The sequence below is a fragment of the Heptranchias perlo genome, unplaced genomic scaffold (assembly GCF_035084215.1).
Source record: "Heptranchias perlo isolate sHepPer1 unplaced genomic scaffold, sHepPer1.hap1 HAP1_SCAFFOLD_324, whole genome shotgun sequence".
In the NCBI taxonomy this organism is placed as follows: domain Eukaryota; kingdom Metazoa; phylum Chordata; class Chondrichthyes; order Hexanchiformes; family Hexanchidae; genus Heptranchias; species Heptranchias perlo.
In genome coordinates, this window is record NW_027139336.1 from 9,461 (window position 1) to 81,260 (window position 71,800).

The 71,800-nt window shown below is 50.8% G+C and overlaps 1 protein-coding gene across 1 annotated transcript; it reads left to right on the plus strand.

Annotated features, from left to right (window-relative positions):
- Positions 1-5,432: 5,432 nt before the first annotated feature.
- On the plus strand, positions 5,433-33,539 carry LOC137311308 (C-C motif chemokine 18-like). Its single transcript, XM_067978598.1, has 3 exons — positions 5,433-5,781; positions 14,752-14,836; positions 33,038-33,539. Exons 1-3 carry the CDS (start codon positions 5,580-5,582, stop codon positions 33,135-33,137), a joined length of 387 nt encoding a protein of 128 aa, XP_067834699.1. The 5' UTR covers positions 5,433-5,579; the 3' UTR covers positions 33,138-33,539.
- The last annotated feature ends 38,261 nt before the right edge of the window (positions 33,540-71,800 follow it).

The window sequence follows — 71,800 nt, forward strand, 5'->3', positions numbered from 1 at the left end:
GACACTGGGAGTGGGGCCAAACACTGGGAGAGGGGCCAGACACTGGGAGAGGGGCCAGTCAATGGGAGAGGGGCCAGTCAATGGGAGAGGGGAACAGACAATGGGAGTGGGGCCAGAGATTGAGAGAGGGGCCAGAAACTGGGAGTGGGGCCAGAAACTGGGAGTGGGGCCAGAAACTGGGAGTGGGGCCAGAAACTGGGAGTGGGGCCAGACATTGGGAGAGGGTCCATACATTGGGAGAGGGGCCAGACATTGGGAGAGGGGCCAGACATTGGGAGAGGGGCCAGACATTGGGAGAGGGGCCAGACAATGGGAGTGGGTCCAGACATTGAGAGAGGGGCCAGACATTGGGAGAGGGGCCAGTCATTGGGAGAGGGGCCAGACAATGGGAGCAAGGCCAGTCATTGTGAGCAAGGCCAGTCATTGGGCGGGGGACCAGACATTGGGAGAGGGGCCAGACATTGGGAGTGGGACCAGACATCGGGAGAGGGACCAGACATCGGGAGAGGGACCAGACATCGGGAGAGGGACCAGACATCGGGAGAGCGGCCAGACATCGGGAGAGAGGCCAGACATCGGGAGAGGGGCCAGACATTGGGAATAAGGCCAGTCATTGGGAGGGGGACCAGACATTGGGAGGGGTACCAGACATTAGGAGGGGGACCAGACATTGGGAGGGGTACCAGACATTGGGAGGGGTACCAGACATTGGGAGTGGGGCCAGACATTGGGAGTGGATCCAGACATTGGGAGGGGTACCAGACATTGGGAGAGGGTCCAGACATTGGGAGGGGTACCAGACATTGGGAGAGGGGCCAGACATTTGGAGAGGGTCCAGACATTTGGAGGGGGACCAGACATTGGGAGAGGGTCCAGACATTGGGAGGGGGACCAGACATTGGGAGGGGGACCAGACATTGGGAGGGGGACCAGACATTGGGAGGGGGACCAGACATTGGGAGTGGGGCCAGACATTGGGAGAGGGTCCAGACATTGGGAGTGGGGCCAGACATTGGGAGTGGGGCCAGACATTGGGAGTGGGGCCAGACATTGGGAGTGGGGCCAGACATTGGGAGTGGGGCCAGACATTGGGAGTGGGGCCAGACATTGGGAGTGGGGCCAGACATCGGGAGGGGGACCAGACATTGGGAGGGCAGGTCCCAGGCACATTGTGAGTGCAATGCCTGAGGACAGGAACTGAGGGCACATCCTGAGGGCAGGTCCTGAGGCTGCATTTACAGGAGAGTAAAATGGAGAATATTGAAATTAAATAATTTGATCCTGAATGGAAAATGTCCCCAGGTTGGGTGTGAAGCTGCTCTTTGGGATCAGTGGGACAGATTCCCATTCCATCCAGTAATCCTGGGAATCGCTGTGTTCAGATTCCATTGATAATCTCTGTGCTTTTATTATTCACACTCGTCACTTCCCTCATTGATTCGCTGATTTCTCAGCTCCTGATTTTTATGAATTGAAACTGCGGCCGTGAAATAAAGGAGATTTTTGAAGATTAATCCTGTTGTCGGTCGGTCTGTGAGCAGCCTCCCTCTTCCTTTGTATTAAACAGACAAACCCGTCAGACTTTCATCACATGATTCTTAGTAAGTTCTTGCATTGGTCACTTTCCATTCATATATTTACACAGCGTGAGCTGATTGGCCGAGAATTACATGGAATTTCCAGCACAGAAACAGGCCATTCGGCCCGACAGGTCCATGCTGGTGTTTATGCTCCACACGAGCCTCCTCCCTCCCTACTTCATCTCACCCTTTCAGCAGATCCTTCTATCCTTTCTCCCTCATGTGTTTATCCAGCTTCCCCTTAAAACCATCGATACCATTCACCTCAACTACTCCTTGTGATAGTGAGTTCCACATTCTGACCTCTCTCTGGGTAAAGAGGTTTCTCCTGAATTCCTTATTGGATTTATTAGTGACTATCTTATATTTTATGGCCCTAGTTTTGTACTCCCCCACAAGTGGAAACATCTCCTCTCCATCTAACCTTTTGAATCCCTTCATCATTTTAAAGACCTCGATCAGGTCAGCCCTCAGTCTTCTCTTTTACAGAGAAAAGAGCCCCAGCCTGTTCAGTCTTTCTTGATAGTTGGACCCTCTCAGTTCCAGTAACATTCTCGTGAATCTTTTTTGCAGCTTCTCCAGTGCCTCTGTGTCCTTTCTATAAGATGGAGAGCAGAACTGTTCACAATACTCCGACCATTGTCTAACCAAGGTTCTGCACAGGACCTTCCCTTCGAAATCCGTGCTGACTATTCTTTATTCGATTTTCAGTTTCCACATGTTTTTCTATTCCATCTTTGAGTAAAGCTCCCATTACCTTTCCCACCACCGACGTTAAGCTAACTGGTCTATAGTTCCCTGGACTTGTTCTATCTCCCTTTTTAAATATAGGAATCACATGAGCTGTCCACCAGTCCTCTGGCACTATTGCCCTTTCTATATATGGAATAGTGCCTCTGCTATCTCCTCCCTAACTTCTTTTAATAAGCGGTGATACAATCTATCCCGACCAGGACTTTTATCCTCTCTAATTGTGATGAGTTTATCATTATCTCCTTGCTTTCTATCTTAACTGTCTTGATATTCTTTTCAATCTCCTCTTCTGATGTCCTGCCCACCTTGTTAGTCTCCCTGGGAAACACAGAGGCAAAGTAACAATCAATATTTCTGCCATTTCGCACTCGTTACCTGTGAGTTTATCGTGTGTATCCCTTAGTGGCCCGATCCCTATCCTGATTTTTCTTTGTGATTTATGTGTCTATAGAATGCTTTACTATTTCTTTTGAAAGTCGAAATGTTTTATATTTAATATCAGTGTTTAAAATGAGGAAGGGTTTTGATTGAGTAAATCGGATTGTCAGTAAAATTGAGGCCCATGGAATAAAAGGGGCAGTGAGAGCACGGATACAGAATTGGCTCAGTGACAGGAAACAGAGAGTCGTGGTGAACGGTTGTTTTTCGGACTGGAGGGAGGGGTACAGTGGTGTTCCCCAGGGGTCGGTGCTGGGACCACTGCTTTTCTTGATATATATTAATGACTTGAACTTGGGTGTACAGGGCACAATTTCAAAATGTGCAGGGTTACAGGGAAAGGGCAGGGGAGTGGGACTAATTGAATAACTCATTCAATGATCAGGCTCAGGAACGATGGGCTGAATGGCCTCATTCTGTGCTCTATCAGTCTATGTTACGATGTTTCTATCATTCAGTGTGATCCTTTGATAATTTAATTCCGTCGTTCCCATTGTTTGATGGCCTACATCCAAGGGTTCGAAAAGAGGAGGCTGCAGAGATAGTGATCTTCCAAAATTCTCCAGATTCCAGAACGGTCCCAGGGATTGGAAGGCAGCAAATGTTACCCCATTATTCAAAAAAGGTGAGAGAGAGAAAACAGGGAACGACAGGCCTGTTAGCCTGACATCAGTCGTCGGGAAAATGCTGGAATCCATTATTAAGGAAGTGGTAACAGGGCACTTAGAAAATCATAATATGATTAGGCAGAGTCAACATGGTTTTATGACAGGGAAATCGTGTTTGACAAATTTATGAGAGTTTTTTGAGGATGTAACTAGCAGGGTCGATAAAGGGGAACCAGTGGATGGAGTATATTTGGATTTTCAAAAGGCATTCGATAAGGTGCCACATAAAAGGTTGTTACCCAAGATAAGGACGGATGGGACTGGGGGTAATATATTAGCATGGATTGAGGATTGGTTCATGGGCAGGAAACAGAGAGTGGGGATAAACGGGTCATTCTCAGGTTGGCAGGCTGGAACGAGTGGGGTGAGACAGGGATCAGTGCTTGGGCCTCAGCTATTTACAATCGATATTAATGACTGAGATAAAGGGACCGAGTGTAATAGATCCAAGTTTGGTGATGATACAAAGCGAGGTGGGAAAGTGAGCTGTGAGGAGGACACAAAGAGTCTGCAAAGGGATATAGAGGGGGTGCAATGAAGGTTCACTAGATTAATTCCTGGGATGAGAGGGTTGTCCTATGAGGAGAGATTGAGTAGAATGGGCCTCTACTCTCTGGAGTTTCGAAGAATGAGAGGTGATCTCATATAAGATTCTGAGTGGGCGTGACAGGGTCGATGCTGAGAGATTGTTCCCCTGGTTGGAGAGTCTAGAATTAGGGGTCATAATCTCAGGATAAGGGGTCGGACATTTAAGACTGAGATGAGGAGGAATTTCTTCACTCAGAGGGTTGTGAATCTTTGGAATTCTCTACCCCAGAGGGCTGTGGATGATGAGTCATTGAGTATATTCAAGGCTGAGATCGATAGATTTTTGGACTCGAGGGGAATCGAGGGATATGGGAATCGGGGGGGAAAGTGGAGTTGAGATCGAAGATCAGCCATGATCTGATTGAATGGTGGAGCAGGCTCGAGGGGCCGAATGGCCTACTCCTGCTCTTATTTCATATGTTCTTATGTTCTTACCCTGTTTCTCTTTCTCCTCCCTTCTCTTTTCCTGAGCTGAGCTTCTGACCACATATCCGCTCCATCACCAAAACCGCTTACTTCCACCTCCATATCATCGCCCGGCTCAGCCCATCTGCTGCTGAAACCCTCATCCATGCTTTTGTTACCTCCAGAATTGACTGTTCCAATGCTCGCCTGGCTGGCCTCCCATCTTACACTTCCAATAAACTTGAGCTCATCCAATACTCTGCTGCCTGGATCCGAACACACACCAAGTCCCGTTCACCCATCACCCCTGTGCTCGCTGACCTACATTGGCTCCCGGTCCAGCAACGCCTCATATGTAAAATTCTGATCCTCGTGTTAAAATCCCTCCGTGGCCTCGCCCCTCCCTATCTCTGTAACCTCCTCCAGCCCTACAACCCTCCAAGATCTCTGCGCTCCTCCAATTCTGACCTCTTGCCCGATTTTAATCGTTCCACCATTGGCGGCCGTGCCTTCAGCTGCCGGGGCCCTAAGCTCTGGAATTCCCTCCCTAAACCTCTCCGCCTCTCTCTCTCCTCCTTTAAGATGCTCCTTAAAACCTGCCTCTTTGACCAAGCTTTTGGTCACCTGTCCTAATATCTCCTCATGTGGCTTGGTGTCAAATTTTGCTTGAAATCGCTCCTGTGAAGCATCTTGGGACGTTTTTCCACGTTAAAGGCGCTATATAAATGCAAGTTGTTGTTGTTGAGTCTCTCTGATTTTCTCTCCCCTCCTTTCTGTCCCTCTATCCAGTGCCAGCCTCATCCTTGGTGATTAATCTGGCTTTATGTTTGGGTAGTAGGCCGTAGGCTCCATCTCCACGGCAACAGGTGGTACAAGGACAGACTACTGAACACAAACCAAACTCCAGCACAGCTTCACATTCCATCTCCGGCCCCCTCCAGGCAGCTTTGGGAGCACACGTGACTCTGCTTTTCATTAACTGACTTCACCAAGAATGGGAATCCAATAAATCAGCTCTGTGGGCCACAGTGCTGGAATTTGGGTCAATCCCTCCTCCATTGTATCCTGACTTGAAATTTTCCAAAATAATTACCCAGCAGGATCAGAGTCACATTCCTGCTCCAGATACGGCCAGGGAAGGAATGGAATGTCGGGGTCCAGCTGTTCCTTTCTCCTGCCCTCTCACTGGCTCAGTATAAGTAGGGAGTTATTGTCAGCTCTCTGCTCACTCTTTGCCTCACTCACTGCTACTCACCTGAGGTGTGAACATCCCCAAGATATGAAGGGTTACTTTACTCTCGTACCACTTCTCCTGGAAATGGCCCTCACCCGGACCAATGATGCTGCAGGTAAGGATCGGGTCCTCGGCCAGTTTACGACAGGTTACATTACAATTCCAACCATTTCATTGTGGGATTTTCGAGGTGTCAAAACTGGCTTTTGAGGTCCAGATCAAACAGGACACTTCCCAGTGTGGTACTAAACTCAAACAGAGCATGAGGGGTCCTGCTCCTGATCACTGTCCAGTGACCCCTGGGTTAGAGAGAGGGGGAAATCAGCCAGGGTTCCTGCTCCTGATCACTGTCCAGTGACCCCTGGGTTAGAGAGAGGGGAAATCAGCCAGGGTTCCTGCTCCTGATCACTGTCCAGTGACCCCTGGGTTAGAGAGAGGGGGAAATCAGCCAGGGTTCCTGCTCCTGATCACTGTCCAGTGACCCCTGGGTTAGAGAGAGGGGGAAATCAGCCAGGGTTCCTGCTCCTGGTCACTGTCCAGTGACCCCTGGGTTAGAGAGAGGGGAAATCAGCCAGGGTTCCTGCTCCTGATCACTGTCCAGTGATCCCTGGGTTAGAGAGAGGGGGAAATCAGCCAGGGTTCCTGCTCCTGATCACTGTCCAGTGATCCCTGGGTTAGAGAGAGGGGAAATCAGCCAGGGTTCCTGCTCCTGATCACTGTCCAGTGATCCCTGGGTTAGAGAGAGGGGGAAATCAGCCAGGGTTCCTGCTCCTGATCACTGTCCAGTGATCCCTGGGTTAGAGAGAGGGGGAAATCAGCCAGGGTTCCTGCTCCTGATCACTGTCCAGTGACCCCTGGGTTAGAGAGAGGGGAAATCAGCCAGGGTTCCTGCTCCTGATCACTGTCCAGTGACCCCTGGGTTAGAGAGAGGGAAATCAGCCAGGGTTCCTGCTCCTGATCACTGTCCAGTAACCCCTGGGTTAGAGAGAGGGGAAATCAGCCAGGGTTCCTGCTCCTGATCACTGTCCAGTGATCCCTGGGTTAGAGAGAGGGGGAAACCAGCCAGGGTTCCTGCTCCTGATCACTGTCCAGTAACCCCTGGGTTAGAGAGAGGGGAAACCAGCCAGGGTTCCTGCTCCTTATCACTGTCCAGTAACCCCTGGGTTAGAGAGAGGGGAAATCAGCCAGGGTTCCTGCTCCTGATCACTGTCCAGTGACCCCTGGGTTAGAGATAGGTGAAATCAGCCAGGGTTCCTGCTCCTGAGTCCTGTTGGAGATTGTGTGCGTGAGACCTGGTCAGGACAACACTGTGCTCAGCTGTGATGTCCCCTACATCCTGGCAACTCACACTGTCTAGGCTCATAAAAGTGAACAACAGGGACTCGGAGGAGTTGGTGGAGGGGGCATACACCTGTGAACCAGACTGCAGCAAGTCTCTCCCTGGACTGCACTCTCATTCCGAGAATCTCCCTCTACTCTATTCCCAACCATGGATTTATTTTTTAAGAATGGGGAACGGGACAGTTCAACACCTGAACAGGGAAGGGGAATGGTAAAAACAAACAACGGGGAGTTGGAATGAAAAAATATGTCGCATTATGCAGATGTGTAAAGAGTCAGTGGGAAACAGGAAGTCAGTAACAGATAACAGGAAAATTAAAGTTAGAAAAGAAAGACTGCATTATGATACAATGTAACTGGGTAATATAATGGTACAATGTAACTGGGTAATATAATGGTACAATGTAACTGGGTAATATAATGGTACAGTGTAACTGGGTAATATAATGGTACAGTGTAACTGGGTAATATCATGGTACAGTGTAACTGGGTAATATCATGGTACAGTGTAACTGGGTAATATAATGGTACAATGTAACTGGGTAATATAATGGTACAATGTAACTGGGTAATATAATGGTACAATGTAACTGGGTAATAAAATGGTACAATGTAACTGGGTAATATAATGGTACAGTGTAACTGGGTAATATAATGGTACAGTGTAACTGGGTAATATCATGGTACAGTGTAACTGGGTAATATCATGGTACAGTGTAACTGGGTAATATAATGGTACAATGTAACTGGGTAATATAATGGTACAGTGTAACTGGGTAATATAATGGTACAATGTAACTGGGTAATATAATGGTACAGTGTAACTGGGTAATATAATGGTACAGTGTAACTGGGTAATATAATGGTACAGTGTAACTGGGTAATATAATGATACAGTGTAACTGGGTAATATAATGGTACAGTGTAACTGGGTAATATAATGGTACAATGTAACTGGGTAATATAATGGTACAGTGTAACTGGGTAATATAATGGTACAGTGTAACTGGGTAATATAATGATACAGTGTAACTGGGTAATATAATGGTACAGTGTAACTGGGTAATATAATGGTACAGTGTAACTGGGTAATATAATGGTACAGTGTAACTGGGTAATATAATGATACAGTGTAACTGGGTAATATAATGGTACAGTGTAACTGGGTAATATAATGGTACAATGTAACTGGGTAATATAATGATACAATGTAACTGGGTAATATAATGGTACAGTGTAACTGGGTAATATAATGGTACAGTGTAACTGGGTAATATAATCGTACAGTGTAACTGGGTAATATAATGGTACAATGTAACTGGGTAATATAATGGTACAGTGTAACTGGGTAATATAATGGTACAATGTAACTGGATAATATAATGGTACAATGTAACTGGATAATATAATGGTACAATGTAACTGGGTAATATAATGGTACAGTGTAACTGGGTAATATAATGGTACAATGTAACTGGGCAATATAATGGTACAATGTAACTGGGTAATATAATGGTACAATGTAACTGGGTAATATAATGGTACAGTGTAACTGGGTAATATAATGGTACAGTGTAACTGGGTAATATAATGATACAATGTAACTGGGTAATATAATGGTACAATGTAACTGGGCAATATAATGGTACAATGTAACTGGGTAATATAATGGTACAGTGTAACTGGGTAATATAATGGTACAGTGTAACTGGGTAATATAATGATACAATGTAACTGGGTAATATAATGGTACAATGTAACTGGGTAATATAATGGTACAATGTAACTGGGTAATATAATGATACAATGTAACTGGGTAATATAATGGTACAGTGTAACTGGGTAATATAATGATACAATGTAACTGGGTAATATAATGGTACAGTGTAACTGGGTAATATAATGATACAATGTAACTGGGTAATATAATGGTACAATGTAACTGGGTAATATAATGGTACAGTGTAACTGGGTAATATAATGGTACAGTGTAACTGGGTAATATAATCGTACAATGTAACTGGGTAATATAATGGTACAATGTAACTGGGTAATATAATGGTACAATGTAACTGGGTAATATAATGGTGCAGTGTCAGTGGGTAATATAATGGTACAGTGTAACTGGGTAATATAATGGTACAATGTAACTGGGTAATATAATGGTACAATGTAACTGGGTAATATAATGGTACAGTGTAACTGGGTAATATAATGGTACAGTGTAACTGGGTAATATAATGGTACAGTGTAACTGGGTAATATAATGGTACAATGTAACTGGGTAATATAATGGTACAATGTAACTGGGTAATATAATGGTACAGTGTTACTGGGTAATATAATGGTACAGTGTAACTGGGTAATATCATGGTACAATGTAACTGGGTAATATAATGGTACAATGTTACTGGGTAATATAATGGTACAGTGTAACTGGGTAATATAATGGTACAATGTAACTGGGTAATATAATGGTACAATGTAACTGGGTAATATAATGGTACAGTGTAACTGGGTAATATAATGGTACAATGTAACTGGGTAATATAATGGTACAGTGTAACTGGGTAATATAATGATACAATGTAACTGGGTAATATAATGGTACAATGTAACTGGGTAATATAATGGTACAATGAAACTGGGTAATATAATGGTACAATGTAACTGGGTAATATAATGTTACAATGTAACTGGGTAATATAATGGTACAATGTAACTGGGTAATATAATGGTACAGTGTAACTGGGTAATATAATGGTACAATGTAACTGGGTAATATAATGGTACAGTTTAACTGGGTAATATAATGGTACAGTGTAACTGGGTAATATAATGGTACAATGTAACTGGGTAATATAATGGTACAATGTAACTGGGTAATATAATGGTACAGTGTTACTGGGTAATATAATGGTACAATGTAACTGGGTAATATAATGGTACAATGAAACTGGGTAATATAATGGTACAATGTAACTGGGTAATATAATGGTACAATGTAACTGGGTAATATAATGGTACAATGTAACTGGGTAATATAATGGTACAGTGTAACTGGGTAATATAATGGTCCAATGTAACTGGGTAATATAATGGTACAATGTAACTGGGTAATATAATGGTACAATGTAACTGGGTAATATAATGGTACAGTGTAACTGGGTAATATAATGGTACAATGTAACTGGGTAATATAATGGTACAGTGTAACTGGGTAATATAATGGTACAGTGTAACTGGGTAATATAATGGTACAGTGTAACTGGGTAATATAATGGTACAATGTAACTGGGTAATATAATGGTACAGTGTAACTGGGTAATATAATGGTACAGTGTAACTGGGTAATATAATGGTACAATGTAACTGGGTAATATAATGATACAGTGTAACTGGGTAATATAATGGTACAATGTAACTGGGTAATATAATGATACAATGTAACTGGGTAATATAATGATACAATGTAACTGGGTAATATAATGGTACAATGTAACTGGGTAATATAATGGTACAATGTTACTGGGTAATATAATGGTACAGTGTAACTGGGTAATATAATGGTACAATGTAACTGGGTAATATAATGGTACAGTGTAACTGGGTAATATAATGGTACAATGTAACTGGGTAATATAATGGTACAATGTAACTGGGTAATATAATGGTACAGTTTAACTGGGTAATATAATGGTACAGTGTAACTGGGTAATATAATGGTACAATGTAACTGGGTAATATAATGGTACAGTGTAACTGGGTAATATAATGGTACAATGTAACTGGGTAATATAATGGTACAATGTAACTGGGTAATATAATGGTACAGTGTAACTGGGTAATATAATGATACAATGTAACTGGGTAATATAATGGTACAGTTTAACTGGGTAATATAATGGTACAGTGTAACTGGGTAATATAATGGTACAGTTTAACTGGGTAATATAATGGTACAGTGTAACTGGGTAATATAATGGTACAATGTAACTGGGTAATATAATGGTACAATGTAACTGGGTAATATAATGGTACAATGTAACTGGGTAATATAATGGTACAATGTAACTGGGTAATATAATGGTACAGTTTAACTGGGTAATATAATGGTACAGTGTAACTGGGTAATATAATGGTACAATGTAACTGGGTAATATAATGGTACAGTTTAACTGGGTAATATAATGGTACAATGTAACTGGGTAATATAATGGTACAGTGTAACTGGGTAATATAATGGTACAATGTAACTGGGTAATATAATGGTACAGTGTAACTGGGTAATATAATGGTACAATGTAACTGGGTAATATAATGGTACAATGTAACTGGATAATATAATGGTACAATGTAACTGGGTAATATAATGGTACAGTGTAACTGGGTAATAAAATGGTACAATGTTACTGGGTAATATAATGGTACAGTGTAACTGGGTAATATAATGGTACAATGTTACTGGGTAATTTTATGGTACAATGTAACTGGGTAATATAATGGTACAGTGTAACTGGGTAATATAATGGTACAATGTTACTGGGTAATTTTATGGTACAATGTAACTGGGTAATATAATGGTACAATGTAACTGGGTAATATAATGGTACAATGTAACTGGATAATATAATGGTACAATGTAACTGGATAATATAATGGTACAATGTAACTGGGTAATATAATGGTACAGTGTAACTGGGTAATATAATGGTACAGTGTAACTGGGTAATATAATGGTACAATGTAACTGGGTAATATAATGGTACAATGTAACTGGGTAATATAATGATACAATGTAACTGGGTAATATAATGGTACAATGTAACTGGGTAATATAATGGTACAATGTAACTGGGTAATATAATGGTACAATGTAACTGGGTAATATAATGGTACAATGTAACTGGGTAATATAATGATACAATGTAACTGGGTAATATCATGGTACAATGTAACTGGGTAATATAATGATACAATGTAACTGGGTAATATAATGGTACAATGTAACTGGGTAATATAATGGTACAATGTAACTGGGTAATATAATGGTACAGTGTAACTGGGTAATATAATGGTACAGTGTAACTGGGTAATATCATGGTACAATGTAACTGGGTAATATAATGATACAATGTAACTGGGTAATATAATGGTACAATGTAACTGGGTAATATAATGGTACAATGTAACTGGGTAATATAATGGTACAATGTTACTGGGTAATATAATGGTACAGTGTAACTGGGTAATATAATGATACAATGTAACTGGGTAATATAATGGGACAATGTAACTGGGTAATATAATGATACAATGTAACTGGGTAATATAATGATACAGTGTAACTGGGTAATTTTATGGTACAATGTAACTGGGTAATATAATGGTACAGTGTAACTGGGTAATATAATGGTACAATGTTACTGGGTAATTTTATGGTACAATGTAACTGGGTAATTTTATGGTACAATGTAACTGGGTAATTTTATGGTACAATGTTACTGGGTAATTTTATGGTACAATGTAACTGGGTAATTTTATGGTACAATGTAACTGGGTAATTTTATGGTACAATGTAACTGGGTAATATAATGGTACAATGTTACTGGGTAATTTTATGGTACAATGTAACTGGGTAATTTTATGGTACAATGTAACTGGGTACTTTGGATTCAATTTTCAAATTAATAATTGGGAGGGTTGGTAGCAGGGATCATTGAAAATTGCCACCATTTCAGACCCGCCTCCAACCCGCTCATTTCCAGTTTTCACCAGGCCGGGTCGAGCGGTGAGTGACCTCCCTGCTCCCAAGATGCAGGTCATGCCTTAAAATCTTTCAAGGAGTCTTCAGGCCTCCATTTTTCTCTAATTCCTGATTTAAACCCCACGTGGCCGGATCCTCGGACCTTCTGTTTTGCATTCATGAAAGGAGGTGAAAAGGCCCGAGACTAACAGGTGGGTGCCTCGAAAGGCACAGTTTGAGAGTGCATCCCCCAGGCCTACAAAGCCTACCTGCACCGACCCGCCAACGATATCATGGACACCGCACCCCCGATTGCGGACCCCCCAACCTCCGAATACTTTGTTTCTAATCTGCGCTGTCCCTGTCCTGGGAGTGTTTGATGGGACAGTGTGGAGGGAGCTTTACTCTGTATCTAACCCGTGCTGTCCCTGTCCTGGGAGTGTTTGATGGGACAGTGTGGAGGGAGCTTTACTCTGTATCTAACCCGTGCTGTCCCTGTCCTGGGAGTGTTTGATGGGACAGTGTGGAGGGAGCTTTACTCTGTATCTAACCCGTGCTGTCCCTGTCCTGGGAGTGTTTGATGGGACAGTGTAGAGGGAGCTTTACTCTGTATCTAACCCGTGCTGTCCCTGTCCTGGGAGTGTTTGATGGGACAGTGTGGAGGGAGCTTTACTCTGTATCTAACCCGTGCTGTCCCTGTCCTGGGAGTGTTTGATGGGACAGTGTAGAGGGAGCTTTACTCTGTATCTAACCCGTGCTGTCCCTGCCCTGGGAGTGTTTGATGGGACAGTGTAGAGGGAGCTTTACTCTGTATCTAACCCGTGCTGTCCCTGTCCTGGGAGTGTTTGATGGGACAGTGTAGAGGGAGCTTTACTCTGTATCTAACCCGTGCTGTCCCTGCCCTGGGAGTGTTTGATGGGACAGTGTAGAGTGAGCTTTACTCTGTATCTAACCCGTGCTGTCCCTGTCCTGGGAGTGTTTGATGGGACAGTGTAGACTGAGCTTTACTCTGTATCTCACCCATGCTGTACCTGCCCTGGGAGTGTTTGATGGGCCAGTGTCGAGGGAGCTTTACTCTGGATCTAACCCGTGCTATACCTGCCCTGGGAGGGTTTGATGGGACAGTGTAGAGGGAGCTTTACTCTGTATCTAACCCATGCTGTACCTGCCCTGGGAGTGTTTGATGGGACAGTGTAGAGGGAGCTTTACTCTGTATCTAACCCTGTACCTGACCCTGGGAGTGTTTGATGGGACAGTGTAGAGGGAGCTTTACTCTGTATCTAACCCTGTCCCTGACCCTGGGAGTGTTTGATGGGACAGTGCAGAGGGAGCTTTACTCTGTATTTAACCCTGTCCCTGACCCTGGGAGTGTTTGATGGGACAGTGTAGAGGGAGCTTTACTCTGTATCTAACCCTTTCCCTGACCCTGGGAGTGTTTGATGGGACAGTGTCGAGGGAGCTTTACTCTGTATTTAACCCTGTACCTGACCCTGGGAGTGTTTGATGGGACAGTGTAGAGGGAGCTTTACTCTGTATTTAACCCTGTACCTGACCCTGGGAGTGTTTGATGGGACAGTGTGGAGGGAGCTTTACTCTGTGTCTAACCCTGTACCTGCCCTGGGAGTGTTTGATGGGACAGTGTAGGGGGAGCTTTACTCTGTATCCAACCCGTGCTGTACCTGCCCAGGGAATTGCCTTCACCATGCCATTATCAGCTCTCACTTCCAGCAAGTTACGGTGCAGATTATATTGGAGCGAAAGGGTGCAGCACCAAGTCTAACTAAGAGTAGACAAGGCAAGACATCTCTCTCCAGCAAGGCTTGCCCCATAGCTGAGTAATATAATGATTGAATGTAATACAAGCCTTGGGTGAGCTGATGAGAGTTGGGTGCCGGTGAAGGGGTCCTTACAGTGCAGACACTCGACCTATTTTTGAAGAGGTGGCTCGAAATGTTCTTGTGCTTCTGAGTATGTGAGATCATTCTCCTTTATCCACAGCGATTCAAAGCAATCCTTTGGTGCCAGAGGAAAGACTCATTGATTCCTCCAAAGAAGAGCTGACCTGCCTGCCTTCTGGTGTACTGTAAGTTATGAACTGTCCCATCAAACACTCCCAGGGCAGGTACAGGGTTAGATGGAGAGTAAAGCTCCCTCCACACTGTCCCATCAAACACTCCCAGGGCAGGTACAGCACGGGTTAGATACAGAGTAAAGCTCCCTCCACACTGTCCCATCAAACACCCCCAGGGCAGGTACAGCATGGGTTAGATACAGAGTAAAGCTCCCTCCACACTGTCCCATCAAACACTCCCAGGGCAGGTACAGCATGGGTTAGATACAGAGTAAAGCTCCCTCGACACTGTCCCATCAAACACTCCCAGGGCAGGTACAGCATGGGTTAGATACAGAGTAAAGCTCCCTCCACACTGTCCCATCAAACACTCCCAGGGCAGGTACAGCATGGGTTAGATACAGAGTAAAGCTCCCTCCACACTGTCCCATCAAACACTCCCAGGGCAGGTACAGCATGGGTTAGATACAGAGTAAAGCTCCCTCCACACTGTCCCATCAAACACTCCCAGGGCAGGTACAGCATGGGTTAGATACAGAGTAAAGCTCCCTCCACACTGTCCCATCAAACACTCCCAGGGCAGGTACAGCATGGGTTAGATACAGAGTAAAGCTCCCTCCACACTGTCCCATCAAACACTCCCAGGGCAGGTACAGCATGGGTTAGATACAGAGTAAAGCTCCCTCCACACTGTCCCATCAAACACTCCCAGGGCAGTTACAGGGTTAGATACAGAGTAATGCTCCCTCCACACTGTCCCATCAAACATTCCCAGGGCAGGTACAGGGTTAGATGCAGAGTAAAGCTCCCTCTACACTGTCCCATCAAACACTCCCAGGGCAGGCACAGCACGGGTTAGATACAGAATAAAGCTCCCTCCACACTGTCCCATCAAACATTCCCAGGGCAGGTACAGGGTTAGATACAGAGTAAAGCTCCCTCCACACTGTCCCATCAAACACTCCCAGGGCAGGTACAGCACAGGTCAGATACAGAGTAAAGCTCCCTCCACACTGTCGCATCAAACACTCCCAGGGCAGGTACAGCACGGGTTAGATACAGAGCAAAGCTTCCTCTAAACTGTCCCATCAAACACTCCCAGGTCAGAAAGGGGATGTTCGCTGATGATTGCACAGTGTTCAGTTCCATTCGCAACCCCTCAAATAATGAAGCTGTCCGTGCCCGCATGTAGCAAGACCTGGACAACATCCAGGCTTAGGCTGATAAGTGGCAAGTAACATTCGCGCCAGATAAGTGCCAGGCAATGACCATCTCCAACAAGAGAGAGTCTAACCACCTCCCCTTGACATTCAACGGCATTACCATCGCCAAATCCCCCACCATCAACATCCTGGGGGTCACCATTGACCAGAAACTTAACTGGACCAGCCATATAAATACTGTGGCTACAAGAGCAGGTCAGAGGCTGGGTATTCTGCGGCGAGTGACTCACCTCCTGACTCCCCAAAGCCTTTCTACCATCTGCAAGGCACAAGTCAGGAGTGTGATGGAATACTCTCCACTTGCCTGGATGAGTGCAGCTCCAACAACGCTCAAGAAGCTCGACACCATCCAGGACAAAGCAGCCCGCCTGATTGGTACCCCATCCACCACCCTAAACATTCACTCCCTTCACCACTGGCGCACAGTGGCTGCAGTGTGCACCATCCACAGGATGCACTGCAGCAACTCGCCAAGGCTTCTTCGACAGCACCTCCCAAACCCGCGATCTCTACCCCCGAGAAGGACAAGGGCAGCAGGCACATGGGAACAATACCACCTGCACCTCCAAGTCACACACCATCCCGACTTGGAAATATATCGCCGTTCCTTCATCGTCACTGGGTCAAAATCCTGGAACTCCCTTCCTAACAGCACTGTGGGAGAACCTTCACCACACGGACTGCAGCGGTTCAAGAAGGCAGCTCACCACCACCTTCTCAAGGGCAATGAGAGATGGGCAATAAATTCCGGCCTCGCCAGCGACGCCCACATCCCATGAACGAATAAAAAAAGGTACAGCACGGGTTAGATACAGAGTAAAGCTCCCTCCACACTGTCCCATCAAACACTCCCAGGGCAGGTACAGCACGGGTTAGATACAGAGTAAAGCTCCCTCTACACTGTCCCATCAAACACTCCCAGGGCAGGTACAGCACGGGTTAGATACAGAGTAAAGCTCCCTCTACACTGTCCCATCAAACACTCCCAGGACAGGTACAGCACGGGTTAGATACAGAGTAAAGCTCCCTCTACACTGTCCCATCAAACACTCCCAGGGCAGGTACAGCACGGGTTAGATACAGAGTAAAGCTCCCTCTACACTGTCCCATCAAACACTCCCAGGGCAGGTACTGCACGGGTTTGATACAGAGTAAAGCTCCCTCTACACTGTCCCATCAAACACTCCCAGGACAGGTACAGCACGGGTTAGATACAGAGTAAAGCTCCCTCTACACTGTTACATTCTATCATTGTTCAATTATAGTGGGAGAATATGTCGCAAAGGACCAACCCCCATTGGGACAGTGTGAGATTGTTTCAATTCCCCAACCCATCATGCTTCAATCGATATGAGTACAGTGCTGATCAGCTTGGAATTAGAGGCAGTTTTGTGCTGTCGGCCATGCCCACTAGCACTGAGACTGACCAAACTCATTTAGAATCATAGAAAGGTTACAGCACGGAAGGAGGCCACATTCGACCCATCGAGTCATTGCCGGCTCTATGCAAGAGCAGTCCATCCAGTCCCACTCCCCCGCCCTTTCCCCGTGGCCCTGCACATTTTTTCCTTTCAAGTATTTATCCAGTTCCCTTTTGAAGGCCATGATTGAATCTGCCTCCTCCACCCCCTCGGGCAGTGCATCCAGATCATAACCACTCGCTGGGTAAAAAAGTTTCTCCCCATGTCACCTTTGGATCTTGTGCCAATCACCTTAAATCCATGTCCTCTGCTCATTGACCCTTCCACCAATGGGAACAGTTTCTCTCTATCTACTCTGTCTGGACCCTTCATGATTTTGAATACCTCGATCAAATCTCCTCTCAACCTTCTCTGTTCCAAGGAGAACAACCCCAGCTTCTCCAGTCTATCCACGTAACTGAAGTCCCTCATCACTGGAATCATTCTCGTAAATCTCTTCTGCACCCTCTCCAAGGCCTTCATATCCTTCCTAAAGTGCGGTGCCCAGAATTGGACACAATACTCCAGTTGTGGCCGAACCAGTGTTTTATAAAGGTTCATCATGACTTCCATACTTTTGTACTCTATGCCTCTATTTATAAAGCCCAGGATCCCGTATGCTTTTTTAACCATTTTCTGAACCTGCCCTGCCACCTTCAGTGATTTGTGAACATATACCCCCAGATCTCTCTGTTCCTGTACCCCTTTTAGAATTGTACCATTTACTTTATATTGCCTCTTCTCATTCTTCCGACCAAAATGTATCACTTCGCACAAATTTTGAAATTGTGCCCTGTGCACCCAAGTCCAAGTCATTAATATATATCAAGAAAAGCAGTGGTCCCAGCACCGACCCCTGGGGAACACCACTGTACCCCTCCCTCCAGTCCGAAAAACAACCGTTCACCACTACTCTCTGTTTCCTGTCACTTATCCAATTCTGTATCCATGCTGCCACTGCCCCTTTTATTCCATGGGTTTCAATTTTGCTGACAAGCCTATTATGAGGTACTTTATCAAACGCCTTTTGAAAGTCCAGATACACAACATCAACTGCATTGCCCTCATCAGCCCTCTCTGTTAGCTCATCAAAAAACTCAATCAAGTTAGTTAAACACGATTTGCCTTTAACAAATCCATGCTGGCTTTCCCTAATCAATCTACACTCGTCCAAATGACTGTTAATTCTGTCCCGGATTATCGTTTCTAAAAGTTTCCCCACCACTGAGGTTAAACTGACTGGCCTGTAGTTGCTGGGTTTATCCTTACACCCTTTTTTGAACAAGGGTGTAACATTTGCAATTCTCCAGTCCTCTGGCACCACCCCGGTATCTAAGGATGTTTGGAAGATTATGGCCAGCACCTCCGCAATTTCCACCCTTACTTCCCTCAGCAACCTAGGATGCATCCCATCCGGACCGGGTGATTTACCTACTTTAAGTACAGCCAGCCTTTCTAGTACCTCCTCTATCAATTTTCACCCCATCCAGTATCTCATCTACCTCCCTCTTTTACTGTGACTTTGGCAGCATCTTCTTCCCTGGTAAAGACAGATGCAAAGTGCACGTTTAGTACCTCAGGCATGCCCTCTGCCTCCATGAGTCGATCTCCCTTTGGTCCTTAATCGGCCCCACCCCTCCTCTTACGACCCGTTTACTGTTTACATGCCTGTAGAAGACTTTTGGATATCCCTTTTCTGTGGCCTCCAGTCTATTCTCATACTCTCTCTTTGCCCCTCTTATTTACTTTTTCACTTCCCCTCTGAACTTTCTATATTCGGCCTGGTTCTCACTTGTGTTATCAACCTGACACCTGTCATACGCCCCCTTTTTTCTGCTCCATCTTACTCTCTATCTCTTTTGTCATTCGGTGTCCTCTGGCATTAGTTGCCCCACATTTCCCCCTTGTGGGAATGTACCTACACTATACCCGAATCATCTCCTCTTTAAAGGCCGCCCATTGTTCAATTACAGAAATTCCTCCCCCTCTCTGCCCTTTACACTATTACTAACCCAGTCTATATTAGGATAGTTGAAGTCTCCCAGTTATCACTACTCTATGGTTCTTGCACCTCTCTGTAATTTCCTTGCAAATTTTCTCCTCTATCTCCTTCCCACGAGTTGGAGGCCTATAGAATAAACCCAGTAGTGGTACCTCTATTGTTTCTTAACTCAAAGCAAATAGATTTTGTCCTTGACCCCTCCAGGACATCAGTTTGGGTTCCGCCAGGACCACTCAGCTCCAGACCTCATTACAGCCTTGGTCCAAACATGGACAAAAGAACTGAATTCCAGAGGTGAGGTGACTGCCCTTGACATCAAGGCAGCATTTGACCAAATGTGGCACCAAGGAGCCCGAGTAAAATTGAAATCAATGGGAATCAGGGGGAAAACTCTCCAGTGGCTGGAGTCATACCTAACACAAAGGAGTGTTGTTGGAGGCCAATCATCTCAGCCCCAGGGCATTGCTGCAGGAGTTCCTCAGGGCAGTATCCTAGGCCCAACCATCTTCAGCTGCTTCATCAATGACCTTCCCTCCATTATAAGGTCAGAAATGGGGATGTTTGCTGATGATTACATAGTGTTCAGTTCCATTCGCAACCCCTCAGATAATGAAGCAGTCCGAGCCTGCATGCAGCAAGACCTGGACAACATCCAGGCTTGGCCTGATAAGTGGCAAGTTACATTCGCCAGACAAGTGCCAGGCAATGACCATCTCCAACAAGAGAGAGTCCAACCACCTGCCCTTGACATTCAACGGCATTACCATCGCCGAATCCCCCACCATCAACATCCTGGGGGTCACCATTGACCAGAAACTTAACTGGACCAGCCACATAAATACTGTGGCTGCAAGAGCAGGTCAGAGGCTGGGTATTCTACGGTGAGTGACTCACCTCCTGACTCCCCAAAGCCTTTCCACCATCTACAAGGCACAAGTCAGGAGTGTGATGGAATACTCTCCACTTGCCTGGATGAGTGCAGCTCCAACAACACTCAAGAAGCTCGACACCATCCAGGACAAAGCAGCCCGCTTGATTGGCACCCCATCCACCACCCTAAACATTCACTCCCTTCACCACCGGCGCACTGTGGCTGCAGTGTGTACCATCCACAGGATGCACTGCAGCAACTCGCCAAGGCTTCTTCGACAGCACCTCCCAAACCCGCGACCTCTACCACCTGGAAGGACAAGGGCAGCAGGCACATGGGAACAACACCACCTGCACGTTCCCCTCCAAGTCACACACCATCCCGACTTTGAAATATATCACCGTTCCTTCATCGTCGCTGGGTCAAAATCCTGGAACTCCCTTCCCAACAGCACTGTGGGAGAACCTTCACCACACGGACTGCAGCATAAGAACATAAGAAATAGGAGCAGGAGTAGGCCAATCGGCCCCACGAGCCTGCTCCGCCATTCAATAAGATCATGGCTGATCTGATCCTAACCTCAAATCTAAATTCATGTCCAATTTCCTGCCCGCTCCCCGTAACCCCTAATTCCCTTTACTTCTTGGAAACTGTCTTTTTCTGTTTTAAATTTATTTAATGATGTAGCTTCCACAGCTTCCTGAGGCAGCAAATTCCACAGACCGACTACCCTCTGAGTGAAAAAGTTTCTCCTCATCTCAGTTTTGAAAGAGCAGCCCCTTATTCTAAGATTATGCCCGCTAGTTCCAGTTTCACCCATCCTTGGGAACATCCTTAACGCATCCACCCGATCAAGCCCCTTCACAATCTTATATGTTTCAATAAGATCGCCTCTCATTCTTCTGAACTCCAATGAGTAGAGTCCCAATCTACTCAACCTCTCCTCATATGTCCGCCCCCTCATCCCTGGGATTAACCGAGTGAACCTTCTTTGTACTGCCTCGAGAGCAAGTATGTCTTTTCTTAAGTATGGACACCAAAACTGTATGCAGTATTCCAGGTGCGGTCTCACCAATACCTTATATAACTGCAGCAATACCTCCCTGTTTTGATATTCTATCCCCCTAGCAACAAAAGCCAACATTCCTTTGGTCTTCTTGATCACCTGCTGCACCTGCACACTAACCTTTTGATTTTCTTGCACTAGGACCCCCAGATCCCTTTGTACTGCAGTACTTTCCAGTTTCTCGCTATTAAGATAATAACTTGCTCTCTCATTTTTCCTGCCAAAGTGCATAACCTCACATTTTCCAATATTGTATTGCATCTGCCAAATCTCCGCCCACTCACCCAGCCTGTCTATATCCCCTTGTAGGTTTTTTATGTCCTCCTCACTCTCTACTTTCCCTCCCATCTTTGTATCATCTGCAAACTTTGATATGTTACACTCGGTCCCCTCCTCCAAATCGTAAATATAGATTGTAAAGAGTTGGGGACCCAGCACCGACCCCTGCGGAACACCACTGGCTACTGGTTGCCAGTCCGAGAATGAACCATTTATCCCAACTCTCTGCTTCCTGTTAGATAACCAATCCTCCACCCATGCCAGAATATTACCCCCAATCCAGGGATTCTTTATCTTGAGCAATAATCTTTTATGTGGCACCTTGTCGAATGCCTTCTGGAAGTCGAAATACACTACGTCCACTGGTTCCCCTTTATCCACCCTGTACGTTATGTCCTCAAAGAACTCAAGCAAATTTGTCAGACATGACTTCCCCTTCGTAAAGCCATGCTGACTTTGTCCTATTAAATTATGTTTATCCAAATGTTCTGCTACTGTCTCCTTAATAATAGACTCCAAAATTTTACCCACCACAGATGTTAGGCTAACTGGCCTATAATTTCCAGCCTTCTGCCTACTACCCTTTTTAAATAAGAGTGTTACATTGGCAGTTTTCCAATCTGCCGGGACCTTTGCCGAGTCCAGAGAATTTTGGAAAATTATTACCAAAGCATCCACAATCCCTACTGCCACTTCCCTCAAGACCCTAGGATGGAAGCCATCAGGTCCAGGGGATTTATCTGCCTTGAGTCCCATTAATTTACTGAGTACCAATTCCTTAGTGATTTTAATCGTATTTAGCTCCTCCCCCTGTAGAGCCCCCTGTTTGTCCAGTGTTGGGATATTCTGAGTGTCCTCTACCGTAAAGACTGAAACAAAATATTTGTTCAGCATTTTTGCCATCTCCATGTTTCCCACCATTAATTTCCCGGTCTCATCCTCTAAGGGACCTACATTTGCCTTAGCCACCCTTTTTCTTTTTATATAACTGTAGAAACTCATGCGATCTGTTTTTATATTTTTTGCTAATTTCTTTTCGTAATCTAACTTCCCTTTCTTAATCAATCCTTTCGTTACTTTTTGCTGTATTTTGAAGACTTCCCAATCTTCTATCCTCCCACTAAGTTTGGCTACCTTATATGTCCTTGTTTTTAGTCGGATACTATCCTTGATTTCTTTACTTAGCCACGGGTGGCTGTCATTTCTTTTACACCCTTTTTTCCTCAGTGGAATATATATTTTTTGAAAGTTGTAAAATAACTCCCTAAATGAACACCACTGCTCATGTACCGTCTTACCCTTTAATCTATTTTCCCAGTCCACTTTAATCAATTCCGCTCTCATACCATCATAGTCTCCTTTATTCCAGCTCAGTATGCTTGTTTGAGAACCAACCTTCTCACCCTCTAATTGGATATGGAATGTAACCATGTTATGGTCGCTCGTTCCAAGGGGATCCTTAACTAGGGCATTATTAATTAATCCTGGCTCATTACACAGGACCAGGTCCAAGGTTGCCTGCCCCCTTGTAGGATCAGTTACATACTGCTCATGAAATCCATCCCTAATACACTCAATAAACTCTTCCTCAAGGCTGCTCTGCCCAATTTGATTTGTCCAGTTAATACGATAGTGAAAATCCCCCATAATTATAGCTGTTCCCTTATTACATGCCCCGACTATTTCCTGATTAATACTTCTTCCAGCAGAGTTGCAACTATTAGGAGGCCTATATGCTACGCCCACGAGTGTTTTTTTCCCCTTATTATTCCTTATCTCTACCCAAACTGTTTCATTATCCTGATCCTTTGCCCCAATATCATTTCTCTGTATTACAGTGATTCCTTCCTTTATTAACATAGCCACCCCACCTCCCCTTCCTTCCTGCCTGTCCTTCCTGATTGTTAAATACCCTGGCATATTTAATTCCCAGTCGTTGTCACCCTGCAGCCATGTTTCTGTAATGGCCACAAGATCATACCCATACGTAGTTATTTGTGCCGTTAACTTGTCCATTTTGTTACGAATGCCACGTGCATTCAGATAAAGAACTTTCAAATCTGTTTTGTGACACTTAGTTCCTGCTTTTTCCTTTTTTAACACTTTACCTTTTACTCCATACCTTCTGTCCCTTCCTGACACGCTTTCCTCTGTCTCCCTGCTCAGGTTCCCAACCCCCTGCCACAGCTTTGATGCTGGGTTAATCGCCTTACGCCTTCTCATTTTTATTTTATCTGTAGTGTCTAAAGTACACTTTCTTTCCACTGCTCTACGCTTTTCCCTTTCTCTTGTGCTTGAACAACTGTTTGTACTATTTGTATTGTAGATTTCCCCTGGGTCTTCCCCTCTCTTGCTGCTCTCAACTTTATTCCCTTCTGACTCCCCGCTCAGGTTCCCATCCCCCTGCCACTCTAGTTTAAACCATCCCCAACAGCACGAGCAAACACCCCCACGAGGGCATTGGTCCCGGTCCTGCTCGGGTGTAACCCGTCACGCTTGTACAGGTCCCACCTTCCCCAGAACTGGTCCCAATGTCCCAGGAATCTAAATCCCTCCCTCCTACACCATCCCTGCAGCCACGCATTCATCCTGTCTATTCTCCTGTTCCTATACTCACTAGCACGTGGCACTGGGAGTAATCCTGAGATCAGCACCTTTGAAGTCCTGCTTTTTAATTTATCTCCTAACTCCTTAAATTCACTTTGCAGGACCCCATCCCTTTTTTTACCTGTGTCGTTGGTACCGATATGGACCACGACTACTGGCTGTTCACCCTCCCCCTCCAGAATGCCCTGCAGCTGCTCCGTGACATCCTTGACCCTAGCACCAGGGAGGCAACATACCATCCTGGAGTCACGTTTACGGCCGCAGAAACGCCCATCTGTTCCCCTTACAATTGAATCCCCTATCACTATAGCCCTGCCACTCTTCTTCCTCTCCTCCTGTGCAGCAGAGCCACCCGTGGTGCCCCGAACCTGGCTCTTGCTGCTTTCCCCTGATAAGCCATCTCCCCCAACAGCATCCAAAGCAGAATATCTGTTTGAGAGGGAGATGGCCCCAGGGGACTCCTGCTCTACCTGCCTCGTCCTTTTACTCTGCCTGGCGGTCACCCATTTCCTTTCTGTCTGCATAATCTTTACCTGCGGTGTGACCACCTCACTGAACGTGCTATCCACAATAATCTCAGTATCGCGGATGCTCCACAGCGAATCCACCCGCAGCTCCAGCTCCGAAATGTGGTCACCCAGTAGCTGCAGCTGGACACACTTCCTGCACACATGGTCACCAGGGATACCTGCAGTGTTCATGACTTCCCACATAGTGCAGGAGGAGCAGATCACGGGTGCGAGCTGTGCTGCCATGACTTGCGTTAGATTTACACTGTGCTCACCTCTCAGACTCTCCTCCAGCTCTCAGTCTCTCCTTTTATACTGTGCTCACCTCTCAGACTCTCCTCCAGCTCTCAGTCTCTCCTTTTATACTGTGCTCACCTCTCAGACTCTCCTCCCACTCTCAGTCTCTCCTTTTATACTGTGCTCACCTCTCAGACTCTCCTCCCACTCTCAGTCTCTCCTTTTATACTGTGCTCACCTCTCAGACTCTCCTCCAGCTCTCAGTCTCTCCTTTTATACTGTGCTCACCTCTCGGACTCTCCTCCCTCTCTCAGTCTCTCCTTTTATACTGTGCTCACCTCTCGGACTCTCCTCCCACTCTCAGTCTCTCCTTTTATACTGTGCTCACCTCTCGGACTCTCCTCCCTCTCTCAGTCTCTCCTTTTATACTGTGCTCACCTCTCAGACTCTCCTCCCACTCTCAGTCTCTCCTTTTATACTGTGCTCACCTCTCGGACTCTCCTCCCTCTCTCGGACTCTCCTTTTATACTGTGCTCACCTCTCAGACTCTCCTCCCTCTCTCAGTCTCTCCTTTTATACTGTGCTCACCTCTCAGACTCTCCTCCCTCTCTCAGTCTCTCCTTTTATACTGTGCTCACCTCTCGGACTCTCCTCCCTCTCTCGGACTCTCCTTTTATACTGTGCTCACCTCTCAGACTCTCCTCCCTCTCTCAGTCTCTCCTTTTATACTGTGCTCACCTCTCGGACTCTCCTCCCTCTCTCAGTCTCTCCTTTGATACTGTGCTCACCTCTCGGACTCTCCTCCCTCTCTCAGTCTCTCCTTTTATACTGTGCTCACCTCTCAGACTCTCCTCCCTCTCTCAGTCTCTCCTTTTATACTGTGCTCACCTCTCAGACTCTCCTCCCACTCTCAGTCTCTCCTTTTATACTGTGCTCACCTCTCAGACTCTCCTCCCTCTCTCAGTCTCTCCTTTTACACTGTGCTCACCTCTCGGACTCTCCTCCCTCTCTCAGTCTCTCCTTTTATACTGTGCTCACCTCTCGGACTCTCCTCCCGCTCTCAGTCTCTCCTTTTATACTGTGCTCACCTCTCGGACTCTCCTCCCGCTCTCGGACTCTCCTTTTATACTGTGCTCACCTCTCGGACTCTCCTCCCTCTCTCAGTCTCTCCTTTTATACTGTGCTCACCTCTCGGACTCTCCTCCCTCTCTCAGTCTCTCCTTTTATACTGTGCTCACCTCTCGGACTCTCCTCCCTCTCTCAGTCTCTCCTTTTATACTGTGCTCACCTCTCAGACTCTCCTCCCTCTCTCAGTCTCTCCTTTTATACTGTGCTCACCTCTCAATGACCCTGGAATCTAAAGCCCTCCCTCCTGCACCATCTCTGCAGCCACGCATTCATCTGCTCCATCCTCCTATTTCCATTCTCACTAGCGAGTGGCACTGGGAGTAATCCGGAGATTACTACCCTCAAGGTCCTGCTTATTAATCTCTTTCCTAACTCCTTAAACCCTGCCTGTAGGACCTCATCCCTCTTTCTACCTATGTCGTTGGTACCGATATGGACCACGACCTCTGGCTGTTCACCCTCCCCCACCCCGCCCAGAATGTTCTGCAGCCGTTCAGTGACATCCTTGACCCTGGCACCAGGAAGGCAACATATCATCCTGGAATCACGCCTGCGGCTGTAGAAAGGCCTGTCTGTTCCCCTAACTATAGAATCCCCGATCACTATTGGTCTCCTGACCTCTCTCCTCCCCCCTGTACAGCTGAGCCACCCATGGTGCTCTGGTCTTGGGTCTGGCTGCACTCCCCAGAGGAACCCTCTCCATCACCAGAGTGAGATGCCCTCGGGGGACTCCTGCACTACCTGCCTGGTCCTCCTTGTCTGTCTGGCGGTCACCCAGTCCCTCTCCGTCTGCACTCTCTTAAGCTGCGGGGTGACCACCTCCTGAAACGTGCTATCCATGCAGCTCTCAGCCTCGTGGATCCACTGCAGTGCCTCCAGCTGCTGCTCAAACTCCGAAACCCGGAGCTCGAGCTCCTCCAGCTGACGACACTTCCTGCACCGGTGGTTGTCCAGGACACGGGAAGCGTCCTGGAGTTCCCACATGTCACAGGCCGTGTATTCGACGGGTCTGAGCTGCCCTGCTATGTCTCCATTTATTAGATCATGAACTCAACTGATCAGAAATAAACTAAGGACTGAAAAAAAAACTCACCAGCGACTCACCAATCAGCTCCTTCACCCTCGCCCTTCGCCCTTCGCCCTCGGCCCTTCGCCCCTCGCCCTTCACCCTCGCCCTTCACCCTCCGCCCTTCACCCTCCGCCCTTCACCCTCCGCCCTTCATTCTCCACCCTCGCCCTTCACCCTCGCCCTTCACCCTCGCCCTTCGCCCTTTACCCTCGCCCTTTACCCTCGCCCTTCACCCTCGCCCTTTACCCTCGCCCTTCACCCTCGCCCGGGCCTCGCTCCTCACCCTCTCCGATTGAGGCCCACTCCCCGGGGCCTCGCTCCTCACGCTCTCCGATTGAGGCCCACTCCCCGGGGCCTCGCTCCTCACGCTCTCCGATTGAGGCCCACTCCCGGGCCTCGATCTTTATCCTCTCTGGCGCTCTAAAGCTCCAACCCCACACTCCTTCAGGTCAACACTCTTTACCTTTGGGCTCTCCAATTTCACACTAAACCCTTGACATTAGCGGAAAGGGGAGACTTCCTGGCAGCAGTCTGGGCTGAATTTGAATTCAGGTCCCAGAGGTGACTGGGATCACTGCACCACCCAGGTTCCCATTGGTGATTGTGTTGTGAACGACCCGTACTGTCCAGCAGTGAAGAGCTGCCAGCCAAGCCGGGGGTCATTGAAATGTACTTTTTTTTAAATGTAAAGTGTATTCACATGAATTTTCATAGAATAGAATGATAGAAAGTTACAGCACAGAAGGAGGCCATTCAGCCTATCGTGTCCGTGCCAGCCAAAAAAGAGCCACCCAGCCTAATCCCACTTTCCAGCTCTTGGTCCGTAGCCCTGTAGGTTACGTCTCTTCAGGTGCTCATCCAGGTATGTTTTAAATCAGTTGAGGGTTTCTGCCTCTCCCACCCTCTCAGGCAGTGAGTTCCAGACCCCCACCACCCTCTGGGTGAAAATAATTCAGCTCCGCTCTAATCCTTCTACCAATTACTTTAAATCTATGCCCCCTGGTCACTGACCCCTCTGCTGAGGGATATCGGTCCTCCCTATCCACTCTATCTAGTCCCCTCATAATTTTATACACCTCAATTAAATCACCTCTCAGCCTCCTCTGTTCCAATGAAAACAACCCCAGCCTATCCGATCTCTCCTCATAGCTAAAATTCTCCAGTCCTGGCAACATCCCCGTAAATCTCCTCTGCACCCTCTCCAGTGCAATCACATCCTTCCTGTAATGTGGTGACCAGAACTGTACGCAGTACTCAAGCTGTGGCCTAACTAATGTTTTATACAGTTCCAGCATAACCTCCCTGCTCTTATATTCTATGCCTCGGCTAATAAAGGAAAGTATCCCATATGCCTTTTTAACCACCTTATCTACCTGTCCTGCTACCTTCAGGGATCTGTGGACATGCACCCCAAGGTCCCTCACTTCCTCTACACCTCTCAGTATCCTCCCATTTATTGTGTACTCCCTTGCCTTGTTTGCTCTCCCCAAATGCATTACCTCACACTTCTCCGGATTGAATTCCATTTGCCACTTTTCTGCCCACCTGACCAGTCCATTGACATCTTCCTGCAGTCTACAGCTTTCCTCCTCACTGTCAACCACACGGCCAATTTTTGTGTCATCCGCAAATTTCTTAAACATAGGGGGGCATGATTAAGTCCAATTCGTTAATGTATATCACAAAATGCAAGGGACCCAGTACTGAGCCCTGCGGAACCCCACTGGAAACAGGCTTCCAGTCGCAAAAACACCCGTCCACCATTACCCTCTGCTTCCTGCCACTGAGCCAATTTTGGATCCAATTTGCCACTTTCCCTTTGATCCCATTGGCTTTTACTTTTTGACCAGTCTACAATGTGGGACCTTGTCGAAAGCATTGCTAAAATCCATGTAGACAACATCAAACGCACTACCCTCATCGACCCTGCTTGTTACCTCCTCAAAAAATTCAATCAAGTTAGTCAGACACGACCTTCCCTTAACAAATCCATGCTGACTGTCCTTGATTAGTCCATGCCTTTCTAAATGACGATTAATGCTGTCCCTCAGATTTGTTTCCAATAATTTGCCCACCACCGAGGTTAGACTGACTGGCCTGTAATTACTCGGTCTATCCCTCGCTCCCTTTTTAAACAATGGTACAACATTAGCAGTCCTCCAATCCTCCAACACCTCGCCTGTATCCAGTGAGGATTGGAAAATGATGGTCAGAGCCTCCGCTATTTCCTCCCTTGCTTCTTTTAACAGCCTGGGATACATTTCATCCGGGCCTGGTGATTTATCTACTTTCAAAGATGCTAATCCCCTTAATATTTCCTCTCTCACTATGTTTATCCCATCCAATATGTCACACTCCTCCTCCTCCTCCTCCTCCCAATAAACAATCTCTGCATCGTCCCTCTCTTTTGTGAGGACAGACCAAAGTATTCATTAAGAACCAGACCCACATCTTCCGCCTCCACACACAGGTTACCTTTTTGGTCTCTAATCGGCCCTACTCTTTCCTTAGTTATCCTCTTGCTCTTTATGTATTCATAAAACATCTTTGGGTTTTCCTTGATTTAACTTGCCAATAATTTTTCATGCCCTCTCTTTATTTTCCTAATTTTTAATTTCACCCCTGCACTTTCTATACTCCTCCAGGCTTTCTGCAGTATTGAGCTCTCGGTGTCTGACATAACCTTCCCTTTCTTGCCTTATGCTCCTCGACATCCAAGGGGCTCTAGATTTGGCAGCTCCACCCTTTTTCTTTGTGGGAACATGTTTACTCTGAACCCTCACTATCTCCTCCTTGAATGTCTCCCACTGCTCTGACACTGATTTACCTTCAAGTAGCTGTTTCCAGTCCACTTTTGTTAAATCACTTTTTAGCTTAGTAAAATTGGCCTTTCCCCAATTGAGAACTTTAACTCCTGTTCTATCTTTGCCCTTTTCCATAACTATGCTAAAACTAACTGAATTACGATCACTACCACCAAAATGCTCTCCCACTGATACTCCTTCCACCTGCCCAGCTTCATTCCCTAAAACTAAACCCAGAACTGACCCCTCTCTCGTTGGGTTTGCTATAAACTGGCTAAAAAAGTTCTCCTGAACGCAATTTAAGAATTCTGCACCCTCTATACCTTTTACACTGTTTGTGTCCCAGTTAATATTCGGGTAGTTGAAATCCCCTATTGCTGCCCTATTGTTTTTGCACTTCTCAGAAATTTGCCTATATATTTGCTCTTCTATCTCCCTGACTGTTTCAGGGTCCATAGTACACTCCCAGTGTGACTGCCCCTTTTTTGTTCTTTAGCTCAATCCATAAGGCCTTATTTGATGATCCTTCTAACATATCATCTGCCTCCACAGCTGTAATTGTTTCTTTAACCAATATTGCCACCCCCCTCCTTTTTTATCCCCCTCTCTATCTCATCTGAAAACCCTGTAACCAGGAATATTGAGCTGCCATTCCTGCCCCTCTGTAAGCCATGTTTCAGTAATAGCTGTTATCGTACTGCCACGTGTCTATCTGTGCCCTCAGCTCATCCGCCTTATTCCCTAGACTCCTTGCATTGAGGTATAAACCATTGAGCACTGCCAAACTCCTTCCTTGTCTACTTTCTAACCTTTGCTTCCTCTGCCTTCCAAACTCACTTATTAATTTTCTGCCTTCCACTTCCAGCTCTGCTTCTCTCTCTTCTGAATCTCCTCTCAGGTTCCCATCCCCCTGCCAAGTTAGTTTAAACCCTCCCCAACAGCACTCGCAAACCTCCCCGTGAGGACATTGGTCCCGGCCCTGTTGAGGTGCAACCCGTCCGGCCTGTTCATGTCCCACCTCCCCCAGAACCGGTCCCAATGCCCCAGGAATCTAAAGCCCTCCCTCCTGCACCATCTCTCCAGCTACGCATTCATCTGCTCCATCCTCCTATTTCCATACTCACTAGCGAGTGGCACCGGGAGTAATCCGGAGATTACTACCCTTGAGGTCCTGCTTATTAATCTCATTCCTAACTCCCTAAAATCTGCCTGCAGGACCTCATCCCTCTTTCTACCAATGTCGCTGGTTTTAAAAAACAGCCAGACAAAAGATGGTTAAAAATACCAATGGTCCAGGCTTTTAAGTTAGTTTGACAATGACCGGAAACAATAAATAATTCCTTGTCCTGTCTCAGTAATCAATAAACACCTCACACCCTCTGTGTTGGGAAATCTCTGGTCCTGGGTGCTGAGCTGAGGTTTTCTGACTGGCCTTCCCTTCTTGCTGCAAACACAGGCAGGTAGCGATAGGGGCAGAAACACGCACATCACAGTCAGGTTATTAAACAGAAAGCTGCAATGGCAAGCTATCCCTCGACTCAGACAGCATGCAGGACATTCAAACTGATTCTGTTTACATCGAGCAAAGTGATGTGGGGAAGGATGGTGTGTGCATTATATTTATATTATTAAGTTGTACTGATTAAATTAAGAGCTTCTGATCATAACATTGCTCTGTATGTTCACTTGCTGTGAAATAAAGCTCCTTTAATGATTCATATATACTCTCGTCTCGTCCAGTGAGTTCTCGGTCTGCCTTGGAAAGATTAGTGAATTGCATGAGAAATATACACGCTAACTAGTGTGTTAAGGGGTTACACCCCTGGATTATGCTATTATGTAGTTAGATATTGGGCAGTATGTGTGCACTCCTGGACATATGACACTCAGACCACTTTTACAGGAGTGACCAGCACTGTTGTACCTGACAGAACATCTAATGGAAGACCCAAAATTTGAAACTTAGTGTTTCAGACTGTCCGTCAGTACCAGCAACAGGTCATTCCTGCTCGGGGCTTATCTCCGTCAATATACTTTCTATAAAATAAGAATGCCCCCGAGGGGATTCAGGTGCTGAGGAACATGGCATTTGCCTCAATTCCCTCCTCTCCTTAATGTGCTCCTATTGCTGTGACAGAGTTCCACAGGCTCTGGTCAATCTTGAGTACCTCAGCCATGGACATTATTTAGGTATGAGCTTAAGCAATGAGCAGTGGTAGGCTATTTGGCTGTGGGAGACATCACAGCTCAACCCAAACACCCTGACACCCACACATCTTCACTTTGCAGCAGTAATCAATTGGATAGTACGGCCCATTATTAATTCACTCACCAGCCGTATCTCGCCTGATGCCCCTGCTAAGATCAGTTAACTCAGCCCAGGCCAGTGATGGAACTGGAGCCTTCCACGCTGCATTTCTATTCATGGTGCTGTAAACAACTGCAAACGCTAGAAATACATAACACGGGTCTCCAGCTGACACCTTCACAGTGTGAACAGTGCTTTCAGAGTAGGGTCTCCAACTCTGGCTGGACTGTATTCCAGGAGACTTCATCACCTGACCTCCTGCCTCCACCTGCCCCACCCCCACACTCCCGCCATTAGCTGCCCAACACAACAATTCAATTGCCATGGCAATCGGTCAATATTGGCGGCTACAATACCCACAAGCCTCTGCTCTATCCATTGCGTGATTTTACCTGGTGCCTAGGGCCCCATTGCCCTGGGAATGTTGTGGCCCTGCAGTTTGTTGTGAGTCCGTTGGTGGTGAGATGAGAGAAGACAATGTCCCGATGATTTTTCTCCCGAGCGTCTGGGAGATCGATGTTTAATTCCAGGATGCTCCAGCCCAATGGCGGAGGGTTGGTGACCCGAGTTCAGAGGTGAGATTGTACCTTGTGTGTTATACTGGGACACTGTCACATCACCGTAACCTGACCTATACATTCTCTGTGCAGGTTCAAAACTAAGGGGGGTTTGGAGATCTGCGTGGACCCGCAGGAGATGTGGATACAAAAAGCCCTGGACCTCTTGAAGAAACAGTTTCAGCAGAGCTAGAACGAGATGGTGGAGGTGCCATTGAGAGCAGAGTTTGAATCTCCATCACAGGATACTACACCAAGCATAGCTCCAATAACACTCGAGAACTCGTAACTGGTGGAGCCAACACCATGCCCATTAATAGCTCCCGACACCTCACTCTAGGGGGTGGGGGGAGTGAATCGATCCTTTGTCTCTCTGATATTTGGTAACATGTAAATTGATTTCAGGCGCGAAGATATTTCCTTGAACTGGGTTTCTCCAGTGAAAATACTTTTCCCAAAGCTTGCTCCCTATCCTCTATGGATTTCTCCACCGGTTTCCCTTGTATGTGATTTTCCTTTTATCTGCTCCCATAGTAGTTGAACAAGCAATGAGATTTATCTGTAACCTAGAATGCTTGGCTCTGTCACTGTATAATAAAGGCAGTTGTACCCAGCTCTTGGAGGCTCATGTGGCTCATTATTGCACAGGGCTCAGTCCCCACAAACCCAACTGTCTAACTCCCAGGCCCCACTCTCCCAAACCACCTCAAACAGGGGGCAAATATGAGGCAGATTAAAATGGGTTTGGAGTCCATGTGTGTAAATACACGGAGTGTGGTAAATAAGGTTGGTGAGCTGCAGGCTCGAGTCGCCACATGGGACTATGGTATAGTGGCAATAACAGAGACCTGGCTCAAAGGAGGGGAGGATTGGGTACTTAATATTCCTGGTTACAAGGTATTCAGGAAAGATAGGGAAGGAAGGAAAGTGGGGGCAGTACTGATTAAAGAAACTATTATCGCACTGGAAAGGGATGATGTAGTTGAGGGGTCAAAGATAGAATCTATTTGGTTGGAATTAAGGAGCAATAGAGGAGCTATTACACTACTGGGTGTAGACTGTAGGGCACCGAACAGTGGGAAGGAGATAGAGGGTAAAATTTGCAGGCAAGTTACAGAAAGATGCAAGAACTACAGAGTAGTGATAATGGGGGACTTCAATGATCCCAATATAGACTGGAACAGTAACAGTGTAAAGGGCAAAGAGGGGGAGGAATTTCTTGATCAGTGTGTTTCCAGCCCATCGAGGAAGGAAGCAATGCTGGATCTAGTTCTGGGGAATGAAGTGGGACAAGTGGAGCATGTTTCAGTGGGGGAGCATTTGGGGAACAGTGATCACAATATCATTAGGTTTAGAAAAATTATGGAAAAGGACAAGGAAAAATCAAATGTGAAAATACTTAACTGGAGGAGGGCTAATTTCAGTGAGTTAAAAACGGATTTTGCCCGGGTGGATTGGAATCAAAAATTGGCAGGCAAAACAGTCAATGAGCAATGGGAGGCCTTCAAGGAGCAGATGGTTCAGGTAGAGATCCCTAGGAGGAGGAAAGGAAGGGCATCCAAAGTTCAAGCTCCCTGGGTGATTAAAGACATAGAGATTAAAATGAAACAGGAAAAGGAGGCTTATGATAAACAACAGGTTCATAATACAGGAGAGAATCAGGCTGAATACAGAAAGTACAGAGGAGATTGAGAAAAGGGAATAAGAGGGGCAAAGAGAGAGAATGAGAATAGATTAGCGGCTAACATAAAAGGGAACACTAAAGTCTTTTATAAACATATAAAGAGTAAAAGGGTCGTCAAATGAAAGGGTGGGGCCGATTCGGGCCAAAAGAGGTGATCTTATGGTGGAGGCAGAGGGAATGGCTGAGGGACTGAATGAATATTTTACATCGGCCTTCACTCCAGAAGAGGATGCTGCAAATATCACAGTGAAGGAGGAGTGAGGAGAGGAATTAGATCAGATCAAAATCGATATCGAGGGAGGGACTTCAAAGGTCGGCAGCACTCGGGGTCGAAAAGTCACCTGATCCAGATGGGATGCATCCTCAGTTACTGAGGGAAGTAAGGGTGGAAATTCCAGAGGCTCTGGGCACAATCTTCCAATCCTCCTTAAATATGGGAATGATGCCAGAGGACTGGAGGATTGCAAATGGTACATCCCTGTTCACAAAAAGGGGAGAGGGATAAACCCAGCAATTACAGGCCACTCAGCCTAACGTCAGTGTTGGGGAAACTTCGAGAGACAATAATCTGGGCCAAAATTAATTGGCACTTGGAAAAGTCGGGGCTAATAAATGAAATTCAGCATGGATTTGTGAAAGGAAAATCATGTTTGACTAACTTGATTGACAGAAAGCAGAGAGTAGTGGTGAACGGTTGTTTTTCAGACTGGAGGGAAGTTTACAGTGGTGTTCCCCAGGGGTCAGTATTAGGACCACTGCTCGTTTTGATATATATTAATGATCTGGACTTGGGTATAGAGGGGATAATTTCAAAGTTTGCAGATGATTGAGTTTTTTGAAGGGGTAACCAAGAAGATAGATGAGGGCTGTGCAGTAGACGTGGTCTACATGGACTTCAGCAAAGCATTTGACAAGGTACCGCATGGTAGGTTGTTACATAAGGTTAAATCTCATGGGATCCAAGGTGAGGTAGCCAATTGGATACAAAATTGGCTTGACGACAGAAGACAGAGGGTGGTTGTCGAGGGTTGTTTTTCAAACTGGATGCCTGTGCCCAGCGGTGTGCCTCAGGGATCGGTGCTGGGTCCGCTGTTATTTGTTATTTATATTAATGATTTGGATGAGAATTTAGGAGGCATGGTTAGTAAGTTTGCAGATGACACCAAGATTGGTGGCATTGTGGACAGTGAAGAAGGTTATCTAGGATTGCAACGGGATCTTGATAAATTGGGCCAGTGGGCCGATGAATGGCAGATGGAGTTTAATTTAGATAAATGTGAGGTGATGCATTTTGGTAGATCGAATCGGGCCAGGACCTACTCCGTTAATGGTAGGGCGTTGGGGAGAGTTATAGAACAAAGAGATCTAGGAGTACAGATTCATAGCTCCTTGAAAGTGGAGTCACAGGTGGATAGGGTGGTGAAGAAGGCATTCAGCATGCTTGGTTTCATTGGTCAGAACATTGAATGCAGGAGTTGGGATGTCTTGTTGAAGTTGTACAGGGCATTGGTGAGGCCACACTTGGAGTACTGTGTACAGTTCTGGTCACCCTATTATAGAAAGGATATTATTAAACTAGAAAGAGTGCAGAAAAGATTTACTAGGATGCTACCGGGACTTGATGGTTTGACTTACAGGGAGAGGTTAGACAGACTGGGACTTTATTCCCTGGAGAGTAGGAGGTTAAGGGGTGATCTTATAGAAGTCTATAAAATAATGAGGGGCATAGATAAGGTCGATAGTCAAAATCTTTTCCCAAAGGTAGGGGAGTCTATAACGAGGGGGCACAGATTTAAGGTGAGAGGGGAGAGATACAAAAGGGTCCAGAGGGGCAATTTTTTCACTCAAAGGGTGGTGAGTGTCTGGAACGAGCTGCCAGAGGCAGTAGTAGAGGCGGGTACAATTTTGTCTTTTAAAAAGCATTTGGACAGTTACATGGGGAAGATGGGTATGGAGGGATATGGGCCAAGTGCAGGCAATTGGGACTAGCTTAGTGGTATAAACTGGGCGACATGGACATGTTGGGCCGAAGGGCCTGTTTCCATGTTGTAACTTCTATGATTCTATGATTCTATGACACGAAACTCAAAAATGTAGTAAACAGTGTGGAGGATAGTAACAGACTTCAGGAGGACAGAGACAGACTGGTGGAATGGGCGGGCATGTGGCAGATGAAATTTAACATACAGAAGTGCGAAGTGATACGTTTTGGTAGGAAGAACATGGAGAGGAATATAAACTAAATTGTACAATTCTCAAGGGGGTGTAGGAACAGAGAGACCTGGGGGTGAATGTACACAAATATTTGAAGGTGACAGGACAAGTTGAGAAGGCTGTTAAAAAAGCAGATGGGATCCTGGGCTTTATTAATAGAGGGATAGAGCACAAAAGCAAGGAAGTTATGATGAACCTTTATAATTCACTGGTTAGGTCTCAGCTGGAGGATTGTGTCCAATTCTGGGCACCACACTTTAGGAAGGATGACAAGGCCTTGGAGAGGGTGCAGAGGAGATTTACTGGAATGGTCCAGGGATGAGGGACTTCAGTTATGTGGAGAGACTGGAGAAGCTGGGGTTGTTCTCCTTAGAACAAAGAAGGTGAAGGGGAGATTTGATAGAAGTGTTCAAAATCATGAAGGGTTTTGATAGAGTAAATAAAGAGAAACTGTTTCCAGTGGCAGAAGGGTCGGGAACCAGAGGACGCAGATTTAAGGTGATCGGCAAAAGAGCCAGAGGCAACACAAGGAAACATTTTTTTACTCAGGCAGTTATGATGATCTGGAATTCACTGCCTGAAAGGGCGGTGGAAGCAGATTCAATAATAACTTTCAAAAGGGAATTGGATAAATACTTGAAGGGAAAAAATGTACAGGACTATGGGAAAAGAGCAGGGGAGTGGGAATAATCAGATAGTTCTTTCAAAGAGCCGGCCAAGGCATGATGGGCTGAATGGCCTCCTTCTGTGCTGTAACAGACTATGATACTATTAGCCCAACTCCCACTGCCCCACACCACCTCCAGTCCTCCCCAGGACCTCGAGAACTCCTGCAAGCCCTTCTCACTGGCTTGTTGACGAGAAGTTTTTCATCATCCCGTCGTTAGCGCCCAGCCAGATCGGGGACCCGGCCCCATGAGGCCGCGAGTACTCTGTTTAGTTTCTTGGTTGCAGATCACATTGACACCAGCACGTCCGCTATACAAGGAGGGAACGGCACCTCCAACAGTGCAGCACTCCCTCAGTACTGACCCTCCGACAGCGCGGCGCTCCCTCAGTACTGACCCTCCGACAGTGCGGCGCTCCCTCAGTACTGACCCTCCGACAGCGCGGCGCTCCCTCAGTACTGACCCTCCGACAGCGCGGCGCTCCCTCAGTACTGACCCTCCGACAGCGCGGCGCTCCCTCAGTCCTGACCCTCCGACAGCGCGGCGCTCCCTCAGTCCTGACCCTCAGACAGCGCGGCGCTCCCTCAGTACTGACCCTCCGACAGCGCGGCGCTCCCTCAGTACTGACCCTCCGACAGTGCGGCGCTCCCTCAGTACCGGCACTCCCTCAGTACTGACCCTCCGACAGTGCGGCGCTCCCTCAGTACTGACCCTCCGACAGTGCGGCACTCCCTCAGTACTGACCCTCCGACAGTGCGGCGCTCCCTCAGTACTGACCCTCCGACAGTGCGGCACTCCCTCAGGACTGACCCTCCGACAGTGCGGCGCTCCCTCAGTACTGACCCTCCGACAGTGCGGCGCTCCCTCAGTACTGACCCTCCGACAGTGCGGCGCTCCCTCAGTACTGACCCTCCGACAGTGCGGCGCTCCCTCAGTATTGCACTGAAGTGTCAGCCTGGATTATGGGCTCAAGCCATGAGAATTGGACTCTCAACCTCCTGACTCGAGGCGAGAGTGCTACACACTGAGCCACGACTGACTGACTGGAGGAGACTGTGAAATAGATGCCTGTTGTAGGTGAGATTTCAGGGGGTGAGATGTACAGACAAACACCATCACCTGACCTATACTGGGAGACATGGGTAGCTGAGTGTCTTGCAAAGACTTTGTTCACCATGAATCAAACACCGAGGAACAATGTGAACTCTGATTCCACATTATGCCAATTGCCGTCAGTCTGGATCAGACACGTTTGGACTCCAGCTGCCGGTGAGGAGATTGTCCAGTTGGTGCGAAACGTGGAGCAATTCAAGTTTACGCTTGGCCCTGTGATCGCCCAAAGGTCCAGTCGTCGTCCTCCCAAACATACCTGTCCTGTGGATTGAATCACTGCCGCTGAAGCTCACCCAACAAGGTCACTGTCTAATCTTCACTCCAAGGTTCAGGCCAGGTTCTTGACCGCAGGCAGCTCGAATCAAGAGCAGGAGTGGGCCATTCGGCCCCTCGAGCCTGCTCTGTCATTTGATAAGATCATGGCTGATCTGATTGTGATCTTAACCCTACTTTCCCGTCGACCTACTATAACCTTTGACTCCCTCGTTAATCAGGAATCTATCTAACTCAGCCTGAAAAATATTCAATGACCCTGCCTCCACTGCTCTCTGGGGAAGGGGTTTATTTTTATTCGTTCATGGGATGTGGGCGTCACTGGCGAGGCCGGCTTTTATTGCCCATCCCTAATTGCCCTTGAGAAGGTGGTGGTGAGCCGCCTTCTTGAACCACTGCAGTCCGTGTGGTGACGGTTCTCCCACAGTGCTGTTAGGAAGGGAGTTCCAGGATTTTGACCCAGCGACGATGAAGGAACGGCGATACATTTCCAAGTCAGGATGGTGTGTGACTTGGAGGGGAACCTGCAGGTGGTGTTGTTCCCATGTACCTGCTGCCCTTGTCCTTCCAGGTGGTAGAGGTCGCGGGTTTGGGAGGTGCTGTCGAAGAAGCCTTGGCGAGTTGCTGCAGTGCATCCTGTGGATGGTACACACTGCAGCCACTGTGCGCCGGTGGTGAAGGGAGTGAATGTTTAGGGTGGTGGATGGGGTGCCAATCAAGCGGGCTGCTTTATCTTGGATGGAGTCGAGCTTCTTGAGTGTTGTTGGAGCTGCACTCATCCAGGCAAGTGGAGAGTATTCCATCACACTCCTGACTTGTGCCTTGTAGATGGTGGAAAGGCTTTGGGGAGTCAGGAGGTGAGTCACTCGTCGCAGAATACCCAGCCTCTGACCTGCTCTTGTAGCCACAGTATTTATGTGGCTGGTCCAGTTAAGTTTCTGGACAATGGTGACCCTCTGACAGAAAAAAATTCTCCTCACCTCCGTCTTAAATGGGAGACCCCTTATTTTTAAACTGTGGCCCCTAGTTCTCGTCTCTCCCACAAGGGGAAACATCCTCTCAGCATCTACCCCTTCAAGTCCCCTCAGGATCTTATGTTTCAGTAAGATCACCTCTCATTCTTCTAAACTCCAGTGTTTACAGGCCCAACTTGTCCAACCTTTCCTCATAAGATAACCCCCTCATCCCAGGAATCAGTCGAGTGAACTTTCCCTGAACTGCCTCTAAAGCAACTATGTCCTTTCTTAAATAAGGAGACCAAAACTGCACACAGTATTCTGGATGTGGTCTCACCAATGCCCTGTACAACTGTAGCAAAACATCTCTACTTTTATATCCCATTCCCCTTGCAATAAATGACAACATTCCATTTGCCTTCCTAATCACTTGCTGTACCTGCATACTAACTTTTTGTGATTCATGTACTGGGACACCCAGATCCCTCTGTACCTCAGAGTTCTGCAATCTCTCTCTATTTAAATAATATACTGCTTTTCTATTCCTCCTGCCAAAGTGGACAAGTTCACATTTTCCACATTATACTCCATGTGCCAAATTTTTGCCCACTCACTTAACCTATCTATATCCCTTTGCAGACTCCTTATGCCCTCTTCACAACTTACTTTCCTACCTACCTTTGTGTCATCAGCAAATTTAACAACCATACATTCGGTCCCTTCATCCAAGTCATTGATATCGATTGTAAATAGTTGAGGCCCAGCACTGATCCCTGTGGCACTCCACTCGTTACATCTTGCCAACCTGAAAATGACCCATTTATGCCCACTCTCTGTTTCCTGTTAGCTAACCAATCCTTTATCCATGCTAATATGTTACCCCCTACACCATGAGCTCTTATTTTGTGTCTTAGCCTTTGATGTGGTACCTTGTCAAAAGCCTTCTGGAAATCCAAGTACACCACATCCACAGGATCCCCTTTATCCACATTGCTTGTTACTTCCTCAAAGAACTCTAATAAATTAGTCAAACACAATTTCCCTTTCACAAAGCCGTGTTGACTCTGTCTGATTGCATTGAGATTTTCTAAGTGCCCTGCTATAACCTCGTTAATAATAGATTCTAGCATTTTCCCAATGACAGATGTTAAGCTAACTGGTCTGTAGTTTTCTGCTTTCTGTCTCCCTCCTTTCTTGAATAGAGGAGTTACATTTGCTATTTTCCAATCTGATGGGACCCTTCCAGAATCTAGGGAATTTTGGAAAATTAATACCAATGCATCTACTATCCCTGCAGCCACTTCTTTTAAGACCCGAGGATGAAGTCCATCAGGACCTGGGGACTTGACAGCTTTTAGTGCCAATAATTTTTTCAGAAACCTTTCCCTGGTGATTGTAAATGTTTTAAGTTCCTCCCTCCCTTTCACCTCTTGATTCACAATTATTTCTGGCATGTTATTTGTATCCTCTACAATGAAGACGGACACAAAATATCTGTTCAATTCATCCGCCATTTCCTTATTCTCCATTATTAATTCCCCAGACTCACTCTCTAGAGGACCAACACTCACTTTACTTACTCTTTACCTTTTTAAATACCTGTAGAAACTCTTACTATCCGTTTTTATATTTCTAGCCAGCTTTCTCTCGTACTCTAATTTCTCCCTCATTATTATTCTTTTAGTCTTTGCTGTTTTTTATATTCTGTCCAATCTTCTGACCTGCCACTAATCTTCGCGGAATTGTATGCTTTTTCTTTCAATTTGATACTATCTTTAACTTCCTTAGTTAGCCACGGATGGTATGTCCTTCCCCTAGAGTCTTTCTTTCTCTCTGGAATGTATCTTTGCTGAGTGTTATGAAATATTACATTAAATGTCTGCCACTGCATCACTACTGACCTATCCCTTAATCTAAGTTCCCAGTTCACTTTAGCCAGCTCTGTCTTCATGCCCTCATAATTGCCCTTATTTAAGTTCAAAACACTAATCTTAGACTTACTCTTCTCTCCCTCAAACTGAATGTGAAATTCAATCATATTGTGATCACTGCTGCCTAGAGGCTCCTTTACAATGAGGGCATTAATTAATCCTGTCTCATTACACATCACCAGATCTAGAACAACCTGCTCTCTGGTTGGCTCTAGAACGTGCTGCTCTAAGAAACTGTCCCGAAAGCATTCTATGAACTCATCTTCCAGGCTACCTTTGCCAATCAGGTTCTTCCAATCTGTATGTAGATTAAAATCACCCATGATTATCACTGTTCCTTTCTCACAAGTCCCCATTATTTCTTCCTGTATACCCTGTCCTACAGTGTGGTTACTGTTAGGGGGCCTATAAACTACTCCCACAAGTGACTTCTTGCCTTTACTATTTCTTATCTCGACCCAAACTGATTCTCCATCTTGGTCTTTAGAACTAAGGTCATTTCTCTCTATTATACTCATGTCATCCTTAATTAACACTGAGCTACCCCTCCACCTTTTCCGAGCTTCCTGTCCTTCCGAAATGTCAAGTACCCTTGAATATTCAGGTTCCAGCCTTTGTCATCTTGCAGCCATGTCTCTGGAATGGCTCTCAGATCATACATATTTATTTCTATTTGAGCTGTCAATTCATCCATTTTGTTACGAATGCTACGCCCATTTAGATACAAAGCCTTTAGTGCTGTTTTTTTTTACTATTTTTGCCACCTCCAGCCTTATCTGCTGGCGCACTCTTAGGTTTGCATGCTCTGTCCCTTCCTGATTATCATTTCCCTTATTACTACCTTGCTCTCTTGCTTTGTCTTCTTTCTTTAATTTATCACATCTTCCTTTACTCGATCCGTCGCCCCCACTATTTAGTTTAAAGCCCTCTCTACCGCCCTAGTTATTCGGTTTGCCAGAACGCTGGCCCCAGCACGGTTCAGATGAAGCCCGTCCCAACAGAACAGCTCCCTCTTTCCCCAGTACTGGTGCCAGTGCCCCATGAATCAAAACCCATTGCTCCCACACCAATCTTTGAGTCACAAATGTAACTCTCTAATCCTATTGACCCTGTGCCAATTTGCTCGTGGCTCAGGTAATAATCCAGACATTATCATCTTTGTGGTTCTGCTTTTTAATTTAGCCCCGAGTTGCTCAAACTCCCTCAGCAGAGCCTCTTCCCTCGTCCGACCTATGTTGTTGGTATCGACATGGACCATGAAAACTGGATCCTCCCCCTGCTGCTGCAAGTTCCTCCCCAGCCCAGAACAGATGTCCTTAACCCTGGCACCGACCGGGCAGGCAACACAGCCTTCGGGACTCTTGCTCTCGGCTGCAGAGAGCTGTGTCTATCCCCCTGATTATACTGTCCACTTCTGCCACTACATTCCTACTAACTCCCGCCGTTTGAATGGCTTCCTGTATCATGGTTCCACGGTCACCCTGCAGCCCCCACTTTCGTCCATAAAGGCTGCAAACCTGTTGGACAATCGCAAAGACTGAGGCTCCTCCACTTCTCGATCCCCTGACCTGCCTCGCTCGCAGTCACACCCTCCTGCCCCGTACCGCTAACCAATTCAGACGACCCTATCCTAAGGGGTGTGACTGCCTCCTGGAACCGAATGTCCAGGTATTTATCCCCCTCCCTGATGTGTCGCAGTGTCTGCAGCTCGGCCTCCAGTTCGATGAGCCGAAGCTCCTCAAGCCACAGACGTGTTTGCCCTGGATCACACTGGGGTCCAGGGACTCCCACACTCTGTACTCGCTGCACATCACCTGCTCTGCCATCTTTATCATGTGTTAATTCATTATTCATTCTTCTTAAGTAAATTTAATTTATAAACCCCACTAATCCCAATAAGCTTTACAACAGCGAGGAAACCTTCGACTACCAATAAAACCTGACAATTACGAACTGACACGAGCTTTGAAAGTTAAACGAGGCAATTGGGACTAGCTTAGTGGTATAAACTGGGCGACATGGACATGTTGGGCCGAAGGGCCTGTTCCCATGTTGTAAACTTCTATCATTCTATGATTACACTCACCAACCAATCACTTACGTGTTTCCCTGTGACGTCAAACTTGGGATATTCTCAGAACGTGTGACTGGCCCCGACTGAACTCTCCCTCTCCCCCCGACCGAACTCTCCCTCTCCCCCCGACTGAACTCTCCCTCTCCCCCCGACTGAACTCTCCCTCTCCCCCCGACTGAACTCTCCCTCTCCCCCCGACCGAACTCTCCCTCTCCCCCCGACCGAACTCTCCCTCTCCCCCCGACTGAACTCTCCCTCTCCCCCCGACCGAACTCTCCCTCTCCCCCCGACCGAACTCTCCCCCTCTCCCCCCGACTGAACTCTCCCTCTCCCCCCGACTGAACTCTCCCTCTCCCCCCGACCGAACTCTCCCTCTCCCCCCGACCGAACTCTCCCTCTCTCCCCTCGACTGAACTCTCCCTCTCTCCCCTCGACTGAACTCTCCCTCTCCCCCCGACTGAACTCTCCCCCTCTCCCCCCGACTGAACTCTCCCTCTCTCCCCTCGACTGAACTCTCCCTCTCCCCCCGACCGAACTCTCCCCCTCTCCCCCCGACCGAACTCTCCCCCTCTCCCCCCGACTGAACTCTCCCCCTCTCCCCCCGACCGAACTCTCCCCCTCTCCCCCCGACCGAACTCTCCCTCTCTCCCCCCGACCGAACTCTCCCTCTCCCCCCGACCGAACTCTCCCTCTCCCCCCGACTGAACTCTCCCTCTCTCCCCCCGACTGAACTCTCCCTCTCTCCCCGACTGAACTCTCCCTCTCTCCCCCCGACCGAACTCTCCCTCTCTCCCCCCGACCGAACTCTCCCTCTCTCCCCCCGACCGAACTCTCCCTCTCTCCCCCCGACCGAACTCTCCCTCTCTCCCCCCGACTGAAGTCTCCCTCTCCCCCCGACCGAACTCTCCCTCTCTCCCCCCGACCGAACTCTCCCTCTCCCCCCGACCGAACTCTCCCTCTCCCCCCGACTGAACTCTCCCTCTCCCCCCGACTGAACTCTCCCTCTCCCCCCGACTGAACTCTCCCTCTCCCCCCGACTGAACTGTCCCCCTCTCCCCCCGACTGAACTCTCCCTCTCCCCCCGACTGAACTGTCCCTCTCCCCCCGACTGAACTGTCCCCCTCTCCCCCCGACTGAACTCTCCCTCTCTCCCCCCGAATGAACTCTCTCTCTCCCCCCGACTGAACTCTCCCTCTCTCACCCACTGAACTCTCCCTCTCCCCCCGACTGAACTCTCCCTCTCCCCCCGACTGAACTCTCTCTCTCCCCCCGACTGAACTCTCCCTCTCTCCCCCCGAATGAACTCTCTCTCTCCCCCCGAATGAACTCTCTCTCTCCCCCCGAATGAACTCTCTCTCTCCCCCCGACTGAACTCTCCCTCTCCCCCCGACTGAACTCTCCCTCTCCCCCCGACTGAACTGTCCCTCTCCCCCCGACTGAACTGTCCCTCTCCCCCCGACTGAACTGTCCCCCTCTCCCCCCGACTGAACTCTCCCTCTCTCCCCCCGACTGAACTCTCCCTCTCCCCCTGACAGAACTCTCCCTCTCTCCCCCCGAATGAACTCTCTCTCTCCCCCCGACTGAACTCTCCCTCTCTCACCCACTGAACTCTCCCTCTCCCCCCGACTGAACTCTCCCTCTCCCCCCGACTGAACTCTCCCTCTCCCCCCGACTGAACTCTCCCTCTCTCCCCCCGACCGAACTCTCCCTCTCTCCCCCCGACCGAACTCTCCCTCTCTCCCCCCGAATGAACTCTCCCTCTCTCCCCCCGACTGAACTCTCCCTCTCTCCCCCCGACTGAACTCTCCCTCTCTCCCCCCGACCGAACTCTCCCTCTCTCCCCCCGAATGAAATCTCTCTCTCCCCCCGAATGAACTCTCTCTCTCCCCCCGACTGAACTCTCCCTCACCCCCCGACTGAACTCTCCCTCTCCCCCCGACTGAACTGTCCCTCTCCCCCCGACTGAACTGTCCCCCTCTCCCCCCGACAGAACTCTCCCTCTCTCCCCCCGAATGAACTCTCTCTCTCCCCCCGACTGAACTCTCCCTCTCCCCCCGACTGAACTCTCCCTCTCCCCCCGACTGAACTCTCCCTCTCCCCCCGACTGAACTCTCCCTCTCTCCACGACTGAACTCTCCCTCTCTCCCCGACTGAACTCTCCCTCTCTCCCCGACTGAACTCTCCCTCTCTCCACGACTGAACTCTCCCTCTCTCCCCGACTGAACTCTCCCTCTCTCCCCCCGACTGAACTCTCCCTCTCTCCCCCCGACTGAACTCTCCCTCTCCCTCCGACTGAACTCTCCCTCTCTCCCCGACTGAACTCTCCCTTTCTCCGCCCTCTTTATATCCCCGCTCTGCTCTCACTCTCCCCCCGACTGAACTCTCCCTCTCTCCGCTCTCTTCACATCCCCGCTCTGGCCTCAGTCTCCCCCCGACTGAACTCTCCCTCTCTCCGCTCTGTTAAAACCCCGCTCTGCTCTCTCTCCCCGCGACTGAACTCTCCCTTTCTCCGCCCTCTTTATATCCCCGCTCTGCTCTCACTCTCTCCCCCCGACTGAACTCTCCCTTTCTCCGACCTCTTTATATCCCCGCTCTGCTCTCACTCTCCCCCCGACTGAACTCTCCCTTTCTCCGACCTCTTTATATCCCCACTCTGCTCTCACTCTCTCCCCGACTGAACTCTCCCTTTCTCCGCCCTGTTCATATCCCCGCTCTGCTCTCACTCTCCCCCCGACTGAACTCTCCCTTTCTCCGCTCTCTTTATATCCCCGCTCTGCTCTCTCTCCCCGCGACTGAACTCTCCCTTTATCCCACCTCTTGAAATCCCCGCTCTGCTCTCACTCTCCCCCCGACTGAACTCTCCCTCTCTCCGCTCTGCTCTCACTCTCCCCCCGACTGAACTCTCCCTTTCTCCGCCCTCTTTATATCCCCACTCTGCTCTCACTCTCCCCCCGACTGAACTCTCCCTTTCTCTGCACTGTTTCTATCCCCACTCTGCTCTCACTCTCCCCCCGACTGAACTCTCCCTTTCTCTGCACTGTTTCTATCCCCACTCTGCTCTCTCTCTCCCCCCGACTGAACTCTCACTTTTCCGCCCTCTTTATGTCCCCGCTCTGCTCTCACTCTCCCCCGGACTGAACTCTCCCTCTCTCCGCCCTCTTAAAATCCCCGCTCGTCTCTCACTCTCTCCCCCCGAATGTACTCTCCCTTTCTCCGCCCTGATTACATCCCCGCTCTGCTCTCACGCTCCCCCCGAGTGAACTCTCCCTTTCTCCGCCCTCTTTATATCCCCGCTCTGCTCTCACTCTCTCCCCCGACTGAACTCTCCCTTTCTCCGCCCAGTTTATATCCCCGCGCTGCTCTCACTCTCCCCGCGACTGAACTCTCCCTTTCTCCGCCCTCTTAATATCCCCGCGCTGCTCTCTCTCTCCCCGCGACTGAACTCTCCCTCTCTCCGCCCTCTTTATATCCCCACTCTGCTCTCACTCTCCCCCCGACTGAACTCTCCCTTTCTCTGCACTGTTTCTATCCCCGCTCTGCTCTCACTCTCCCCCCGACTGAACTCTCCCTTTCTCTGCACTGTTTCTATCCCCACTCTGCTCTCTCTCTCCCCCCGACTGAACTCTCCCTCTCTCCGCCCTCTTAAAATCCCCGCTCGTCTCTCACTCTCTCCCCCGGACTGAACTCTCCCTTTCTCTGCCCTGTTTCCATCCCCGCTCTGCTCTCACTCTCCCCCCGACTGAACTCTCCCTCTCTCCGCCCTGATTATATCCCCGCTCGGCTCTCACTCTCCCCCGACTGAACTCTCCCTTTCTCCGCCCCCTTTATATCCCCGCTCTGCTCTCTCTCTCCCCCGGACTGAACTCTCCATTTCTCTGCCCTGTTTCCATCCCCGCTCTGCTCTCTCTCCCCGCGACTAAAATCTCCCTTTCACCGACCTCTATATATCCCCGCTCTGCTCTCACTCTCCCCCCGACTGAACTCTCCCTCTCTCCGCACTCTTTGTATCCCCGCTCTGCTCTCACTCTCCCCCCGACTGAACTCTCACTTTCTCCGCCCTCTTTATATCCCCACTCTGCTCTCACTCTCCCCCCGACTGAACTCTCCCTCTCTCCGCCCTCTTTGTATCCCCGCTCTGCTCTCACTCTCCCCCCGACTGAACTCTCACTTTCTCCGCCCTCTTTATATCCCCACTCTGCTCTCACTCTCCCCCCGACTGAACTCTCCCTTTCTCCGCCCTCTTTATATCCCCGCTCTGCTCTCACTCTCCCCCCGACTGAACTCTCCCTTTCTCCACTCTCTTTATATCCCCGCTCTGCTCTCACTCTCCCCCCGACTGAACTCTCCCTTTCTCCGCCCTCTTTATATCCCCACTCTGCTCACTCTCTCTCCTCGACTGAACTCTCCCTTTCTCCGCCCTCTTTATATCCCCGCTCTGCTCTCTCTCTCCCCGCGACTGAACTCTCCCTTTCTCCACGCTCTTTATATCCCCGCTCTGCTCTCACTCTCCCCCCGACTGAACTCTCCCTTTCTCCGCCCTCTTTATATCCCCACTCTGCTCACTCTCTCTCCTCGACTGAACTCTCCCTTTCTCCGCCCTCTTTATATCCCCGCTCTGCTCTCACTCTCTCCCCCGACTGAACTCTCCCTTTCTCCGCCCTCTTTTTATCCCCGCTCTGCTGTCACTCTCTCCCCGACTGAACTCTCCCTCTCTCCGCCCTCTTTATATCCCCGCTCTGCTCTCTCTCTCCCCCCGACTGAACTCTCACTTTCTCCGCCCTCTTAATATCCCCGCTCTGCTCTCACTCTCCCCCGGACTGAACTCTCCCTCTCTCCGCCCTCTTTATATCCCCGCTCTGCTCTCACTCTCCCCCGGACTGAACTCTCACATTCTCCGCCCTCTTTATATCCCCGCTCTGCTCTCACTCTACCCCCGACTGAACTCTCCCTTTCTCCGACATCTTTATATCCCCGCTCTGCTCTCACTCTCCCCCCCCCGACTGAACTCTCCCTTTCTCCGACATCTTTATATCCCCGCTCTGCTCTCACTCTCCCCCCCCCCGACTGAACTCTCCCTCTCTCCGACCTCTTTATATCCCCGCTCTGCTCTCACTCTCCCCCCGACTGAACTCTCCCTTTCTCCGCCCTCTTTATATCCCCACTCTGCTCTCTCTCTCCCCCCGAGTGAACTCTCACTTTCTCCGCCCTCTTTATATCCCCGCTCTGCTCTCTCTCTCCCCCCGACTGAACTCTCACTTTCTCCGCCCTCTTTATATCCCCACTCTGCTCTCTCTCCCCCCCCGACTGAACTCTCACTTTCTCCGCCCTCTTTATATCCCCGCTCTGCTCTCACTCTCCCCCCGACTGAACTCTCTCTTTCTCCGCCCTCTTTATATCCCCGCTCTGCTCTCACTCTCCCCCCGACTGAACTCTCTCTTTCTCCGCCCTCTTTATATCCCCACTCTGCTCTCACTCTCCCCCCGACTGAACTCTCCCTTTCTCCGGCCTGTTTATATCCCCGCTCTGCTCTCACTCTCCCCCGGACTGAACTCTCCCTTTCTCCTCCCTCTTGATATCCCCGCTCTGCTCTCACTCTCCCCCCGACTGAACTCTCCCTTTCTCCGCCCTGTTTATATCCCCGCCCTGCTCTCACTCTCCTCCCGACTGAACTCTCCCTCTCTCCGCCCAGCTCTCACTCTCCCCCCGACTGAACTCTCCCTTTCTCTGCACTTTTTCTATCCCCACTCTGCTCTCTCTCTCCCCCCGACTGAACTCTCTCTTTCTCCGCCCTCTTTATATCCCCGCTCTGCTCTCACTCTCCCCCCGACTGAACTCTCCCTTTCTCTGCACTGTTTCTAGCCCCACTCTGCTCTCTCTCTCCCCCCGACTGAACTCTCACTTTCTCCGCCCTCTTTATATCCCCGCTCTGCTCTCACTCACCCCCGGACTGAACTCTCCCTTTCTCCGCCCTGTTTATATCCCCGCTCTGCTCTCACTCACCCCCGGACTGAACTCTCCCTTTCTCTGCCCTGTTTCTATCCCCGCTCTGCTCTCACTCACCCCCGGACTGAACTCTCCCTTTCTCTGCCCTGTTTCTATCCCCGCTCTGCTCTCACTCTCCCCCCGACTGAACTCTCCCTCTCTCCGCCCTCTTTATATCCCCGCTCTGCTCTCACTCTCCCCCCGACTGAACTCTCCCTCTCTCCGCCCTCTTTATATCCCCGCTCTGCTCTCACTCTCCCCCCGACTGAACTCTCCCTCTCTCCGACCTCTTTATATCCCCGCTCTGCTCTCTCTCCCCGACTGAACTCTCCCTCTCTCCGCCCTCTTTATATCCCCGCTCTGCTCTCACGCTCCCCCCGAGTGAACTCTCCCTTTCTCCGCTCTCTTGAAATCGCCGCTCTGCTCTCTCTCCCCGCGACTGAACTCTCACTTTCTCCGCCCTCTTTATATCCCCGCTCTGCTCTCACTCTCCCCCCGACTGAACTCTCCCTCTCTCCGCCCTCTTTATATCCCCACTCTGCTCTCACTCACCCCCCGACTGAACTCTCCCTTTCTCCGCCCTCTTTATATCCCCGCTCTGCTCTCACTCTCCCCCCGACTGAACTCTCCCTCTCTCCGCCCTCTTTATATCCCCACTCTGCTCTCACTCACCCCCCCGACTGAACTCTCCCTCTCTCCGCCCTCTTTATATCCCCACTCTGCTCTCACTCTCCCCCCGACTGAACTCTGCCTCTCTCCGCCCTCTTTATATCCCCGCTCTGCTCTCACTCTCCCCCGGACTGAACTCTCCCTCTCTCCGCCCTCTTTATATCCCCGCTCTGCTCTCACTCTCCCCCCGACTGAACTCTCCCTTTCTCCGCCCTGTTTATATCCCCGCTCTGCTCTCACTCTCCCCTGGACTGAACTCTCCCTCTCTCCGCCCTCTTTATATCCCCACTCTGCTCTCACGCTCCCCCCGAGTGAACTCTCCCTTTCTCCGCTCTCTTGAAATCGCCGCTCTGCTCTGTCTCCCCGCGACTGAACTCTCCCTCTCTCCACCCTCTTTATATCCCTGCTCTGCTCTCACTCTCTCCGCCCTCTTTTTTCCCCGCTCTGCTCTCACGCTCCCCCCGACTGAACTCTCTCTTTCTCCGCCCTCTTTATATCCCCACTCTGCTCTCACTCTCTCCCCGACTGAACTCTCCCTCTCTCCGCCCTCTTTATATCCCCGCTCTGCTCTCACTCTCTCCCCGACTGAACTCTCCCTTTCTCCGCCCTCTTTCTATCCCCGCTCTGCTCTCACTCTCCCCCCGACTGAACTCTCCCTCTCTCCGCCCTCTTTATATCTCCGCTCTGCTCTCATTCTGTCCCCGACTGAACTCTCCCTTTCTCCGCCCTCTTTATATCCCCGCTCTGCTCTCACTCTCTCCACCAACTGAACTCTCCCTTTCTCCGCCCTCTTTCTATCCCCGCTCTGCTCTCTCTCTCCCCGCGACTGAACTCTCCCTTTCTCCGCCCTCTTGAAATCCCGGCTCTGCTCTCACTCTCTCCCCGACTGAACTCTCCCTTTCTCCGCCCTCTTTATATCCCCGCTCTGCTCTCACTCTCTCCCCGTGACTGAACTCTCCCTTTCTCCTCCCTCTTTATATCCCCGCTCTGCTCTCACTCTCCCCCCGACTGAACTCTCCCTTTCTCCGCCCTCTTTATATCCCCGCTCTGCTCTCACTCTCCCCCCGACTGAACTCTCCCTTTCTCCGCTCTCTTTATATCCCCGCTCTGCTCTCACTCTCCCCGACTGAACTCTCCCTTTCTCCGCCTCTTTTTCTCCCGGCTCTGCTCTCACTCTCCCCCCGACTGAACTCTCCCTCTCTCCGCCCTCTTTATATCCCCGCTCTGCTCTCATTCTCCCCCCGACTGAACTCTCCCTTTCTCCGCCCTCTTTATATCCCCGCTCTGCTCTCATTCTCCCCCCGACTGAACTCTCTCTTTCTCCGCCCTCTTTATATCCCCGCTCTGCTCTCACTCTCTCCCCGACTGAACTCTCTCTTTCTCCGCCCTCTTTATATCCCCACTCTGCTCTCACTCTCTCCCCGACTGAACTCTCCCTTTCTCCGCCCTCTTTATATTTCCGCTCTGCACTCACTCTCCCCCCGACTGAACTCTCCCTCTCTCCGCCCTCTTTATATCCCCGCTCTGCTCTCACTCTCCCCCCGACTGAACTCTCCCTCTCTCCGCCCTCTTTATATCCCCGCTCTGCTCTCACTCTCTCCCCGACTGAACTCTCCCTTTCTCCGCCATCTTTATATTTCCGCTCTGCTCTCACTCTCTCCCCGACTGAACTCTCCCTTTCTCCACTCTCTTTATATCCCGGCTCTGCTCTCACTCTCTCCCCGACTGAACTCTCACTTTCTCCGCCTTCTTTAAATCCCCGCTCTGCTCTCACGCTCCCCCCGAGTGAACTCTCCCTCTCTCCGCCCTCTTTATATCCCCGCTCTGCTGTGACTCTCTCCCCGACTGAACTCTCACTTTCTCCGCCCTCTTTAAATCCCCGCTCTGCTCTCACTCTCCCCGCGACTGAACTCTCCCTTTCTCCGCCCTCTTAATATCCCCGCTCTGCTCTCTCCCCGCGACTGAACTCTCCCTTTCTCCGCCCTCTTTATATCCCCGCTCTGCTCTCTCCCCGCGACTGAACTCTCCCTTTCTCCGCCCTCTTTATATCCCCGCTCTGCTGTGACTCTCTCCCCGACTGAACTCTCCCTCTCTCCGCCCTCTTTAAATACCCGCTCTGCTCTCACGCTCCCTCCGACTGAACTCTCCCTTTCTCCGCACTCTTTATATCCCCGCTCTGCTCTCACTCTCTCCCCTCGACTGAACTCTCCCTTTCTCCGCCCTCTTTATATCCCCGCTCTGCTCTCACTCTCTCCCCCGACTGAACTCTCCCTTTCTCCGCCCTCTTTTTATCCCCGCTCTGCTGTCACTCTCTCCCCGACTGAACTCTCCCTCTCTCCGCCCTCTTTATATCCCCGCTCTGCTCTCTCTCTCCCCCCGACTGAACTCTCACTTTCTCCGCCCTCTTAATATCCCCGCTCTGCTCTCACTCTCCCCCGGACTGAACTCTCCCTCTCTCCGCCCTCTTTATATCCCCGCTCTGCTCTCACTCTCCCCCGGACTGAACTCTCACATTCTCCGCCCTCTTTATATCCCCGCTCTGCTCTCACTCTACCCCCGACTGAACTCTCCCTTTCTCCGACATCTTTATATCCCCGCTCTGCTCTCACTCTCCCCCCCCCGACTGAACTCTCCCTTTCTCCGACATCTTTATATCCCCGCTCTGCTCTCACTCTCCCCCCCCCCGACTGAACTCTCCCTCTCTCCGACCTCTTTATATCCCCGCTCTGCTCTCACTCTCCCCCCGACTGAACTCTCCCTTTCTCCGCCCTCTTTATATCCCCACTCTGCTCTCTCTCTCCCCCCGAGTGAACTCTCACTTTCTCCGCCCTCTTTATATCCCCGCTCTGCTCTCTCTCTCCCCCCGACTGAACTCTCACTTTCTCCGCCCTCTTTATATCCCCACTCTGCTCTCTCTCCCCCCCCGACTGAACTCTCACTTTCTCCGCCCTCTTTATATCCCCGCTCTGCTCTCACTCTCCCCCCGACTGAACTCTCTCTTTCTCCGCCCTCTTTATATCCCCGCTCTGCTCTCACTCTCCCCCCGACTGAACTCTCTCTTTCTCCGCCCTCTTTATATCCCCACTCTGCTCTCACTCTCCCCCCGACTGAACTCTCCCTTTCTCCGGCCTGTTTATATCCCCGCTCTGCTCTCACTCTCCCCCGGACTGAACTCTCCCTTTCTCCTCCCTCTTGATATCCCCGCTCTGCTCTCACTCTCCCCCCGACTGAACTCTCCCTTTCTCCGCCCTGTTTATATCCCCGCCCTGCTCTCACTCTCCTCCCGACTGAACTCTCCTTCTCTCCGCCCAGCTCTCACTCTCCCCCCGACTGAACTCTCCCTTTCTCTGCACTTTTTCTATCCCCACTCTGCTCTCTCTCTCCCCCCGACTGAACTCTCTCTTTCTCCGCCCTCTTTATATCCCCGCTCTGCTCTCACTCTCCCCCCGACTGAACTCTCCCTTTCTCTGCACTGTTTCTAGCCCCACTCTGCTCTCTCTCTCCCCCCGACTGAACTCTCACTTTCTCCGCCCTCTTTATATCCCCGCTCTGCTCTCACTCACCCCCGGACTGAACTCTCCCTTTCTCCGCCCTGTTTATATCCCCGCTCTGCTCTCACTCACCCCCGGACTGAACTCTCCCTTTCTCTGCCCTGTTTCTATCCCCGCTCTGCTCTCACTCACCCCCGGACTGAACTCTCCCTTTCTCTGCCCTGTTTCTATCCCCGCTCTGCTCTCACTCTCCCCCCGACTGAACTCTCCCTCTCTCCGCCCTCTTTATATCCCCGCTCTGCTCTCACTCTCCCCCCGACTGAACTCTCCCTCTCTCCGCCCTCTTTATATCCCCGCTCTGCTCTCACTCTCCCCCCGACTGAACTCTCCCTCTCTCCGACCTCTTTATATCCCCGCTCTGCTCTCTCTCCCCGACTGAACTCTCCCTCTCTCCGCCCTCTTTATATCCCCGCTCTGCTCTCACGCTCCCCCCGAGTGAACTCTCCCTTTCTCCGCTCTCTTGAAATCGCCGCTCTGCTCTCTCTCCCCGCGACTGAACTCTCACTTTCTCCGCCCTCTTTATATCCCCGCTCTGCTCTCACTCTCCCCCCGACTGAACTCTCCCTCTCTCCGCCCTCTTTATATCCCCACTCTGCTCTCACTCACCCCCCGACTGAACTCTCCCTTTCTCCGCCCTCTTTATATCCCCGCTCTGCTCTCACTCTCCCCCCGACTGAACTCTCCCTCTCTCCGCCCTCTTTATATCCCCACTCTGCTCTCACTCACCCCCCCGACTGAACTCTCCCTCTCTCCGCCCTCTTTATATCCCCACTCTGCTCTCACTCTCCCCCCGACTGAACTCTGCCTCTCTCCGCCCTCTTTATATCCCCGCTCTGCTCTCACTCTCCCCCGGACTGAACTCTCCCTCTCTCCGCCCTCTTTATATCCCCGCTCTGCTCTCACTCTCCCCCCGACTGAACTCTCCCTTTCTCCGCCCTGTTTATATCCCCGCTCTGCTCTCACTCTCCCCTGGACTGAACTCTCCCTCTCTCCGCCCTCTTTATATCCCCACTCTGCTCTCACGCTCCCCCCGAGTGAACTCTCCCTTTCTCCGCTCTCTTGAAATCGCCGCTCTGCTCTGTCTCCCCGCGACTGAACTCTCCCTCTCTCCACCCTCTTTATATCCCTGCTCTGCTCTCACTCTCTCCGCCCTCTTTTTTCCCCGCTCTGCTCTCACGCTCCCCCCGACTGAACTCTCTCTTTCTCCGCCCTCTTTATATCCCCACTCTGCTCTCACTCTCTCCCCGACTGAACTCTCCCTCTCTCCGCCCTCTTTATATCCCCGCTCTGCTCTCACTCTCTCCCCGACTGAACTCTCCCTTTCTCCGCCCTCTTTCTATCCCCGCTCTGCTCTCACTCTCCCCCCGACTGAACTCTCCCTCTCTCCGCCCTCTTTATATCTCCGCTCTGCTCTCATTCTGTCCCCGACTGAACTCTCCCTTTCTCCGCCCTCTTTATATCCCCGCTCTGCTCTCACTCTCTCCACCAACTGAACTCTCCCTTTCTCCGCCCTCTTTCTATCCCCGCTCTGCTCTCTCTCTCCCCGCGACTGAACTCTCCCTTTCTCCGCCCTCTTGAAATCCCGGCTCTGCTCTCACTCTCTCCCCGACTGAACTCTCCCTTTCTCCGCCCTCTTTATATCCCCGCTCTGCTCTCACTCTCTCCCCGTGACTGAACTCTCCCTTTCTCCTCCCTCTTTATATCCCCGCTCTGCTCTCACTCTCCCCCCGACTGAACTCTCCCTTTCTCCGCCCTCTTTATATCCCCGCTCTGCTCTCACTCTCCCCCCGACTGAACTCTCCCTTTCTCCGCTCTCTTTATATCCCCGCTCTGCTCTCACTCTCCCCGACTGAACTCTCCCTTTCTCCGCCTCTTTTTCTCCCGGCTCTGCTCTCACTCTCCCCCCGACTGAACTCTCCCTCTCTCCGCCCTCTTTATATCCCCGCTCTGCTCTCATTCTCCCCCCGACTGAACTCTCCCTTTCTCCGCCCTCTTTATATCCCCGCTCTGCTCTCATTCTCCCCCCGACTGAACTCTCTCTTTCTCCGCCCTCTTTATATCCCCGCTCTGCTCTCACTCTCTCCCCGACTGAACTCTCTCTTTCTCCGCCCTCTTTATATCCCCACTCTGCTCTCACTCTCTCCCCGACTGAACTCTCCCTTTCTCCGCCCTCTTTATATTTCCGCTCTGCACTCACTCTCCCCCCGACTGAACTCTCCCTCTCTCCGCCCTCTTTATATCCCCGCTCTGCTCTCACTCTCCCCCCGACTGAACTCTCCCTCTCTCCGCCCTCTTTATATCCCCGCTCTGCTCTCACTCTCTCCCCGACTGAACTCTCCCTTTCTCCGCCATCTTTATATTTCCGCTCTGCTCTCACTCTCTCCCCGACTGAACTCTCCCTTTCTCCACTCTCTTTATATCCCGGCTCTGCTCTCACTCTCTCCCCGACTGAACTCTCACTTTCTCCGCCTTCTTTAAATCCCCGCTCTGCTCTCACGCTCCCCCCGAGTGAACTCTCCCTCTCTCCGCCCTCTTTATATCCCCGCTCTGCTGTGACTCTCTCCCCGACTGAACTCTCACTTTCTCCGCCCTCTTTAAATCCCCGCTCTGCTCTCACTCTCCCCGCGACTGAACTCTCCCTTTCTCCGCCCTCTTAATATCCCCGCTCTGCTCTCTCCCCGCGACTGAACTCTCCCTTTCTCCGCCCTCTTTATATCCCCGCTCTGCTCTCTCCCCGCGACTGAACTCTCCCTTTCTCCGCCCTCTTTATATCCCCGCTCTGCTGTGACTCTCTCCCCGACTGAACTCTCCCTCTCTCCGCCCTCTTTAAATACCCGCTCTGCTCTCACGCTCCCTCCGACTGAACTCTCCCTTTCTCCGCCCTCTTTATATCCCCGCTCTGCTGTGACTCTCTCCCCGACTGAACTCTCCCTCTCTCCGCCCTCTTTAAATCCCCGCTCTGCTCTCACTCTCCCCCCGACTGAACTCTCCCTTTCTCCGCCCTCTTTATATCCCCACTCTGCTCTCACGCTCCCCCGACTGAACTCTCACTTTCTCCGCCCTCTTTATATCCCCGCTCTGCTCTCACTCTCTCCCCGACTGAACTCTCACTTTCTCCGCCCTGTTTATATCCCCGCTCTGCTCTCTCTCTCCCCCCGACTGAACTCTCACTTTCTCCGCCCTCTTTATATCCCCGCTCTGCTCTCTCTCTCCCCCCGACTGAACTCTCACTTTCTCCGCCCTCTTTCTATCTCCGCTCTGCTCTCTCTCTCCCCCCGACTGAACTCTCCCTTTCTCCGCCCTCTTTATATCTCCGCTCTGCTCTCTCTCTCCCCCCGACTGAACTCTCCCTTTCTCCACTCTCTTTATATCCCCGCTCTGCTCTCACTCTCCCCTGGACTGAACTCTCCCTTTCTCCACTCTCTTTATATCCCCGCTCTGCTCTCTCTCTCCCCCCGACTGAACTCTCCCTCTCTCCGCCCTCTTTTTCTCACGGCTCTGCTCTCACTCTCCCCCCGACTGAACTCTCCCTTTCTCCACTCTCTTCATATCCCCGCTCTGCTCTCTCTCTCCCCCCGACTGAACTCTCCCTCTCTCCGCCCTCTTTATATCCCCGCTCTGCTCTCACTCTCCCCTGGACTGAACTCTCCCTCTCTCCGCCCTCTTTTTCTCCCGGCTCTGCTCTCACTCTCCCCCCGACTGAACTCTCCCTTTCTCCACTCTCTTTATATCCCCGCTCTGCTCTCTCTCTCCCCCCGACTGAACTCTCACTTTCTCCGCCCTCTTTATATCCCCGCTCTGCTCTCTCTCTCCCCCCGACTGAACTCTCACTTTCTCCGCCCTCTTTATATCTCCGCTCTGCTCTCTCTCTCCCCCCGACTGAACTCTCCCTTTCTCCGCCCTCTTTATATCTCCGCTCTGCTCTCTCTCTCCCCCCGACTGAACTCTCCCTTTCTCCACTCTCTTTATATCCCCGCTCTGCTCTCACTCTCCCCTGGACTGAACTCTCCCTTTCTCCACTCTCTTTATATCCCCGCTCTGCTCTCTCTCTCCCCCCGACTGAACTCTCCCTCTCTCCGCCCTCTTTTTCTCACGGCTCTGCTCTCACTCTCCCCCCGACTGAACTCTCCCTTTCTCCACTCTCTTTATATCCCCGCTCTGCTCTCTCTCTCCCCCCGACTGAACTCTCCCTCTCTCCGCCCTCTTTATATCCCCGCTCTGCTCTCACTCTCCCCTGGACTGAACTCTCCCTCTCTCCGCCCTCTTTTTCTCCCGGCTCTGCTCTCACTCTCCCCCCGACTGAACTCTCCCTTTCTCCACTCTCTTTATATCCCCGCTCTTCTCTCTCTCTCCCCCCGACTGAACTCTCCCTTTCTCCGCCCTCTTTATATCCCCGCTCTGCTCTCATGCTCCCCCCGAGTGAACTCTCCCTTTCTCCGCTCTCTTTATATCCCCGCTCTGCTCTCACTCTCTCCCCGACTGAACTCTCCCTCTCTCCGCCCTCTTTATATTCCCGCTCTGCTCTCACTCTCCCCCCGACTGGACTCTCCCTCTCTCCGCCCTGTTTATATTCCCGCTCTGCTCTCACTCTCTCCCCGACTGAACTCTCCCTTTCTCCGCCCTCTTTATATCCCCGCTCTGCAGTTACTCTCCCCCCGACTGAACTCTCTCTTTTTCCGCCCTCTTTCTATCCCCGCTCTGCACTCTCCCCGCGACTGAACTCTCCCTTTCTCCGCCCTCTTTATATCCCGGCTCTGCTGTGACTCTCTCCCCGACTGAACTCTCCCTTTCTCCGCCCTGATTATATCCCCGCTCTGCTCTCACTCTCTCCCCGACTGAACTCTCGATTTCTCCACCCTGAATAAATCCCCGCTCTGCTCTCACTCTCCCCGCGAATGAACTCTCCCTCTCTCCGCCCTGCTCTCACTCTCCCCCCGACTGAACTCTCCCTTTCTCCACCCTGATTATATCCCCGCTCTGCTCTCACTCTCCCCCCGACTGAACTCTCCCTTTCTCCGCCCTCTTTATATCCCCGCTCTGCTCTCACTCTCCCCCCGACTGAACTCTCACTTTCTCCGCCCTCTTTATATCCCCGCTCTGCTCTCACTCTCCCCCCGACTGAACTCTCACTTTCTCCGCCCTCTTTATATCCCCGCTCTGCTCTCTCTCCCCGCGACTGAACTCTCCCTTTCTCCACTCTCTTTATATCCCCGCTCTGCTCTCACTCTCCCCCCGACTGAACTCTCACTTTCTCCGCCCTCTTTTTCTCCCCGCTCTGCTCTCTCTCTCCCCCCGACTGAACTCTCACTTTCTCCGCCCTCTTTATATCCCCACTCTGCTCTCTCTCCCCCCCCGACTGAACTCTCACTTTCTCCGCCCTCTTTATATCCCCGCTCTGATCTCTCTCTCCCCCCGACTGAACTCTCACTTTCTCCGCCCTCTTTATATCCCCGCTCTGCTCTCTCTCTCCCCCCGACTGAAGTCTCCCTCTCTCCGCCCTCTTTATATCCCCGCTCTGCTCTCACTCTCTCCCCGACTGAACTCTCACTTTCTCCGCCCTCTTTATTTCTCCGCTCTGCTCTCTCTCTCCCCCCGACTGAACTCTCCCTTTCTCCACTCTCTTTATATCCCCGCTCTGCTCTCTCTGCCCGCGACTGAACTCTCCCTTTCTCCGACCTCTTTATATCCCCACTCTGCTCTCACTCTCCCCCCGACTGAACTCTTCCTTTCTCCGCCCTCTTTATATCCCCGCTCTGCTCTCACTCTCTCCCCGACTGAACTCTCACTCTCTCCGCCCTCTTTATATCTCCGCTCTGCTCTCTCTCTCCCCCCGACTGAACTCTCCCTTTCTCCGCCCTCTTTATATCTCCGCTCTGCTCTCTCTCTCCCCCCGACTGAACTCTCCCTTTCTCCACTCTCTTTATATCCCCGCTCTGCTCTCACTCTCCCCTGGACTGAACTCTCCCTCTCTCCGCCCTCTTTTTCTCCCGGCTCTGCTCTCACTCTCCCCCCGACTGAACTCTCCCTTTCTCCACTCTCTTTATATCCCCGCTCTGCTCTCTCTCTCCCCCCGACTGAACTCTCCCTCTCTCCGCCCTCTTTATATCCCCGCTCTGCTCTCACTCTCCCCTGGACTGAACTCTCCCTCTCTCCGCCCTCTTTTTCTCCCGGCTCTGCTCTCACTCTCCCCCCGACTGAACTCTCCCTTTCTCCACTCTCTTTATATCCCCGCTCTGCTCTCTCTCTCCCCCCGACTGAACTCTCCCTTTCTCCGCCCTCTTTATATCCCCGCTCTGCTCTCATGCTCCCCCCGAGTGAACTCTCCCTTTCTCCGCTCTCTTTATATCCCCGCTCTGCTCTCACTCTCTCCCCGACTGAACTCTCCCTCTCTCCGCCCTCTTTATATCCCCGCTCTGCTCTCCCTCTCCCCCCGACTGAACTCTCCCTTTCTCCGCCCTCTTTATATCCCCGCTCTGCTCTCACTCTTTCCCCGACTGAACTCTCCCTTTCTCCGCCCTCTTTATATCCCCTCTCTGCTCTCACTCTCCCCCCGACTGAACTCTCACTTTCTCCGCCCTCTTTATATCCCTGCTCTGGTCTCACTCTCTCCCCGACTGAACTCTCACTTTCTCCGCCCTCTTTATATCTCCGCTCTGCTCTCACTCTCCCCCCGACTGAACTCTCACTTTCTCTGCCCTCTTTATATCCCCGCTCTGCTCTCACTCTCCCCCCGACTGAACTCTCCCTTTCTCCGCCCTGATTATATCCCCGCTCTGCTCTCACTCTCCCCCCGACTGAACTCTCCCTTTCTCCGCCCTGATTATATCCCCGCTCTGCTCTCACTCTCCCCCCGACTGAACTCTCCCTTTCTCCGCTCTCTTTTTATCCCCGCTCTGCTCTCTCTCCCCGCGACTGAACTCTCACTTTCTCCGCCCTCTTTATATCCCCGCTCTGCTCTCACTCTCTCCCCGACTGAACTCTCCCTTTCTCCGCCCTCTTTATATCCCCGCTCTGCTCTCACTCACCCCCCGACTGAACTCTCCCTTTCTCCGCCCTCTTAATATTCCCGCTCTGCTCTCTCTCCCCCCGACTGAACTCTCCCTTTCTCCGCCCTCTTTATATCCCCACTCTGCTCTCACTCTCCCCCCGACTGAACTCTCCCTTTCTCCGCCCTCTTTATATCCCCACTCTGCTCTCACTCTCACCCCGACTGAACTCTCCCTTACTCCGCCCTCTTTATATCCCCGCTCTGCTCTCACTCTCCCCCCGACTGAACTCTCCCTCTCTCCGCCCTGCTCTCACTCTCACCCCGACTGAACTCTCCCTTACTCCGCCCTCTTTATATCCCCGCTCTGCTCTCACTCTCCCCCCGACTGAACTCTCACTTTCTCCGCCCTCATTATATCCCCGCTCTGCTCTCACTCTCCCCCCGACTGAACTCTCCCTCTCTCCGCCCTCTTTATATCCCCGCTCTGCTCTCACTCTCTCCCCGACTGAACTCTCCCTCTCTCCGCCCTCTTTATATCCCCGCTCTGCTCTCACTCTCCCCCCGACTGAACTCTCCCTTTCTCCGCCCTCTTTGTATCCCCGCTCTGCTCTCACTCTCCCCCCGAATGAACTCTCCCTCTCTCCGCCCTCTTTATATCCCCGCTCTGCTATCACTCTCTCCCCGACTGAACTCTCACTTTCTCCGCCCTCTTTATATCCCCGCTCTGCTCTCACTCTTCCCCCCGACTGAACTCTCCCTTTCTCCGCCCTCTTTATATCCCCGCTCTGCTCTCTCTCCCCCCCCGACTGAACTCTCCCTTTCTCCGCTCTCTTTATATCCCCGCTCTGCTCTCTCTCCCCGCGACTGAACTCTCACTTTCTCCGCCCTCTTTCTATCCCCGCTCTGCTCTCTCTCTCCCCCCGACTGAACTCTCACTTTCTCCGCCCTCTTTATATCCCCGCTCTGCTCTCACTCTCCCCCCGACTGAACTCTCCCTCTCTCCGCCCTCTTTATATCCCCGCTCTGCTCTCTCTCCCCCCGACTGAACTCTCACTTTCTCCGCCCTCTTTATATCCCCGCTCTGCTCTCACTCTCCCCGCGACTGAACTCTCCCTTTCTCCGACCTCTTTATATCCCCGCTCTGCTCTCACTCTCCCCCCGACTGAACTCTCCCTTTCTCCGCCCTCTTTATATCCCCGCTCTGCTCTCACTCTCCCCGCGACTGAACTCTCCCTTTCTCCGCCCTCTTTATATCCCCGCTCTGCTCTCACTCTCCCCGCGACTGAACTCTCCCTCTCTCCGCCCTCTTTATATCCCCGCTCTGCTCTCACTCTCTCCCCGACTGAACTCTCACTTTCTCCGCCCTGTTTATATCCCCGCTCTTCTCACTCTCCCCCCGACTGGACTCTCCCTCTCTCCGCCCTGTTTATATTCCCGCTCTGCTCCAACTCTCTCCCCGACTGAACTCTCCCTTTCTCCGCCCTCTTTATATCCCCGCTCTGCAGTAACTCTCCCCCCGACTGAACTCTCTCTTTTTCCGCCCTCTTTCTATCCCCGCTCTGCACTCTCCCCGCGACTGAACTCTCCCTTTCTCCGCCCTCTTTATATCCCCGCTCTGCTGTGACTCTCTCCCCGACTGAACTCTCCCTTTCTCCGCCCTGATTATATCCCCGCTCTGCTCTCACTCTCCCCCCGACTGAACTCTCCCTTTCTCCGCCCTGATTATATCCCCGCTCTGCTCTCACTCTCCCCCCGACTGAACTCTCCCTTTCTCCGCCCTCTTTATATTCCCGCTCTGCTCTCTCTCCCCCCGACTGAACTCTCCCTTTCTCCGCCCTCTTTATATTCCCGCTCTGCTCTCACTCTCCCCCCGACTGAACTCTCCCTTTCTCCGCCCTGTTTATATCCCCGCTCTGCTCTCACTCTCCCCCCGACTGAACTCTCCCTTTCTCCGCCCTGTTTATATCCCCGCTCTGCTCTCACTCTCCCCCCGACTGAACTCTCCCTTTCTCCTCACTCTTCATATCCCCGCTCTGCTCTCACTCTCTCCCCCCGACTGAACTCTCCCTCTCTCCGCCCTGTTTATATCCCGGCTCTGCTCTCACTCTCCCCCCGACTGAACTCTCCCTTTCTCCTCACTCTTTATATCCCCGCTCTGCTCTCACTCTCTCCCCCGACTGAACTCTCCCTCTCTCCGCCCTGTTTATTTCCCCGCTCTGCTCTCACTCTCCCCCCGACTGAACTCTCACTTTCTCCGCCCTCATTATATCCCCGCTCTGCTCTCACTCTCCCCCCGACTGAACTCTCCCTCTCTCCGCCCTGTTTATATCCCCGCTCTGCTCTCACTCTCTCCCCGACTGAACTCTCACTTTCTCCGCCCTCTTGAGATCCCCGCTCTGCTCTCTCTCCCCGACTGAACTCTCCCTCTCTCCGCCCTCTTTATATCCCCTCTCTGCTCTCTCTCCCCCCCCGACTGAACTCTCCCTTTCTCCGCCCTCTTTATATCCCCGCCCTGCTCTCACTCTCCCCGCGACTGAACTCTCCCTCTCTCCGCCCTGCTCTCACTCTCCCCCCGACTGAACTCTCACTTTCTCCGCCCTCTTTATATCCCCGCTCTGCTCTCTCTCTCCCCCCGACTGAACTCTCACTTTCTCCGCCCTCTTTATATCCCCGCTCTGCTCTCTCTCCCCGCGACTGAACTCTCACTTTCTCCGCCCTCTTTCTATCCCCGCTCTGCTCTCTCTCTCCCCCCGACTGAACTCTCCCTTTCTCCGACCTCTTTATATCCCCGCTCTGCTCTCACTCTCCCCGCGACTGAACTCTCCCTCTCTCCGCCCTCTTTCTATCCCCGCTCTGCTCTCTCTCTCCCCCCGACTGAACTCTCCCTTTCTCCGACCTCTTTCTATCCCCGCTCTGCTCTCACTCTCTCCCCGACTGAACTCTCCCTTTCTCCGCCCTCTTTATATCCCCGCTCTGCTCTCACTCTCCCCCCGACTGAACTCTCACTTTCTCCGCCCTCTTTATATCTCCGCTCTGCTCTCACTCTCCCCCCGACTGATCTCTCCCTTTCTCCGCCCTCTTGAAATCCCCGCTCTGCTCTCACTCTCCCCCCGACTGAACTCTCCCTCTCTCCGCCCTCTTTATATCCCCGCTCTGCTCTCACTCTCCCCCCGACTGATCTCTCCCTTTCTCCGCCCTCTTTATATCCCCGCTCTGCTCTCACTCTCCCCCCGACTGAACTCTCCCTCTCTCCGCCCTGTTTATATTCCCGCTCTGCTCTCTCTCCCCCCGACTGAACTCTCCCTTTCTCCGCCCTCTTTATATTCCCGCTCTGCTCTCACACTCCCCCCGACTGAACTCTCCCTTTCTCCGCCCTGTTTATATCCCCGCTCTGCTCTCACTCTCCCCCCGACTGAACTCTCCCTTTCTCCGCCCTTTTTATATCCCCGCTCTGCTCTCACTCTCCCCCCGACTGAACTCTCCCTTTCTCCTCACTCTTCATATCCCCGCTCTGCTCTCACTCTCTCCCCCCGACTGAACTCTCCCTCTCTCCGCCCTGTTTATATCCCGGCTCTGCTCTCACTCTCCCCCCGACTGAACTCTCCCTTTCTCCTCACTCTTTATATCCCCGCTCTGCTCTCACTCTCTCCCCCGACTGAACTCTCCCTCTCTCCGCCCTGTTTATTTCCCCGCTCTGCTCTCACTCTCCCCCCGACTGAACTCTCACTTTCTCCGCCCTCATTATATCCCCGCTCTGCTCTCACTCTCCCCCCGACTGAACTCTCCCTCTCTCCGCCCTGTTTATATCCCCGCTCTGCTCTCACTCTCTCCCCGACTGAACTCTCACTTTCTCCGCCCTCTTGAGATCCCCGCTCTGCTCTCTCTCCCCGACTGAACTCTCCCTCTCTCCGCCCTCTTTATATCCCCGCTCTGCTCTCTCTCCCCCCCCGACTGAACTCTCCCTTTCTCCGCCCTCTTTATATCCCCGCCCTGCTCTCACTCTCCCCGCGACTGAACTCTCCCTCTCTCCGCCCTGCTCTCACTCTCCCCCCGACTGAACTCTCTCTTTCTCCGCCCTCTTTATATCCCCGCTCTGCTCTCACTCTCCCCCCGACTGAACTCTCCCTCTCTCCGCCCTCTTTATATCCCCGCTCTGCTCTCACTCTCCCCCCGACTGAACTCTCCCTCTCTCCGCCCTCTTTATATCCCCGCTCTGCTCTCACTCTTCCCCCCGACTGAACTCTCCCTTTCTCCGCCCTCTTTATATCCCCGCTCTGCTCTCTCTCCCCCCCCGACTGAACTCTCCCTTTCTCCGCTCTCTTTATATCCCCGCTCTGCTCTCTCTCCCCCCGACTGAACTCTCACTTTCTCCGCCCTCTTTATATCCCCGCTCTGCTCTCTCTCTCCCCCCGACTGAACTCTCACTTTCTCCGCCCTCTTTATATCCCCGCTCTGCTCTCTCTCCCCGCGACTGAACTCTCACTTTCTCCGCCCTCTTTCTATCCCCGCTCTGCTCTCTCTCTCCCCCCGACTGAACTCTCCCTTTCTCCGACCTCTTTATATCCCCGCTCTGCTCTCACTCTCCCCCCGACTGAACTCTCACTTTCTCCGCCCTCTTTATATCTCCGCTCTGCTCTCACTCTCCCCCCGACTGATCTCTCCCTCTCTCCGCCCTCTTTATATCCCCGCTCTGCTCTCACTCTCCCCCCGACTGATCTCTCCCTTTCTCCGCCGTCTTTATATCCCCGCTCTGCTCTCACTCTCCACCCGACTGAACTCTCCCTCTCTCCGCCCTGTTTATATTCCCGCTCTGCTCTAACTCTCTCCCCGACTGAACTCTCCCTTTCTCCGCCCTCTTTATATCCCCGCTCTGCAGTAACTCTCCCCCCGACTGAACTCTCTCTTTTTCCGCCCTCTTTCTATCCCCGCTCTGCACTCTCCCCGCGACTGAACTCTCCCTTTCTCCGCCCTCTTTATATCCCCGCTCTGCTGTGACTCTCTCCCCGACTGAACTCTCCCTTTCTCCGCCCTGATTATATCCCCGCTCTGCTCTCACTCTCTCCCCGACTGAACTCTCCCTTTCTCCACCCTGATTATATCCCCGCTCTGCTCTCACTCTCCCCCCGACTGAACTCTCCCTTTCTCCGCCCTCTTTATATCCCCGCTCTGCTCTCACTCTCTCCCCGACTGAACTCTCCCTTTCTCCGCCCTCTTTATATTCCCGCTCTGCTCTCTCTCCCCCCGACTGAACTCTCCCTTTCTCCGCTCTGTTTATATTCCCGCTCTGCTCTCACTCTCCCCCCGACTGAACTCTCCCTCTCTCCGCCCTGTTTATATCCCCGCTCTGCTCTCACTCTCCCCCCGACTGAACTCTCCCTTTCTCCTCACTCTTTATATCCCCGCTCTGCTCTCACTCTCTCCCCCGACTGAACTCTCCCTCTCTCCGCCCTGTTTATTTCCCCGCTCTGCTCTCACTCTCCCCCCGACTGAACTCTCCCTCTCTCCGCCCTGTTTATATCCCCGCTCTGCTCTCACTCTCCCCCCGACTGAACTCTCCCTTTCTCCTCACTCTTTATATCCCCGCTCTGCTCTCACTCTCTCCCCGACTGAACTCTCCCTTTCTCCGCCCTCTTTATATCCCCGCTCTGCTCTCTCTCTCCTCCCGAGTGAACTCTCCCTTTCTCCGCCCTCATTATATCCCCGCTCTGCTCTCACTCTCCCCCGGACTGAACTCTCCCTTTCTCCGCCCTCTTTATATCCCCGCTCTGCTCTCTCTCTCCTCCCGAGTGAACTGTCCCTTTCTCCGCCCTCTTTATATCCCCGCTCTGCTCTCACTCTCCCCCGGACTGAACTCTCTCTTTCTCCGCCCTCTTTATATCCACGCTCTGCTCTCACTCTCCCCCCGACTGAACTCTCCCTTTCTCCGCCCTCTTTATATCCCCGCTCTGCTCTCTCTCTCCCCCCGACTGAACTCTCACTTTCTCCGCCCTCTTTATATCCCCGCTCTGCTCTCTCTCTCCCCCCGACTGAACTCTCTATTTCTCCGCTCTCTTCATATCCCCGCTCTGCTCTCTCTCCCCCCGAGTGAACTCTCCCTTTCTCCGCTCTCTTTATATCCCCGCTCTGCTCTCTCTCCCCGCGACTGAACTCTCACTTTCTCCGCCCTCTTTATATCCACGCTCTGCTCTCTCTCTCCCCCCCGACTGAACTCTCACTTTCTCAGCCCTCTTTATATCCCCGCTCTACTCTCTCTCGCCCCGACTGAACTCTCCCTCTCTCCGACCTCTTTATATCCCCACTCTGCTCTCACTCTCCCCGCGACTGAACTCTCCCTTTCCCCGCCCTCTTTATATCCCCACTCCGCTCTCACTCTCTCCCCGACTGAACTCTCCCTTTCTCCGCCCTCTTTATATCCCCACTCTGCTCTCACTCTCCCCCCGACTGAACTCTCCCTTTCTCCACTCTCTTTCTATCCCCGCTCTGCTCTCACTCTCCGCGACTGAACTCTCCCTTTCTCCACCCTCTTTATATCCCCGCTCTGCTCTCACTCTCCCCCCGACTGAACTCTCCCTTTCTCCGCCCTGATTATATCCCCACGCTGCTCTCACTCTCCCCCCGACTGAACTCTCCCTTTCTCCACTCTCTTTCGATCCCCGCTCTGCTCTCACTCTCCGCGACTGAACTCTCCCTCTCTCCGCCCTCTTTATATCCCCGCTCTGCTCTCACTCTCTCCCCGACTGAACTCTCACTTTCTCCGCCCTCTTTATATCCCCGCTCTGCTCTCACGCTCCCCCCGAGTGAACTCTCCCTTTCTCCGCTCTCTTTATATCCCCGCTCTGCTCTCACTCTCCCCCCGACTGAACTCTCCCTCTCTCCGCCCTCTTTATATCCCCGCTCTGCTCTCACTCTCTCCCCGACTGAACTCTCCCTTTCTCCGCTCTCTTTATATCCCCGCTCTGCTCTCACTCTCCCCCCGACTGAACTCTCCCTCTCTCCGCCCTCTTTATATCCCCGCTCTGCTCTCACTCTCCCCCCGACTGAACTCTCCCTTTCTCCGCCCTCTTTCTCTCCCCGCTCTGCTCTCACTCTCCCCCCGACTGAACTCTCCCTTTCTCCGCCCTCTTTATATCCCCACTCTGCTCTCACTCTCCCCCCGACTGAACTCTCCCTTTCTCCGCCCTGTTTATATCCCCGCTCTGCTCTCACTCTCCCCGCGACTGAACTCTCCCTTTCTCCGCCCTCTTTATATCCCCGCTCTGCTCTCACTCTCCCCCCGACTGAACTCTCCCTCTCTCCGCCCTCTTTATATCCCCGCTCTGCTCTCACTCTCCCCCCGACTGAACTCTCCCTTTCTCCGCCCTGTTTATATCCCGGCTCTGCTCTCACTCTCCCCCCGACTGAACTCTCCCTCTCTCCGCCCTGTTTATATCCCCGCTCTGCTCTCACTCTCTCCCCGACTGAACTCTCACTTTCTCCGCCCTCTTTATATCCCCGCTCTGCTCTCACTCTCCCCCCGACTGAACTCTCACTTTCTCCGCCCTCTTTATATCCCCACTCTGCTCTCTCTCCCCGACTGAACTCTCCCTCTCTCCGCCCTCTTTATATCCCCGCTCTGCTCTCTCTCTCCCCCCGACTGAACTCTCACTTTCTCCGCTCTCTTTATATCCCCGCTCTGCTCTCTCTCCCCGCGACTGAACTCTCACTTTCTCCGCCCTCTTTACATCCCCGCTCTGCTCTCACTCTCTCCCCGACTGAACTCTCCCTTTCTCCGCTCTCTTTATAACCCCGCTCTGCTCTCACTCTCCCCCCGACTGAACTCTCCCGTTCTCCGCCCTCTTTATATTCCCGCTCTGCTCTCACTCTCCCCCCGACTGAACTCTCCCTCTCTCCGCCCTCTTTATATCCCCGCTCTGCTCTCACTCTCCCCCCGACTGAACTCTCCCTTTCTCCTCACTCTTTATATCCCCGCTCTGCTGTCACTCTCTCCCCCGACTGAACTCTCCCTCTCTCCGCCCTGCTCTCACTCTCCCCCCGACTGAACTCTGACTTTCTCCGCCCTCATTATATCTCCGCTCTGCTCTCACTCTCCCCCGGACTGAACTCTCCCTTTCTCCGCCCTGTTTATATCCCGGCTCTGCTCTCACTCTCACCCCGACTGAACTCTCCCTCTCTCCGCCCTGTTTATATCCCCGCTCTGCTCTCACTCTCTCCCCGACTGAACTCTCACTTTCTCCGCCCTCTTTATATCCCCGCTCTGCTCTCTCTCCCCGCGACTGAACTCTCCCTTTCTCCGCCCTCTTTATATCCCCGCTCTGCTCTCTCTCTCCCCCCGACTGAACTCTCACTTTCTCCGCCCTCTTTATATCCCCGCTCTGCTCTCTCTCCCCGCGACTGAACTCTCTCTTTCTCCGACCTCTTTATATCCCCGCTCTGCTCTCACTCTCCCCCGGACTGAACTCTCCCTTTCTCCGCCCTCTTTATATCCCCACTCTGCTCTCACTCTCTCCCCGACTGAACTCTCACTTTCTCTGCCCTCTTTATATCCCCGCTCTGCTCTCACTCTCCCCTGGACTGAACTCTCACTCTCTCCGCCCTCTTTTTCTCCCGGCTCTGCTCTCACTCTCCCCCCGACTGAACTCTCCCTTTCTCCACTCTCTTTATATCCCCGCTCTGCTCTCTCTCTCCCCCCGACTGAACTCTCCCTCTCTCCGCCCTCTTTATATCCCCGCTCTGCTCTCACTCTCCCCTGGACTGAACTCTCCCTCTCTCCGCCCTCTTTTTCTCCCGGCTCTGCTCTCACTCTCCCCCCGACTGAACTCTCCCTTTCTCCACTCTCTTTATATCCCCGCTCTGCTCTCATGCTCCCCCCGAGTGAACTCTCCCTTTCTCCGCTCTCTTTATATCCCCGCTCTGCTCTCACTCTCTCCCCGACTGAACTCTCCCTCTCTCCGCACTCTTTATATCCCCGCTCTGCTCTCACTCTCTCCCCGCGACTGAACTCTCCCTTTCTCCGCCCTCTTTATATCCCCGCTCTGGTCTCACTCTCTCCCCGACTGAACTCTCACTTTCTCCGCCCTCTTTTTATCTCCGCTCTGCTCTCACTCTCTCCCCGACTGAACTCTCACTTTCTCCGCCCTCTTTATATCCCCGCTCTGCTCTCACTCTCCCCCCCGACTGAACTCTCCCTCTCTCCGCCCTCTTTATATCCCCGCTCTGCTCTCACTCTCTCCCCGACTGAACTCTCACTTTCTCCGCCCTCTTTATATCCCCGCTCTGCTCTCACTCTCCCCCCGACTGAACTCTCACTTTCTCCGCCCTCTTTATATCCCCGCTCTGCTCTCACTCTCCCCCCGACTGAACTCTCACTTTCTCCGCCCTGTTTATATCCCCGCTCTGCTCTCACTCTCTCCCCGACTGAACTCTCACTTTCTCCGCCCTCTTTTTATCTCCGCTCTGCTCTCACTCTCCCCGCGACTGAACTCTCCCTCTCTCCGCCCTGCTCTAACTCTCCCCCCGACTGAACTCTCTCTTTCTCCGCCCTCTTGATATCCCCGCTCTGCTCTCACTCTCCCCCCGACTGAACTCTCCCTCTCTCCGCCCTCTTTATATCCCCGCTCTGCTCTCACTCTCCCCCCGACTGAACTCTCCCTCTCTCCGCCCTCTTTATATCCCCGCTCTGCTCTCACTCTCCCCCCGACTGAACTCTCCCTCTCTCCGCCCTGTTTATATCCCCGCTCTGCTCTCACTCTCTCCCCGACTGAACTCTCCCTTTCTCCGCCCTCTTTATATCCCCGCTCTGCTCTCACTCTTCCCCCCGACTGAACTCTCACTTTCTCCGCCCTCTCTATATCCCCGCTCTGCTCTCTCTCCCCGACTGAACTCTCCCTCTCTCCGCCCTCTTTATATCCCCGCTCTGCTCTCTCTCCCCCCCCGACTGAACTCTCCCTTTCTCCGCTCTCTTTATATCCCCGCTCTGCTCTCTCTCCCCGCGACTGAACTCTCACTTTCTCCGCCCTCTTTATATCCCCGCTCTGCTCTCTCTCCCCCCGACTGAACTCTCACTTTCTCCGCCCTCTTTATATCCCCGCTCTGCTCTCTCTCCCCCCGACTGAACTCTCACTTTCTCCGCCCTCTTTATATCCCCGCTCTTCTCACTCTCCCCCCGACTGAACTCTCCCTTTCTCCGCCCTCTTTATATCCCCGCTCTGCTCTCACTCTCCCCGCGACTGAACTCTCCCTTTCTCCGCCCTGTTTATATCCCCGCTCTGCTCTCACTCTCCCCCCGACTGAACTCTCCCTTTCTCCTCACTCTTTATATCCCCGCTCTGCTCTCACTCTCTCCCCCCGACTGAACTCTCCCTCTCTCCGCCCTGTTTATATCCCCGCTCTGCTCTCACTCTCCCCCCGACTGAACTCTCCCTTTCTCCGCCCTCTTTATATCCCCGCTCTGCTCTCTCTCTCCCCCCGACTGAACTCTCCCTCTCTCCGCCCTGTTTATTTCCCCGCTCTGCTCTCACTCTCCCCGCCCTCTTTATATCCCCGCCCTGCTCTCACTCTCCCCCCGACTGAACTCTCTCTTTCTCCGCCCTCTTTATATCCCCACTCTGCTCTCACTCTCCCCCCGACTGAACTCTCCCTTTCTCCGCCCTGATTATATCCCCGCTCTGCTCTCACTCTCCCCCCGACTGAACTCTCTCTTTCTCCGCCCTCTTTATATCCCCGCTCTGCTCTCACTCTCCCCGACTGAACTCTC

What these genes read in the sequence shown, in the direction of transcription:
- LOC137311308 (XM_067978598.1), top strand. Translation starts at nt 5,580, where the DNA reads ATGTCGGGGTCCAGCTGTTCCTTTCTCCTGCCCTCTCACTGGCTCAGT. An exon ending in CCGGACCAATGATGCTGCAG is followed by an intron (nt 5,782 to 14,751) that starts GTAAGGATCGGG and finishes CTTTATCCACAG; the next exon opens with CGATTCAAAGCAATCCTTTG. An exon ending in TGCCTGCCTTCTGGTGTACT is followed by an intron (nt 14,837 to 33,037) that starts GTAAGTTATGAA and finishes TTCTCTGTGCAG; the next exon opens with GTTCAAAACTAAGGGGGGTT.